Below are 72,089 nucleotides of genomic sequence, written 5' to 3' on the forward strand. Positions count from 1 at the left end.
TTGATGGAGACAAATATAGGTGAAGCCACTTCCTCTTCCTCATCTCTATCAATCTGCTTATCTTTTACTAGGCTCACCAGTGGATAGACCTCTTTTACATTTCTCTTTTTGCATATATTGATTCTCTTCCCTTTTTTGGGTACCAAGTTCTCTTTCCATCAAGGTAGGTGATGAGTTTTTAGTGTGTACAATAATATACCCACATTGTCACGTTCTCAATTACCCCTAGTCCGTTGGGCATTACTCCAAATCTACCATTGTACCATGAGATATCAATTATGCTTACATTATAGACATTGTATAGAGCACTTGGAGTTCTATACTATGAAACAAAACATGCCATAAAGGAAGATAATAGCATGGATGAGTACAAGAGAGAGAAAATGCTAGAATAGGAACTTTCCTTATATCATCAATCTATTTACACAACCAAATGACTAATGGGTCACCTCCCATGTCCTCCTACAAAGCTACAATGTGATCTAGATAGATACTCACGAAGGATAATGAGAGTAGGTGTGATTTCCCATTAGTTGCGGTGTGCTATAGGTGACATTTCATGTCCATGTAATTTTTGCACGTGGATGATTGCATTACACTATATGGCCCACATAGTCCAACCAACCCACTAACCATTAACATTTGTAATGACCTGTGTAATCCAAAAACATGCCCAAATAAGATGCCACTTGATGCAAGTGGCATTTGAATGTATGAGTGAGTCCCTTTACTAACTCTTTCCCACCTAACACAAGAGTCGAGGCCCCATAGCCCATCTCATAATCATCTTTTCTACCATGATAAACCCTATAGTATCTAAATCAAAAATCCATCAATGTCAAATATCCATTATTTCTTCTCCTCATTTGGGTGCATTAAAATCCTTTCTTCAAGTATATGTAGGTGTCTAAGATGTGGCTATTTGATTAACCTCCCCCACAAGTACACCGATGCATACTTTATGAGCTTTCTCATGCTCAAATTGCCATGCTTTGGTTTGTTTTGTTATTGTTGGAGCCCCTTTCAAGGTGGAGCAATGATTCTTACTCTCATGTGTTGCTATATGTATTCTACATGCTTTTTTCCACCAAGAAATTAATAATCATACAGTTCCAAGTTTAATAATGACTTTTATCAATAGTTACAAAACATGATTGAAAAGCACATAGATTGCAAAACTAGCAATTTTGCAATCTATTCACCACAATCGTTCATGTGATTTTATGCCTTGAAACATAGCATACCTTCAATGCCAAACAAGTTTTGAACTCTATTATGTGATTGCTTGCAATCTACTATTATTTGTATCATGTTTCTTCTTAGGTTGCTTCATTACTATATGATCATTTCTTGCACTATAAGCATATCCATCCTTATCATATAAATACCATTCTCCTCAACCTCTTTGGATTCAATAGCCCATATATTTCCTCTTTCTCATCCATTGAGATAAAAAATCAAAGCCTTTCAAATTTCACCAATCTCAACCAAATCAACATCTTGTGCTATACCCTCTCCATGATCTCCCCATCCCTCGCAAGAAGTTGAACTTAAGTAGCAAGCATGTGCTTGCTCTCCATCGTTCCATCGCTATTGAGAGCATCCATCAACTTTTGTATCTTAATGAGATGAGATCCTAAGAATTGAAAAGGGCCTCTCGACCAATGTATGTGTAAAGGCATTGATGCCTTGCCCTGATACCTATTCAATTCATTGCATGGGTACTCTTCAACTATGTTATTATCTCTATTTAGAAAAGTCATCTCTTGCTTTTTAAGGAAAATAGCACTCATATAGTATGCAAAGCATATGTATGCTATGATTGAGATGGAGAAATCGCACAGTCAGCTACAACAAAACTATACATAGTTGCAAATGAAAGATGCCTTCAAAAAATAGCTTAATAATGAAAAGGAGACAAACTAACAAAATGACACAAGGATGTGGATTCTAAGGAAAAAGTCAACTTGCCCTCTCAAACACCATGAAAAAGAGTGTGACATACAAACCAACACATGAGAACTACCAAGCAAAGATAGCCAATAAACATCCATGACATCAAGATCAAGTTATAGGCCAATTTAGAAAGGAGATACCCATGAAGACCTTGTGCAAGGTGAAACTATCCTTTTTCTACAAGGTGACTAGCACCTCAATCAACTACATGCAAAAGAGACCACCTTCAACCTCCTTGAAGTTTATAGAGAGTTTCAATGCCTTTCTATATGTCCACAATAATCAACCATGACCCATTTGGCAAACTTGCATCATGTATGTTCCCAACTATGCTATAACCATTAGAATACAATGGAAATAACTTTCTTTCAATGCTTTTTTTTTTAAGCCTTCCATGCTTTTAATTAAATGTATATGGAACTCCATGGAGAACCATAAATATTTTTTCCCCTTAGTCTATACTTACAAAAACCTTAGCCATTAGAGTATTGCAATCTTTATCTATTGATCCTAATACATGTTCTCCTCAACCTTCTCAAACAATCTAAGATAAGCTTTGTGATGTCTTTCCAATGGCACATACAACCAAAAGTGCTTATGCCAAAACAAGTTCAATATTTGCAAGAGGAATAAAATAACATTGGATAATACCTCAAAGCTACTAATTTCATCTATTTATCACCACCAACACTCTGAAAGGTGTTACGATTCATCACAATAAGCATGTCTATATAAAAAAGAATGAAGAAATGGAGCACACTCTTACCAAAGTGTGAATCTCTTCCTTCAGAACCACCCATGTATCACCATCTCCCAACAATTCTCATCCTCCATCTCCTTTAAGCTTCACCTCCTTTACCTCTCTCAACTCCAGCCTTACTCAATTCATCCAAAAACCATGCACCCCCACCAAAATCCACCTCTTCATGAAACCCAATACCCCCACCCCCAATCCTCCTCTTCACGAACCCCCATAACCCCCCCCCCCCCCCCCCCTCTGCCCCTTACAAAACAAGAACATAAGATGAAACAAAATGCATGTAGAGAACCCAAAATAAAGAAAAACAAGATTGTCTTATACTTAAAATAAATCAGACTACCCAATCCTACGAACGGGCATGTTAGCATTAAGGGTACCTTTTATAACCCTGCACAGCCTCATTATGCCCTACCACTCAAAATTTATGCATCCCGACTAACAAAGGAAAAATCAAACAAGTTTGTTATTTTTTAGGAGGCAATAAAATACAATTGTGTGAAGTCTTAGCACTACAAATCCATCACTTTTAAGATCTTTTTAAAGGGGAGGTTTGAGATCTTTTTAAAGGGAAGGTTTGAGATGCATTTAAAGCAACCATAACTAACTACAAGTCATTCCTAAATCAATTCCAAATGCATCTATAGTTTCTCAAGGCAAATAATAACACTATCCAAATAAGTTGCATCCACACATTGTCTATGTACACCAAATAAAATTACACTACTATAATCAATCTTATTTTTCGATACTTACATTAATAACAAGGTCATTGGTATCATATTGGATATTAAAGTTGGATCTTTCTAAACCTCATGGAAAAAACTAGCTAATAAATTAGGCTTGATCCAACTTCAATTAAAGATGCTGCTCATGCTTACTATGTTTACTTGATAACGTCAAACGCATTAAAGACGGTGACTTTAGGAGTTGAGATTCAATACACTCATTTATGGACAACCTTTTGTTTCTGCATGAAAGACCTTTCAAAAAATTGCTCGCCCCTACCTTGAACATTGTCCCTCATTTCATCCTTCAATTTTTGTCTTTTTCTTTCCAATGTGGCACTACCCTTTGATCGATTAAAAGAGTCTTTTAGACTAAATTCATTTGCATAAGGACCTTTGGGCATTGTTCTTGTTTTCGGATGGACCAAGTCATGAGTCTATAGGTCACATTTAACTTTCATGGAAATTTCTAGTCTCATGAAGTTCATGACTATATACCATTCACTTTTATGAAAAATGTTAACCTCGTCGAGTATAGAACAATAAATTCCTCATTGCTCAAAAGTCAACAAGACCTAGTTACACTTCAAAGTTTCAATCATGAAAAATGTTTACTCGCTTATTTTGAAAAGATACTACGCTCGTCCCACTCATGACCAAAACATGAGAAAAACAATACAAATCCAACTAAACACAAGTACACACACATCTACATGGCATATGGCAAGCAAGTCTAATTGTACTCTAAAGAAGCCTCACAAGTTCATCTTCAATTAAGTGGCCACAACACCACATTTGAAGGGCCTTCTAAAACTCCTAGAAAATAAAGCGGCCATGGCAAGACACAACCCAAAATGTTCGACGAAAAATGACTTGGGAGGAGCTTGCATGTCAATGTGTTTAGCCTTTTTATGGCAATAGGTGGATAACAAGAAATTCAATGGGGGTGTGTAGGGCTTTGTGGGTGTGCATTGGTGACTAGTAAAGAGTTCATCAAAGACGCTTCCTTTGGGTGGGTATGTGCAATAAACTGAAGGTCTGCATGTGTATTTGGGAGGGTTGATCAAATAGGAACCTTGCATAGCAAATTTTACTAGACTTTCTACATCCACAGCTTTGGATCCATATAGCCTCCTCTAGTGCGCTTCGTAACCCAAGCTTAAGTGAAGTGCATCCATTGCATTTGAAGATCTCCAATCAATTCAAGGCTAATAAATTGTTATTTTGATTTGTTGCTGAAAATATACCTTCATGGTGCTTCTAATATACAAACGTGACTGCAAAAAACTAGATAACCACAAAGTCAAGGACGCAATTCTCAGGTTGGAGTTATGAGCCTGTGTACTGTTTCTCTCAATGTTTAACCTGACTATTGTAGTTAGAATCACCAGGCTTGCATAGGAAGGCACCTCAGAACCACTTATAAACCTGCAACCTTCCCTCTCCACAGGGTGCACTCTACATGTCACTCATCGACCACTCCATTCGCAATAGTCTACACTCTGTGAAGGATCTTTCTTTCATTCAAATCCATGAGCAGCTGATTTTCAAACTCCCAAAGCAGCACTCAGCAGCTGAGTTTCTACTCCAAAAATAGCAGGCCACAAGGTGAGTATCCATGAAGAGTGCTCATTACAGTTAGTGTCTGCACTGCCACCCCCAATTGTGCTTTACATACACCCTACTCCATCTTTAGCAGGAGTGCATGCAAGCCTGGCCTTTGTATGTCATAAGACTTACAAGCCACCTTTCACAAGCATGCCCAAGAACATGGTTCACCCAACAACGCATTGGAGCTTCAAAGCCAATCACTGCAAATGCGTATGACACGACGGCTTGAACATAACCTACTCTGAGAGCAGGGAACATCTAGTTAAAAGCTTATCCCATTCCGGGCTGTCTCTCAACTTGATTGGGAATAATTTTTATTATTAGAATAAGCTTCCATTATCATACTCTACAGTGCTATGCCTTACACAGATTTGGTCTGCAGCATTGAGGGTTTCCACATTAATATCAAACGAACCCAAGGCATGGCCGGCTGCAAAATGATAATTGGATCTGCATATGAACTAAAAACAAACCAGCTGCAAAACAACAATTTCTCCATGACACTTTCTTGAGGCCTACAGGTTGTAATTTTCAGTGGGTAATTTCACTAGATTTACTGAGGTTCCATGGAGCATAAACTCGGGCAAGATCCTTCAAAAAACCATCAACTGTTAAAGGTTTCTGTTTGTTATTTACCCAGTAATTCTAGACAACATCAGGGCCAATGATGGATGCTTTGGCTGTTCACTGTAACCTTTCAAAGACCATTTAAAAGAGGCCCGCATCACCGTTTTAAGACCAATTAAGCCATACTGTAGATACTGTATCTGACACCAGTAGGACAATCATAGTGCCAGATTTTAAGGTAAAACTTTCCCTAATTCATAACAGAGGAAAACTTGATAGTTTCGAATCAAATATTAGCAGCGCCTGCATAATTTCAAAAACTAATTCCTTGGATTGATTTGAACCAAGTTGTAGAGAAGGTGAAGAAGATCTAGGGTAAACCATGGCCATGCCAATAAAACTAATGAAACAAAAAGAGGTTCCATCCAAACAGACTTCATTCAACCCGCAGATACCTCGTTGAACAAGGTAAGAGCAGGCTCAACACTGCACTATCGGCCAGAGTACAACCCCTCCTGCAGATTTCAAAATTCCCTACCACTGATGCAATGTAGTAGTGCCACTAGCGAAATTTTGCCAGAAATGTCAGGGAACAGCTAAGGATCGTACAATGAGCAGCCAGCACACAATTCAAGCTCAGTCTGCAAGTTTGCATGCTTTCCAGTGGAAGAATTATCAGGTGAGCTGTACATGCTTTGATCAACGCAAAACAAAATTGAAGTCGCCTTCTAGGTAGGGTAGGTTTCAAATGTTTTAAGGTGAAGACGCAACACTCGCCAGTTCTCAGCATGTGATGGTTTTACTCTCTTCTCTGAGAGTGACAAGATTGCATAAGCACCTTGGGGCCAAATCTCAAGCTGGTAGAATTCCACTTGTTTCTCAGTAATATTTCCAACAATTTTTTTGTAGTGAATAGCATGCCAAAACAGAATCCACCAATGTTAAACCGTAGGTATTACTATGATTATAAGGTTACGCCCCATAACCAAGAGAAGATGATTGACCACTCAAAATGAATGCTTGCAATAGAGACTGTGCTGCATGTGTTTGCTCTGGTGTACCAGAAATCTCTACAATTCTCTCAGATGCTCCAGGTATGACATCAAGAAGGTTCACCTTTGCACCAGACATCTAAAGAGTCAAAAAAACTGAATCAAATTCTACTGCATATCTATGTAAGCAGCTTCATAGCTGTACCCAAATGTGTCAAGCTGCGAGAGCAAAGAGCCAATCTCTCCTGATATTTACTGTCACTCTCCACATTCAAGAAATTGCATAATAGACAACCAATACCTGACGGATCTGGACAATTTTTGCACCACCATCGCCCATAATGGAAGGAACAGCCCTTGAAGGGATAACTACTTCAACTGTGGTTTTCGTGACTAGTGCACCCGTTGATCTGCACATCTCAGCTCCCAATGGAATGAAATACCAAAAGCAGAGACAAAAGAGAGAAACTTAGACCAACTAAAAAGATCAGCTCTGCGTACCTAAATAAGTCAGAACCCTGTGGAAGACTAGGATTGTCATACTCTGGAAACCTGCCTCCAAGAATATCCTGGCATTGCCATACACATTTACAACATGTTCTCTCAAAAAACTTAAAAGCAAGTAAACTGATGAGATATTAGGATGTAAAACAAACAGACCAAGTACAGCAATGCAAAATAATGATTAAACAGCAGCACAGCAGATTTAATTGTCCTCCATTGTTTACTTTAGAAGTAAAGACGTGGTCATTCATTCCTTCATTTTCACCAGAATATTACCAGACTGGAGCACACATTCACATTGGGCTTCTACACAGTAAGAACGGACTTCAAAAGGCAACCAACTGGATCGCTTTTGCCACATGTATTTGTACAGGGGTTTGCCAGTAATGTAGGTATGCTATCAGTATAAACCAGTTTGGCTCCTACTCCTCACAAGAACAAGTGTGCAGGTTGTTCCATTTCACAGGAATTTCCTAGCTCCTTGGAGTGGTCCATCAACAACTCTGAACTGCAGTCTGTTGGCAGTACCTTCCCAGAATATTTAGATTAGTAGGAAAGATAGCATTAGTAAGGACCCAACCACCAATGAAGCATCTACATGGGCTGGCATTGTACAGACAACAATGGTAGTTATGTGGAAACTAGGAAACAGAACCATAAACCAAAATGAAAATACAAACAGCCATTGAGAGAAGGAAAATGGGGGAACACCACATCATCACAAGGCCCTATAATTTATGTTTCTATATCTGATTACTAAAGGAAACTGTTGCAAAAGGTTAATGCTAGGAACTTGGACGTGGGTGTGGGTGTGCACGTGTGCATTGTGCACTGTGCTGTGCTGTGCTGTGTGTGTGGGGGGGTGTGTGTGTTCTAGGGTGGCTTGTGTGTGAGAATAGCTATTGATATGTGCACGCATGTGTGCATGCAAGACACACACACCCATGCACGCACAAATCCTTATTCAATTCCATTTGGACTCCATGATCATTGTGTGTGTGCACGCGCGCGCGCGCGCGTGTGTGTGTGTGTGTGTGTGTGCGTGCGTGTGAGAGAGAGAGAGAGAAGGCTAACAGGTGTTTCCCCTTCATACTTCTCCCATGTTGTTGGGGAAATATTTACCCCAGCCATTTCCCCAGGCCCCAGAAACATTTCCCATCCGTTTCCCCCAATCCAAGACATTTCCCCCTAAAACACATTTGAGTTTATTCCAAAACAGTTTCCCCAATTCTCATCTGTTTAGGGGCCATTTGCAGGGTGTTTCCCATAACTATAGAAACAATGGTCACAACTATAGGAAACCCTATAGCCAAGGCATTGTCCAATCACCCACACAATTGTCAACCACTAAACAAGTTCCCCATGCCCAAGAAGGCTCAAACACAATAAATGTCCACTTCTACTTTGGATCATTGAATACATATTAAACGGAGATGTATGAAGGGTGCCTCTCTATAAACAAACAGTAATCCACACTCAAGGGCAGCCACAGACGAGCCACCAAGGGAATGCCACTCAGTCAGTTCACGTGTGGAAATGGCTAATTACTTGGTTTCTAACACCCCCTAATGATGTTCGACCCCCTCTGAGATTCCCTCCCAAATACATTGCCCAAGTGGTAAAATGTCTACCTCAGCCAAAGTTGATGTCAAAAAACTTCAATGGAAAGCCTTATTAATTAGAAAAAAAAAATTGACTCTCAACTCCACTAGCCAAATACCGGGTGGCAGAAGCATTAGCCTTCGGTGAACTACAGCATACGCAATCTCAAGAGGATGGTACAGCCAAGCGCAATTGTCAATCATGTGCACTACTTATGTCCTTAACAGATGCCCATCTAGAGCTTTGAAGAGTATCACTACCAGAACATTCAAGAGTCGGCAATCTCACAACCTATGGCAAAGGGCAAGCCTTCCACAAAAGTTTTTGTCAAACATATGCTCTACTTAGATGCTTACTAGATGCCAATCTAGAGTTGTGAAGAGTACTACACCTTCTGAGCCATTGAGTTAGAAAAAAATCTGAGTTGTAAGGAAGGTCTTTCACAAGAATATCCACTTTCAATTCACCCAGACCGTAGGTGGAGATTGGCCTTGTTTTTTCTGGGCCTCGGGACCTTTGTTGGGGATATTTCTAGATGTAAGTCTACATACAAGACAGCATTTACACATACTTTGAAATGTATTTTGCTTGGACACCTATTAGCCAATATACATATCAAAAAACCATTGCCAACACCCATCTACACTACCAAAAAACAAGGAAATTTTAAGAAGACCCTCTATGATGTTCACTCACAGTACCAGAGGGCACATGGCAGGAAAGCTACACTCAGTCAGAGGTTGCGAACGGGTGTTTGTGCCCAAGCCAACTTCTTCAACTAGCCCTTCACAACAACTCTGTGCTCTCCCATATGGCCATCATCCAGCTTACTATCAGCTGCCCACCAACTCTTAGCTGGTCATGTCTCCTGTGGCATACAAAATGTGTCTTGGTTTAAGGGCAGCAAGCAATGCCACATGGTAGGTCTGGCAGGCAATCCTGACAATGCTCATCAGATCTGTCCAATCTGCAGATTTTAGCTTATAAAATACTGTTTCTCCCCCCTCCCAGATGTTATCTGGGCAAAACCAAAAACCTTTCCCAAGCCACCCTATAGCAGAAAAACAAAGCAACTTCCGGGTTTTGTGCAGCAGATTGAAAGTATTGAGATCCAACAGTTGGAAGCTGTGTACTCCAAAGCAGAAGAGCAGAGATTCAGGTGCACTCCTTCCTAGGGCAGGTTGTCCCTTTGCAGTCAGCTCCAGTACCTTGTAGACATATTTACTGCTGTTTTTACTAATTGTCCTCTCCTAATTTCCCTCTGACTTGAGCTGAGTGCTAGGCATCTTGCAATTCTCAACATTAATAAAACCCTTAAATTCAAACCTCAAGCTCCCTCCACAAACATCAATCTAGCTTAGCACTACAAGGGCAATAAACTATTAACATCAGAAGTGTGGAGAACACCAGAAGACAGACTAATCAAAAACTTCATAGTGTAATTATTTGTATATGCACCACATATGATTTCAAGTTCACTTTAGATACTATTCCTTATCTCTGTAATGGGCTCACTAAAGCTACTTTTGTCCCCATCTGCACCACGCTGCATGCATGCCTACTAGGGTCTCTTGGATGTTTGCTGGTGCAAGTAATTCCATTCATTATTGTTTCTTTTTGCAAAGAACTAGACACAGCTTCATTATACACACTTACACTCAGATGATACCAAGGTTCTAAAGAAGATAAGTCTTTGCAAAAATCTACTCTTGTTTTTTGAACAGCCAATGCACTACTTAAGATTCCTGTGAATGGTGCACAAACATGTGCACTTGCATGCAACCTTGCATACAGTAATTCATTTGCCGCTTAAAAGCGTACTAGAACCTGAAATTTAAAGGTACAAAGCATACCAGAAGTTAACAGACAAACCTTTCCAGGCCATTGTCCAGGGGTAGAAAAAGATGTTTGAAGGCTCGAAGAGAATGCCCTCATATTACCAGCATTGGAATCTGAAAAGTCTGCTCTTGCAGGGGATCCACGTTCATGATACCTCTGACTCCTTGGGCTGCTTCCAGAATTTGAAAGTGACCTCTCATTATACAAATTTGTTCGCAGCCGCTTTGTCACTTGTATTAAAGCCTCTCGGGCCACTCTTATATCACCTACAATCTGAGGTGAAGACACATCAAGAAACATCATTTTACAACAATTTGATGAAGTCTCAGCTTAACAAATGGAAAATTATCACTGGAAGTTTAGGTCTGGTGGCTGAAAATGCATACCGAAGGATGTCTAATGCACCATTCATTTAAAAAAAAGTAAGCTGCTTGATATAATGAACAAATTAAGACATACTCAAAGACAAGAGTGTTGTTTAAACCTGAACAAGCTCATCAGCAGGTAATGCACATTTGGGTAGATCACCCTTGCCCAAAATGCGTATATTGGCGCGTGTCAATCTTCTCATTTCTGATATGATACTTCCACCTTTCCCAAGCAAACACCCAACCTGATTTGAAGGCACCAAAAGCCTTGATGTTATGACTGCATCCTCATCAGTGCCAAGATCTGCAATCCTACTTTGGACATGTAATAGAGCCTCTTGAGCAGGAGATATGTTGTCATCATGCTGCAAGAGAGAATTCAACTTTAATACAAAGAACTGACAGCAATTTATGATAGATAAGCAAGCTCTGATCATCACTTTAATAAACCCTTTCGGCATCACATAAGTTATGTTTACACATCTTCATGTGAAGAAAAAGGATGCATCCTGCAATTCAAAGGCTGATTTTTAAATTCAGGAACAGTCCCTCATGATCATGGATAATTAAGTAGCTCAATGTATTCATTCGACAAATAAAGGGGCATTTGGCTGATGAGTGAACTACGATTAAAGGCAACACCCAAGGTGGGCATGGCACTCCTTTGCAGGAACCTATCTGGATAAGGCATTTTACCAAGTGACGTCCCAAGTCTCTAGCTACCGGAGCCCCTCAATGGGGTGCTTGGTGCCCACCCCCACCGGCATAAGACTGGTCTTCCCGGAGCTATCAACCGGTAGTGGAAATAAGTGGACTTGTCTGCCAATGAAACCAGGGGTATAAGAGTTTGGCCTTGTGATAGCACTTACACAACTTATTGTGCATACCCAAGCCACAAAACAAACAAAACAAGAGTGAATTAGGATAGGATACAGCCCTAGTTGATTATGGATGAGCACAATCGAAAACAGCTCCATGTAGTCATCCAACAACAAGCTTGGTCACCTAAGGAATCACAAAATTATCACATGAGGCCTGATGGCAGCAACTATCTAGAAAATCAATTATCATGTTGCGAGAGCCAAGGCCAGATAAGATTGTAAAACTTCCATGAAATGTAGGCATTTGCACAGGACATCTCTTTAGACTAAACCCTTCTATGTCAATCATGTCTAGTCACAAAGCATGGATACTCTCACAACTCTCTCAATGCAACCTGAAGAGCTAACTTGGAGAGTGGTAAGAAGTCCATTTTATGAATTTGTAGAACAATTTGGAATTATGTCTACAACTACATGCATCAATGCATGTGAGACCTACATTGTTGAACAAGTAAATTAAAGGCCTAAATGTAAAATAAATTATCATGCATTTGGGCCTGATTTAACTCCACAAAGACATCCCCAAAAAGGATTACTTACTCCTCATAAATAGCCTGAAACAGATCCTTTGTGAATAAGACATTATTTTGGGACAATCGAACACATACCCAAAATCCCCCTATAGAACATGCTGTGGGCATCCATACTTATCCATCATCATCATTATCCTTACTTTGCTCCAGCCATCAGCCATCACTCTCTCCCCTTGATGTCCACCAAGAGCTGCCACCCACACATCTAGAGGTGCCACCTTGCCATTTGGAGGTGCTTCCTTAGCGCTCAGCTGCCGCCCTAACCTGCTGAGGCTGCTGCATACCTGTTGGAACTGCCACCCTGCCTTCAGGATCCATCGCTGGCCTGATCAGTCCGTTGTCCTGCTGTCCAGCCACATCATCACTGCCTGGAGCTGCTGTTGCCTGTGTTTTGCTGCTGCCAGAGGACTGCTGAGATCATCATATTCACCATCATTTGTTGAACAATGGGCTGCATTTCAACCAGCAGAGACTGCAATTTGCTGCCCAGAGTCAATACCAGCATCCTACTGCCCAGAAGACGGTTTTGCTCCCTTCATTGCTGCCCACACCATCGTCATCATTCTGGATGGACTGCTCTACCCCAGTCCTTGAGATGCGGAGGTTTCATTGAACATTCATCAAATTGTGTTTGTCATGTGTCATACATTTGTGTTCCTCTGGTTTGCCCTAGCATTTTCTTACATGGTATCAGAGTGTGGTGCCCTTGATTAACACCTCAGCCCTGATTCAAAAAGCTTGGCACCAAAGGTAGCGGGAGAACACTCTCGAAGGTTTCTCAACCAACCTCATCAAAGCAATTCCCCTCACAACCTATTGCCACGGCACCAAATTCCCACTCATTACAAACTTCTAAGGGAGTGGTAACCTAAGTCATCCTCCATGGCTGAAACGAAGGCTTTTGTCAAAACTACTATGCCATCACTCATTATGAACACGTGGAAGTCCCAAGACAGTTTTTGGAACCACCATATGAAGCAATTGTCAAAATAACAGGTATGCTCTGGTGCCATGCAAAATAAGCAACAATACAGAGAGATGGGATTTATGAGTAACACAAAGCGTGTATGGCAAACACTAAGAGAGGAGAAACTCAGAAACACAAGAACATGATGATGATGCACTGAATCATGCTATGAGAAAAAAAGCTAATATAGTGGAGCCGAAGCTCACAAGATAACTCTAATGTCATGTCTGAAAGCAGCAACACCTGTGGGAATTTGCATGGTGAAGGGAGTGAATCACAGTCCTCGGAGTAGTGGGCTATCGAAGTAATCACTGGAAGGTTAAGGACAATTGTTGAGGTAGCAAACTAAAGTCCTTTGATGCCACCGGAGGTGTAGAAGATGATCATCAATTGTCAAGGGAACGAACCCAATCCTCTAATGCAAGGGAGTTACCTTGGCATTAAAACGCAAATCCCAAAGTGTTAGAGCTGTCAAAGGCAAGGAGAGCAGCCCAGATGCCAACACCAAGTGGATAATTATGATGGCAAATGATGGAGGATGAACCAACTACAAAAATGCAAGTCCCAGCAATCTCTGTGATGACAGACAAATGATGAAATCACTAATGCTAGGTCGTGTAGACTGCCGCTAAAGGCAAGGATGCTAATGCCAAGCTAGAGATGATGACACTAGGAAGGGAGAAGACCTCAATATTGAAAAACGTAGATGAAGGTGGAACCTAAAGGAAAAGGGTGTTGACGCCAAGCAAAATATGATGCCAGGTGAAAGATGCTCCAAACACAAGACCCAATGACAGAATAAGGCGCCTGAAGCAGAAGCGGAATGGTGAAGGCAACCACGAGCCACAAACTGCAATGTCCTCCTAAGGAGGTGTGAGGGCAGTGGAAGGGGCTGGTCAGAGAAGGGAAGTGGTGGTGGTGACTAAAAAGGGTGGTAAAGAATGACTAAAGAGATTGGTGAGAATGAATGAAGTGACTACCTATTTATAGGCAAAAGCCGTCTAGGGTGGCGCGCCACTGAAGCACGCACTAAAAAGTGGCCAAACTGTGAACACCAACCCTTTTTGGGACTATCAATGCGAAACCCTAAATGAAGTGTATGAACTAAAAAAGTGTTTCTCAACAACAATTCCTAGTAATCTGCAATCTTGAATTCCATCTCGTAATACTCTATTACATTCGGCATAACATCCTAGTGACCAAATCTAAAACCTCAAGGAGGTGCACAACAATGGGAGCTATACAACGGTGAGAATCTGGAGCTCGTAGCTCAAAGAGAACGCACGGACATGGACTTTATAAGTCTTCTTATTTACTAAGTGCGTGATCTTGTGATGTAAACACGCTTTGTAACCAGCCTTCCTTCCGTGGATGGGTGGTAAATCCCTTATTACAACTTAATTGCAGTAGCAAACAATTAATGCAAAACTGAAAATACAAATTTATCTACTGATCTTGGACAATAAGCACCCAATTGGCCCCAAAATTCACGTCTCTTTCGGTATTTGTTTAGCTTTATTAAAGAAGAAGTTGATTTACAATGAGATTCTCCCAATCCCTTTCGGTATTCCAACTCCCCCTGCTGTTCAAAATCACCAACAAGTCTTTAATTTGATTTGCCCCTTGATTCAAGCAATCAATTGGCCTTAACTTGCTTTGATAGAGATGGAAAATGCCCCAAATTCAATTATTTGCTGGTCCCTCCACTTGAATAGGCCTTGATGGAGATGAAATTGCCCCAAAATAATTCCAAGTCTTGGAGCTTCCAATTTTTGGCACGCTTCTCGAGGCTGCTGCTAAACCCTAATTAGTAATTTCTGCTACAGATTAGGATTTACAATAGAGAAATCTGAAATTTATCAACCTCCAAGGATCCAAATGTTGTGATCTTCGAAGCAAGGCTGTAAGATGGCTAGGAGATGAGAGGAAAAGCTGTAGAGAGAGAAAATTCAGAGTTTTGTAGCGCTAAGAATGACTGAAAATCAGTCAAATGCAGCTGCTACCCTGCCACAACACCTTGTAGATGCCAAGAACTGAAGAAAATTAGTCATTTACTGCTGCTGCCCTGTCTCAACAACCTGTAGATGATGTCTCCTTTTATTGATTGGTCTTCTCCTGCCCTTGGCAACCTCAGAAGTTCCTCCAATGGCTGCAAATCAGACCAACAACCTCTCCTCCCTCTCTCTTGCAAGCTAAATTTTGTAAAAATGTCTCTCTCCAACCTCTAAAGACGTTTTTCAATCTTGCATGGGCATTTTTGACAAGTGGCAACCTTTCCAAATGGTTTTTTCAACATTTTTCATATTTAAATATTAATTTTCAGCCTTTAGATACTGAAAATTAATCTAATGATTATTTCGGTGTCCTGAAAAATAATCTGACTAGCCAATAATTAAATTGGCTGGGCAACTTCCATTCCCGAGTGTCTCTACATCATCTTTGACCACCTAATTGGCGTTAGGTATCATTAAACACCACTTCTCTAGTGTCACCAACTGACACTTATGGCCAAATAAATGACCTAGGCCAACAACTGGCACCAAATACCACCAAGTACCTGTGCAGCATAACTTATAGCAACTTTTGCCTTTGACATCCCATGATTTCTTTGAGTCCCAAGCTCGTAAATTTACTTTAACCGCAATTGCACTTCACATATGCAACATTTACTTAATCATGTGATTAAAAATTAATCCACATGTTAAGTGAGATTTCAAAAATACATGTCCTCATGACACACACTCTCTCACTTCCAACCTATACTGAGCCCACCACATATCCAACATAGTTTCAAAGCTTCAAGCTCTTAATTCCTGACACGAGGGAAATAGATTGAGGTATTGTGTTTTCCTTAATCATTGTTTCATGTGTTCTTGCGCTTTGTTTGGATATGAATATTCATGGCTTTCTATACGCCAGCTATCACAAGGACGTGTACTTTCTATGCTTACTTTTTGCATTATTATATTGTGCACAAGTCGGTTAATACCCAAGGTGATTAGTGGTGGGAATAATTGGTAAAAGTTGTATAAAGTTACGTTGCATAGGCATTTGTGAGTGCCTGGTGTGAGTTTGGGTATAGGGCCTAGGCCGTTGATTAGGTCATTGAGATATCAAATAGTGGCATTGAGAGACTAAGCATTTATTAATTAATTAATTAATCCTAGTCCAAAGCCAATTAGCATGGGGACAATTAAATATCCAATGGGGATTAGCCCATTAGATGTGAATGGGCACTATCTAGTTCTTGGGGAATGTCAAATGGATAATTCATTAATTTTCACAATTAAATTTTTGAAAATTAACTAACTAATACTGAAAATTAAATTAGAAGACTACCAAGTGACAAAATAAACTATCACTTGTCAAAACCACCCATGCAAACTGAATGAGAAATATTTGGGGGCTAGCTAAGGGTCATTCCAACCATTCAATGCATTGGAGAGGGAAAGAGAGAGAGAGAGAGAGAGAGAGTGTGTGTGTGTGTGTGTGTGCTGCTACAACAGAGCCAACAGTTTGGGAGCATTTCGAGCCAGCCAGATGGGTTTCTACAATAGGTGACTGCTCCCACAAAGTGATCTACTAGCAGCTGGCAAATGCCTATAAGGACTCGGATCTACAAGTGACAACATTAAATGCTGTCCTAAATAAGGGTAGCAACAAATCTAGACACTTTTTGGGGATAGAATTATGAAATTTCTCTCTCTACAGCTTTCTCTCTCATCTTCTGACAATCCCTCAACAGTTTCACACACTTCTAGCTAAGGGTTAAGAGCAACTAAAGAAACTATTGTTGAAACTCTAATTTACAGCAAAAATTAGGCTTTCCGTAGTCACCTCGGGATCCATGCCCAATTACTAAAGACCCAAAACTCGATGTAGCAACTAGAGGTAAGAAATTTGCAAGTGAACCAAGGGGTAGCCCATTCTCAATTTATTATGGCCTACATGCAAGAGATTGTGACCCAAATTGTGCCAAGATTGTGGTATCAAGGGGCAAACTGCACACAAGAAATGTTGCTCATTAAGCACAGCCATTGCATTGAAGATTGAAGGAGATCAACCCATATCTCAATGTACTTCAACCTTATAGCAATACAAGATAAAGAAATACCACAAGGGGCACTAGTTCTTGGGACCAATCAAGTGTCAATTGCCCAAGATTAAGTGTAAAGTTTGCATTTTCAGATTTGTGTATTAATTGCTTGCTGTAATTTGAGATAAATAAGGTGATTTACCACGCTTGCCAAGAAGGAAGGCTAGTTTCAACAGCATTCCCGTTTTCGTCCCGTAAACTTTTTTTTTGGGATTGAAATTGAAATTGGCCCTTGGACACCCAAAGGGCAATAACCACAATAATGCAAACCCTTTGATTCAGCAAAACCATAAATTCAGCACTCAATCACATCCACTGGTTAGACTTCACCAACTTCAAACTATCCATAAGTCCATTTGTAGACCTCAACTTGCCAAATCCTAGAAAACAGAGCCAATAATTAAGCTTAAATTCGTGGACCATTCTCCATGTGAGCCTGTCTTGCAAGGTTTCCCATGCATGCCCACACTATTCCTCTCACAATGGTGAGCCAAGTGACAATATAGTTCTAAGAAACAACACTTTGTCCACAACAAAAATGTCAAAAAAGAGCAAAATGCTCAAGATCTCAAAGAAGAAAAGAGAATCTCTACCTGAGACATTGAACCACGAAAATAAAAACATGCATTCATCTCAAATTGCCTACATTTATGTATAATTTAGGCTCATTAAAATAGCCCTTAAACACAATTAAAACCATTTCCAAAAACAAAAGCCTCTTATTTTCAAAGAATAGGACAAACGCGCAAAAATCCTCTATAAAACAAAGATGTTGAGGGCATCCCATTCCATCCCACACTTTGCTTTTTCTCTCCAACATGCCCATATCCTACATAAGTCTTCCACCAGCCTACAAAGGCCATTGCCCTTACTGCCTAGCCCCTATTCACATCATTGTCAGCTTCAAAAGGTCATCCCCCAGTCTTGAGGATCCTCACCCAGCTCACTGCCATCTTCATTTGCAAACATATAGCTATCACCTAGCTGATCTACATCAGCACTCACCATCTAGAGGACTTTCGCCTGCTGCTGCCCCTGCATTTTACCACCTGAAATGTGTGTTTTCAGTCTAGCAGGACAGCCAGCAATCATCATCATCATTCTCACAATCCGCTTTCCCTCAAACTGCCATCTCAGCTAGCATACTCATGTTTCTTGCTGCCCGAAGTCTCCTACAACCATAGTCACAAGTGACAATCATCTTTGGATTTAGATAGTGGGGGACGATAGCTTCTTTGCGTCTTGCATCCCATTCCATGTGACTATAAAGTCATAAGTGATGGCAATTCCTCCTCATTCCTCATTGCTCATCCCCATCCTGTTTTGCATCCCATGTGACTATGCCTACTACCACAAGGACTGTGCTTTGCTCCCTCCATTGCTGTCCATGACATCATCAAGAGTGGACAACTAATGGAGTGTTTTGCAATCTATTGTATCTAAGAAACACTCCAACATCATTCTTCATTTGCATCTAGCCCAGTCCGTGAGACACAAAGGTTTTGTTAGTAGTCATGTTTGTCATGCACTATCATCTCCTAATTGTGAGCCTCACTCTGAGCCAAACAGGGACATTAGGAGCTCTGGTATTCAATCTCTCATGTGTTTTGAGAGAGGAGGCAGCTCTTTCTAGAGCACACATTTTCTTTTTCAATCAGTTTAGGTGTGTTCACATCGGCTGGTTATTTTCCAGAGCACAGTGCATTTCTTTTCCAATGGTTTTTGACTGCATTCACACCACACAATATGAGGCGATCAGCATTTTCTATTGGCGATTGCACTTCCTGCATTAATGGTCAGCCAGCATTTTTTGCCCCAGTTTTATGCAATTTGCCAGTTTCAGGCATTTCTTGCTATTTATAGCTGGCTGCACCTAATTGGCTAGTCGTTCTTATTTTCAAATTCCAGCAAACTCCGACATCCAGTCTTATTTTCAGATTCCAACACACTAGAACATCCAAGTCATTCTTGTGCTGCCATCCGCTGATCTGATGCCCTCACTAACACCTTGGGCTGTGTGCAAGGACTGATCAGTCCTCATTGTATTATGGTATTAGAGCGGTAAAGACGGACTGACTGAGTGCTAAACCTATCTGAAGAGGAGATTTCAGCATGACACAAGGCTGCATTTCCAAGATTTGAGGGCGAGCGGGAGGGCTGCGCATCGGATCAAGGCCGAAGCGAGCGTGGGCGTGCGGGAAAGGAGTCCAATTGGTGAATTTGCTGCAGGTTATTGCTGTTTGAAGGGGAGGAAGGCTGTGTTTTAGGCCTTCCATTGCAGATTTTACTTTTTCATCGCCTCCGGCGGGTGAAGAAGGTTTGGGCAATAGAGGAACCAGCATTAACAGGCTGCATTTACATAGTCAAAGGGGGCTGATTTTGCATTTGTGCAGGCGTTGCAAGTGAACATGTCTACAGAGGCTGAATTGGAGTTCCAAGCGATCATGGATAGAAAGGTACCTGTCCTACCGGCTCTTCCATCAAATCAGAAGCTTGATGGTGACAATTACCGCATCTGGCGGGTGATGATGTTGGCCATTCTTGAGTCTTATGATCTAGCAGAGCTTGTGTTGGAGGAGATGAACCGGCCCTCGGTGCTAGATGAATCCAAACTCTCTTCTAGTGCTCGTGCAGAGTTGACCAAGGCCCAGTCTCATTGGGACAAAAACTAAATGCCAAGATTTGATCTTTTCTTTTTCCATCTTGTACTACAACTGTGATAGCTCACATCGAGCACTTGACAGTGGCTCAAGAGATATGGCTGGAGCTCAATCAGATGTGCAACCGGATGACCCTGATAAAGAGAGTTTCTTTGGAGGCGCAGATGTGGACATTGTCCATGAATAAGTCTTCTTCGCTTCGGGAACATATCAACAAGCTTCCGCAACTTCACATGCAAGTTCGAAATGCAGGGAAGCCTATTTCCTCTGAAGACATGGCGATCGCTTTACTATCCTAATTACCGCCATGATTCGGTACCTTTTATTCTGCTCTTATTGCATTAGGGCGGGAGTCGACTCTTCGGTGGGAAGAGTTAGTTCCTATGGTCTTGGACCAAGAGGAATAGTTGAAGGGATAGAATACTTCCAAATCGGAGACTTTGGTTGATCAACCCTCTCAAAAGAAGGGGAAGGACCAAAAGAAAAAGGAGGACAACAAAACCAAGAAGGACAATGAGAACGAATCGACCTGCCATATTTGTGGTAAGACCGGTCATTGGAAGAAGGATTGCCCCGACAAAGACAAGACGGACACCAAGAAGAAGGACACGAAGGATTCTAGAGCAATGGCTGCACCCTCATCATCTGCTTTTCTACATTTAGCGATCATTAAGGACCCTACATCGATGACTTCTAATGCTGTGACGACAGCTCCCCAGGCTCGAGAGCGGATTCCGAACAGTGGTGCTTCACGGCAAATGACTCCTTCCGTTGGTATTGCCCATTTGTGACCTTCACATGTGTAGATTCTCATAGGAGATATCTCTTCTGTGTCTATTGCTGCGCGGGGTGAGATGCAACTTATTCCAAATAGACGTGGTGGTACCCACACTTCCGAGGTGTTGCATGTACCAGGCTTGGAGTATCACTTACTCTCTATCCATAAGATTTGTTCCCTTGGTCTCTTGGTGGAGTTTGACAGAGATTCTGTTTAAGTCATTGAACATGGATCGAGGAAGGTTCTCTAAACAGGGTATGAGGAGAATGGCATCTACAAATTGAAGTCTTCTACAGCTCTTACCTCACTTCTTCTTACCTCTCACACACAGTTCAAGCTATGCCATGCTCGGTTTGGCAACCTGAACTATGAGTACCTTCAGAAGGCATCGCAAGGGTCTTTTGTCCACGGGTTGCCGGACAATGTGGTGAGCCATCAGCCATGTGTCTCCTACATTCGTGGGAAACTACATCGGATGCGATTCCCGACAAAGCTTCGCAGAGGTCTACTTCACCTTTGGAGCTTGTATCTACCGATCTTTGTGGCCCGATAAGGACTGAGTCCATGAAGGGGAGCTTGTACTTCATGTTGATCATAGATGACTACAGCAGGATGACATGGGCCTAATTCTTGACTTTGAAGTCAGAGGCTTTCTCTCACTTTAAGGATTGGCTTCTCTTTGAGGAGAACCAATTTGACCAGCGACTATAGACCTTGCATTCAGACAAGGGCAGTGAATTTGTGTATAATGAGTTTGCTAGTTTTTGTGCAGATAGAAGCATTCACCAGGGGTTTGCATCCTCAAGAGAATGGCATTTTGGAGCGGAAGAACCAAAGTGTTATCGAGATGGCGCGCACCATGATGAAGCACCGACAAACACCTCAGTTTCTGTCGGCCGAGGCAAAGACTACCACAGTTCACATCCTCAATCGATCTCCCAATTCGGCTGTTGATAGGATGAAACCTTTTGAGGCTTACTTTGGGACGCAACCTGATGTCTCTTATTTCAGAATCTTTCAGTGTGACGCTTATGTCCACATTCCGAAGACGCAACGTGACAATTTTGAGGCAACTTCCCAACGACAAGTTTTTGTTGGCTACAGCTCCCAGTCCCAAGGTTATCATCTGTTTGATCCCGTCAAGCGGGATGTCTACACGAACCAAGATGTGCGGTTCGTGGAAGTTCCTGCCACAGAGCGGGATAAGAAATACCTCGTCCTTGGAGATCCAAGGGAAAGTTGGGCTCCCGACACAATTCCTTTGGCGCCCGAGCCTCTTGATGAAGATTATTCTTCTGATTCAAAGTCTTCTCTTCCACCAACTTCCTCAGTGGAGCCTCCACCGATAGAGGCTCCCAAATCTTCAGCAGATGGAGAGCGTCAGGGAGAGATCCGACCTCCTCCTCATTGGGCCCGTGACATCCTCCGAGATTCAAGGATCGAGGGGATCTCTGAGGAGTGGAAACCGCAGGATGGACCACGGAGGTCACAGAGAAACCAGGCACTTTCTACAAAGCTTGTTTACTCTAGCTATTGTTTGATGACCCGTGTTATGCAAGATCGAGAGCCCACTTCAATGAAGGAGGCTTTGCAGTCTGCTCATTGGCAGAAGGCTATGGAAGCCGAGTTGGAGGCTATTGAGAGGAATGGCACTTGGTCTCTTGTGCCTTGTCCCTCTCACAAGAAGGTGATTGGCGTCAAGTGGGTCTTCAGGACCAAGTACCTTAGCGATGATTCTTTGGACCAGCACAAGGCTCGCCTTGTTGCTAAAGGCTTTGCTCAACGCCCAGGCATTGACTTTCATGATACTTTTGCCCCCACTGCTCGTATGGCGACTATTCGAATTGTTCTTGCCTTGGCTGGCCCTAGGAGATGGCTTGTCTATCAGTTGGATGTGAAGTCTACCTTTCTTAATGGTGATTTGCAAGAGGAGATCTACGTTGAGCAACCTCTTGGCTTTGGATCCTCGGATGGGAAAGTTTACAGGCTGAAAAAGGCCTTGTATGGCCTCAAGCAAGCTCTGCGTGCATGGAACGAGAAGATTTGGCTTCTCAACACTTATGTTGATCTTTGATTTGCTGTGGGTTTTTTGGCAAGGTTCAAAAGTGACCCCAAACAGGTGTATTGGCAGGCTGCCCTAAGGATTCTTCGATATTTAAGAGGGATCTCTCACTTAGGGATTTCTTATCCAGCAAGTACAGATGCTTCAGATCTTGTTCATGCAGGTTGGAGCGACTCGGATTGGGCTGGTGATGTGAACCACCGACGGTCTACTACCGGCTATTGTTTTACCTTGGGTACACGTGTTATCTCTTGGAGTAGCAAGAAGCAGCCCACAATAGCTCTTTCTTCTACTAAGGCGGAGTATCACGCTGCGTCTTCCACCACATTAAGATTATGTGGCTTCGGAGATTGTTGGAGGAGCTTGGCTGCCCCCGAGACTCATCCTACTCTTCTGCAGTACGTCAATGAGAGTTGCATTGCCTTGGTGCGGAATCCTGTATTCTGTGCCCGAACGAAGCACATTGAGATCCATTATCACTTCATTTGAGAGAAGCTTCTTGATGGGACCATTGATGTGGAGTGCTGCAAGATGAAGGATAATCTTACAGATTTGTTCATGAAGGCCCTTCCCCAAGCTTTACTTCGTCAGCATTCCAGATCCCTCAGCCTGATACCTCATCCAAGATCTGAGAGAGAGTGTTAGAGATAGAGTCATCCCATGGACAAGCTGTGCTAGGGTTTCTGCATAATTAGGGTTTGGTACAACAATATACAGCATACGGCAAAGGACATGCCAGCAGCAGGTAGTACAGTGCCACATCAGCAAGACACGTCAACAGTCTGTGCACGTGCCACATGGCAGGACAATGTAGTCGGACAGTTATTTGGCATTATTTTATTGCAATCATGCAGTCGACCTGATCATTTTTATGCATTTTCTTTCTGCTTTATATAGCAGTCTTCCAGCACATTGCTGACACATTATTCAAATTCTAATCTTGAGATCTGTTGGCTGAGACAGACTGTGCTCAGGTTGACGGAGATCGAGGTTATCAAGTCGGAGACACACGCAGATATTTCCTCTGTCTCCGTGTATATTTCTGCACTCTTATACAGCATACTACACTGTAAATTTTATGTGCTTACACTATCTTCTTTTCTCTCTCTTCTCTCAGTGTTTATACTCTCTCGATCTTTGTCCTACACTTCCACATCGTTGCACTCTGACACCAAGTGTCATTTTTCTCAAGAGATTCCATCTCTGCAACATGGCTTTCTACCATTTCTTGCTATCATGTTTGTCCATTGCTTCCTTGAAGCAAGACAGTTTATCACAATCTATCAACATGACATAACCAGCCACATTGTTTGCACCAAGAATGAATCTATCAGGTTGTCTAGTAGCCCTAGATGATCTCCTAACCCAATAATCATTGTTTACTAGCTGTTGAGCCTACAAATTTCCATTTGCAGCTTGCTGTCCTAGCATTTCAGCCTGCAAATCAGCATTAACAGCTTGTTGTTATGGCTGTTCCTACACATCCAATGGCTCATCATTGTGGGTAATGGCTAGCTGCTCATTTCCAATATTATTTTCTACATTTGCAAGTTCATTTACAGCAAGTATTTGCTGTTGTACAGCGGGCACATTTTGTTATCCAAAAGGTATTTCTTTCCGGAATACAACTATCACCAGGTGGTGATACTTTTTACAGTTGCTTTTCTTATTTACTTATATAAATATTTTATTTTTCTTTTCTTTTGTTGTTGTTGCTTCTTACCCCCTGAGTTCTCTTGGAATAAGCTGGGATCTTTGCATGGCCAAAAGAGATAGCAATTGGGACAAATTGGACTAATGGTTTGTCTGAGCCTTAAGACCGGTTCCATATTAAATGGGCATTGAAGAATAGAATGGCAGTGGTTTGGAACTGTGTGCTTGGCCACTGGAGATGGTGCAAGACAATGAGTCTGGCCAAGACAAAAGATGCACATGTGAGAATACTCACGAAATAAAAGTCACCGTAACTGAGCCACATTACACTTTTTGATATGGTCACAATGATAAAAATTGCTCAGAACAACTTGAGGAATGCAAAGGTCACCATCCCTAAAATTTAGGGAGTTACTATTTTTGGACCCCAAAATCTGTTTGCATCATTATCTTTGTTTTTGCACAAGGATTAATTCTCTAATCTGTGCCGAAGTCAAATTTTTCACCGATCATGAAGAATTTTAGACCAGAAGGTTTAAACGGGAAAATTGTTACATGTATGCCATGTGGCACAAATTTCCAAAAGAGAGAGAGAGAGAGCATTAAAAAAAACGTAATAGACATAAGGGGTAGATGGAAGAATAAAGTTTTGAGGAGTTGAGGGCAAATTGCTGCAAGAAAATCAGCCATGGAGAGTACTTCTATGTCTCCAACTCAAGTACGGAGGTAGAGCTTGCTTCCTCTGATCAACTCTCTCTATTCTCAAAGGAAATGCTTCATATGATGGGTTGATTCCATCGAAGGTACAATTCTATGTTTTAATTGAAATTCTGCACATGAATCATTGAGTATTGGTCACAGAAAATGCAAGACATACTGGACAGTAAGAACAGTGAATTCAGTGATCTACACTCTGTAATTCTGCACACGAATCATTGAGTTTTGGTCACATGCTAAACAGTAAGAACAATGAATTCTGCACATGCTGGACAGTAAGAACAGTGAACTCTAGACATGCTGGACAGTAAAAACAATGAATTCAGAGATCTGCAGACTGCAATTCTGCACAGGTATCATTGAGTTTTGATCGCAAAAAATGCTTCCTAAAAGGGATGTTGATCAAGACATGCTGACATGTTCTTATGCAGCTGGGATTTACTCAGAAGAGATGAAAACCAACTATTCACAGGTTATGTATTTTGAAACATTATCATTTTTATAATTTTTCATCTTTTAATTGATAAAGAAATACCGAGAGGAAAATTGGTCTTCGAGGCCAATCTGGTATTAAGGGGAGTAAGGTCTCTGCTTATGTGTGTGTGTATAAAGACCAGGTGCTAATTGAAGGAACTACCGCTTTATGTGAGTCATAGACCGGTTTCAACAACCCTACGGACTTCCTCTATTCTTTCTGCCCGTTTGCGCATGCGAACTTCCCGAAAGATAATATCATTGCTGCGTACCACTTTTCTTTTCTCGGGATCCCATAATCTATACCTCATTTCACCTTCATCACCATATCCTAGGAAAATACATTTACAAGACTTTGGCTCAAGTTTGTTGCGTTCTTCTTTACGTATGTGCACAAATGCTTCACAACCAAACACTTTCAAGTGTGTGCATACGAAGGTGACTTGCCCAACCACGCTTCTTGGGGAACCTGTTTGGTGACTTGTTTGGTGACCGATTAATCAAGTGTACAGCTGTCATAACAACCTCTGCCCAAAATCATGGGGTAATGCAGCATGAGACAGCATCATACGGACCTTATCCTATATGGTTCGATTCATACGCTTTGCAACTCCATTTTGGGGTGGATTATCAGGGGCAATGAGCCCCCTCTTTATCTCTTTGTTGTCACAAAATGCTTGAAAGGCCTTGGACACATATTCCTCACCATTGTCAGAGCGAAGACACTTAAGTGTCTTACTAGTCTAATTTTCAACCAATGCCAAGAATTTTTGAAACTTGTCAAGCACTTTGTTTTTTCTACGAATAGGGTAAACCCATACCTTCCATGTAGCATCATCGACAAAGGTGACAAAGTATTTATTTCCCCCTAAAGATAACCCTAGCATTTGATATACATCAGAATGTACTGACTCTAGAGGAGAAGATTTCAACAAAAAAGACTTCTTATGAGACGTTTGTGCATATTTACCATAAACGCAATCATCACAATGCTCAAAATCACCATAACGAAGACAAGGCAAGTAACCCAAACGAGAAAGCACTTTCGTTCCAATTTGACTCATATGTCCCAACCGGCCATGCCATAAAGAAACACTTGGTTGCTCGGTCACGACAACAACATGGTCACACACACTAGATACATGGAGAGGATACAAGGTATCACTTTTACAACCTCTGGCAATCACTCTAGATCCCCTATAAATCTTCCATTTTTCATCACCAAAGGTGGTATGAAATCCATCATCATCTAGCTGCCCTGTGCTAATCAAGCTTTTCTTGAGCTGAGAAACATGCTGTACATGCTGAAGTGTGAAGACAAAACCATGCTAAAACTGCAATTGCACGCTGTCAATACCTGCAACGTCACATGCATAGTTGTCCTCAAGATGAACAATACCATGTCAACCCCTTGTATAGTCAAAAAACCACTCACGATGAGGAGTGACATGAAAGGAAGTACCTAAATCTAGAATCCAATATGCATGTCATCATCCATATTTACAAGTAAAACATGTGTACTAAAGTGTGAAGAGACAAAGAGTACGTCATTCCCACTATCACTGTCATGAGTGACTACATCCACCTCTTCAATTTTGACACTGCTCTTCTTAGGCTAACTCTCTTCTTTTCCTTGCTATCATCTGTCTTCTTGCCCTTTCCTTTTTTGTTCTTCCATTTGTAGCAATCACGTTTAAAGTGACCCTTCTTGCCATAATGATGGCATTCAACATCCTTACCATGTGATTTATTGCATCCCTTGCTATCAGATTTTCCTTTTTTCTGTGATCTGCCCCTAGTATGCAAAGCACTAGAGGACTTACTGGATGTATTGTTTTGCCGATTCATTTCTTCCATGAGTAGAGCACTCTCTACATCAGCATACAAAAGGATCGCATTAGAATTGCTCATAGCAGTCCAAAATGTATCCCAACTCTAGGACAGAGTGCAAAGAAAGAACTAGCTTAAATTCTTCATCAATCATGAAGTTCAAGGCAACCAGCTGGCTAAAAATGGAGTTAAACTCACTCAACTGAGTAGACATTGCTGTAATCTCTTTCATACGCAAATCCATAAGCCTTTTCAGCCAATAAACTTTGCTTGCGGCACTCTTTCGTGCATACAGTTCTTCCAATCGAGTCCAAATAGCATAGGCAGAATCCAAACCTTCAATGTTAAACAACAAGGCATTAGAAATCAATAGCTCGATGGTTAAGCGTGCAAGCTCATTTGACTCATCCTAGTCTTCCTGTTCCATGTCTGCAGGCTTTGCCTCTTTGGTCTTGATCGGCTTTGCCTACTTCTTCTGCAACAAAACTACAAAGTTATGTGCTCCTTCAAGCTTCTTAATGTGCATGAGATGACTGTTGTCACTACTGCCAGCCATGATTTTCAGCACAAATGTGACCAAAAAATTCAGCAAATGTAGGCCCAAACTATCACACAAGTGACCAAGCTACAAGCAATACCAACCGGCAATAAATGACCACGTAAAAGCAAAAATTTCAGACCTGAAAATAAATTTTCAGAAGCACTAAACCTTGCGCTACAGCACTCCACAACTGATTACAGCTGTTCCAAGGACAAATACATCACATTACATGAGAAGTCCCAAATTTTAGCTGCAATTTCTGTTGTGTATGCACCCACAGGCACAAAATTTGACACTCGCGGTCAAAAGCCCCAAAATTGTTGTGCTCAAAGCATCAACTATACATCTGCACTCTCTCTAACATGTATAGAATAGGCCAATTTTGCCAAATTAGAGCAATTTCAGCAAAACCCCCAAATTTTTCAAGTGCTAGATGTCCAGATAGCATGGAATTAAACCCAAATGTACATAAAATGACCAAATGTACATAAAATGACCCACATGTACATAAAATGACCAAATGGCGCACAAGTTTCACCCAAACAGTAAAAGCCCCAAATTGCATGGGGTCCAATGTGCATCAATGTCAAGAAATTGAATAAATTTCAGCCCAATTCTTGCATGTACATGAAAAGCCCCAAATGTCGAAGGAAAAATGTCATGAATTCCTGCAATTTCTGAGACAAATATCACTATTGTGTCTTGCTCGCATCAAATTTGGACAAATCCCCAAATTTCTAGCACAAATCTGCCCAAAATCCTAAATTGTGCTTACATGAATGAACGCCGGCAAAGGGGCAGAAGGGATTTTAAGAAAAAACTGTTTTTTTTTTTAATGAGGGGGAGGGGGTCCGTTGACCCTAACTCATTGTGTGACGGCTGTCATGCCTGTCGGCGCCTAAAGTCCCGTCGTCAAGCGCGTACCTGATCCACCTCTGCCTGCCCACTTCGTCGCTCCCACACTAGACACTGGTCATCGGTCTAGTCAACTGCAATGAGGTCGCACCCGCAACATGTAGCCTGCAGCCCGCGACCTGCCGACTGCTGCCTGCCTGTGACTTGTCTGTCTCCGATTGTTGCCCGCCTCCAACTTGTCTGTCGCCTACTCTCCAACAGCAAGTATTGTGCAATCTGACGTGGCCAATTGGCCTGCGACTGACTAAAACGACGTTTTTGACCTGTGTGTGACTGCACGAGATATCGTCCGTCTGTCCAGTGAAAGAACAATAACGAGCTGACCTACACAAACTCCGCGAGAAGCACAAACACCTTAGCCGCAGCTTTGATACCAGTTTGTTATGACAAAGCGCAAGGATCGAGACATGCAATGCTTGAGCCTGACTCGGAGCTGAGAGTGAACATGAGAATAACACACACACACACAGTAGAGAGAGAGAGTGCAAAGTAGAGTAAGCATGACGTTCTTGGGTACAAAAGATTAATGTACCTCTTTTAGGTTTTAGATATATATATATATATATATATATATATATATATATATATATATATATATATGGAAGGCCAAATGTGCTAAGGGTGTGTTCAAACCCGTGCACATATAAAAGACACGATGGCTCTTTATTCCCAACATTGAATACACTAAAAATGCCTCTCTCCAACCTCTAAAGGCGTTTTTCAGTCTTGCATTGGTATTTTTGACAAGTGGCAACCTTTACAAATGGTTTTTCTAGCATTATTCATAATTAAGTATTAATTTTCAATCTTTAAATACTAAAATTTAATCTAATAATTATTTTGATGCCTTGAAAAATAATTTGACTGGAAAATAATTAAATTGCTAGGCAACTTCCATTTCAGAGTGTCTCTCCGTCATCTTTGACCATCAAATTGGTATTAGGTACCATTAAACTCCACTTCTCTAGAGTCACCAACTAACACTTATGGCCAAATCAATGACCTAGGCCAACAACTGGCACCAAATACCACCGAGTACCTGTGCAACATAACTTATAGCAACTTTTGCCTTTGCCATCCTATGATTTCTTTGGGTCCCATGCTCATAAATTTACTTTAACCCCAGTTGCACCTCACATGTGCAACATTTACTTAATCATGTGATTAAAAATTAATCCACATGTTAAGTGAGGTTTCAAAAATACTTGTCCTCATACACATACTTTGTCATCTCTTGCCTATGAGGCTCGGTTTGAGTTAAATGGGGACATTAGGAGTCTGTCATGTTTTTTTATAGAAAAGCAATTCTTTCTAGAGCATGCATTTCTTTTTCGGTCTATTTAGATGTATAAGCACTGATTGGTTATTTTCCAACACAATGTATTTCTTTTCCAATGGTTTTGACTACGTTCACAAGGCACAAGATACGATGATCAACATTTTCATTGGCGACTACGTTTCTTGCATTATTTAATGTGGATCGGCCAACATTTTAGGCCTTAGTTATATGCAACATGTCAATTTTGGGAATTACTTGCTATTTATAGCTGCCCCACCTAGTTGGCTGGTCATTCTTGATTTCAAATTCCGACACACTCTGGCATCTAAGTCATTCCTCCGTCTTCCGATGCTATTATCTGTCATCAGCCTGATCCAATGCCCTCACAATTACCTTGGACCAAGTGTAGAGACTCATCAATCCTCATTGTATTCAGCTTTCCTTTATTTTTCAATGTGGATTTTCTTCTTCCATTCTCTTCTTTCATTGCAATCGTTCTCTTTCCTTCTCTTTCCATATTCATGTTTCCTCTTCCATTGCACACTCTCATGGGTTTACTCATTCAAATTAAGAATTCTACAATCATACTCATCGTGTTGTCCCACATCTTATATTTCTTGGTGTTCGTCATACCATTTTGTATATGTTATCAAAGTCAATGCTCTTGTAAAAAGTATCATGTTGTATCTTGAAAGCTTGGAATTGTAAAGCCTACAATAACACCTTTTAAGATGTCTCACACAACCAAAGCAATCTCCCTCATAGCTGATTCCATTGGCTCTTAAGGAATTTATACTCTCAATCTCCGCACAAGACAAAGGAGGTAGATCTCTATCCAAGGGAAGGTTTTCCACCAAGGTAAATGTGTTTTCTTACGGAAGATGAATATGCAATAACCTTGAGGCAAAGATTTGAGAGAATTAGACAAGGGTTAAGTCCTAATGCTCATGGTCCACCTCACAATCCTCCCCCATCACCTTTGACATATGATCCTCATGACCGAGTCTCCAACACAGAGGGAGATACACGTTGGCTGAAATTACATGATGATGTAGATCCCAAACCCCCAATTGAAAGAGCAACACAATGATTCAAGAACTCTAGGTTGCCCAATGTTATCATATCTGTCAAATCCAATGAAAGGTATGTACAATTCAAATTTTGTTAGCCCTTTCGTTTCTCCTTCTAAAGTGCAAGTAGTGAATGTAAGTAACCATGGAGACCCAATCCCATATTAGAATATATATGTGAGAAGAGGTGATTATAGAAGCAAAAGGTTTCTAGTAAGCTAATACCCCTACATCACATACTCATTCCAATGATTTTGCTGTCAGTGCACTAACAAAAAAATCACTACACTTTGAGATTGCCATCAAGCTATTGCCCACTCAAACCAAGCCAACTGCCACCTCCACATGCCATGCTGCTGCTCGTGAAGTAGGACGTCCACCAACTTGCAGAATATATACTGCTACTAGTTTTATATTGTAGATGCTTTTTGAGTTGAACAAGCTGCCTTGCTCTCATCATCAACATCTGTCTATTGTTGCCTACGCATGTCATCATCACATCCCAAGTTAGGGTAACTCAAAGACAATGAACACAGTGGAATCTGAATGAATGATTGAATATTGAATATGCAATGCTCATGCAACAAACCAACCGTGCAAGAATGAAAATTGTGCCTTGAACCCTTGTGTCTCAAAGACCCTCTGCCCTCCATTCAGCCCAATCTCATTTTTGCAGTTTGCAAGTGTTGTAGCTTTGTTGTCCACAACCCATTCAAGGAGGACATCTCAAACGAAGCTGTCCATCATCATCCTTTATCATTAGGCACCTACCGCCCAACCTTCCATTGCTGTTTTCAACTATTTCTAGCCATCATTTCATTGATCTCCAACCTAATGCACATTGTCTTCATAAATTGCAGATGTCACTTATTGACTACGAGCCTAGAAATCTTGCGTTTACAATTTGTATGGCACTATACAGCCTGCATTTTCAGCACTACAGCTGTCGCCTTTATTTGATCTCCCGACTACTGCCAATCATCACTACATCATCTAGAGCTGCATTCAACTGCCAGGAGTCATCACCAACCTGCCATGTTGGTTTTCTTCTCCATCACTACCGATCTGACACCAATTCAGCTTCACCCCACTACATTTGCTGCTGTCAAACACCTTTGGAGGCTGCCTTGCTATGTTTTGGGATCTGTCAAAGTACGACACACTCTCCAACTCATTATCTTGGCCTTAGCCCTTGACAAACAAGAGTTTGAGGTTCAACATTCATTACTGCTGCATAGTGTGTTTGGTCCATATTCAAACATTCATTCATTCATCTAAGTTTTATTGCTTTACTATGTTTGTCATGCGCTTGGAGTTCTATATCTTTGTTCAAGTATTCCTTTACAAGAGACAACCATGAATTGCATTTTTTAGACCATATGGTCACATGGAATATGGATGGTGAATGGGAATTGAAACGAAGCACCCAAAAATAACCATTCCCTATGACTTGTAAAAATTACATGGCATAACAAATTAAAAATAAACAAGGAGTAGAGAATACACCACAAATATAAGAAGAATGGTAACTTCTTTAATTCCAAACAAACTAATACAAAGATGGCTCTATTCACCTGTGTGCTTCCACTGTGAAGCTTAGATTAGATGGCAATCGAAACAGATGATAGACAAAGAGCTTAAGCCTAGCTAGAAAACTCAAATTGAGTGAAAGATAGATTGATGATGGCTTGGGAGGGGTCTTCCTTTATAGCCCAAGAAGATAGTTTGGTCAACTTGTCTGACCACATTATAAATCTTCCCTAACCGGCTAGGGAATATTCACTTTATCGTCTGCAACTCTCGGACCCCCATCACATTGGTCCCCCTTGAGACCCCCTGAAACCAACCTTCCTTCTTCAATAGGGTGGTAAATAACATGATTTAACACTAATTACAGCAAGCATAAAATTCACATAAATTAAAAATGCAAGACAACAAGAAAAGGAAGAAAAAAAAATTAAACTGACTAAAGATGACTGCTGAATACAACAATGTGGACTTATCAATCCCTACACGCAGCCCAAGATGTCAACAATGACACCAAATCAGGCTGAGAATGATGATGGCAGCAACAACAAAGACAATGAAAAATGCCAAAGACAATGAGTGCTCCAAAAACCTGCAAAAGAGAATGATTTGTCAAGTGTTGGGAGGCAGCTTAAAAAAGCTCAAAAGCCTCAAATCAGGCCAATTGCTGTCCATCTGGCCCCAAAAGCTGTCCAATCTGCAATAAATGCAATCGATGGTAATAAATAAAGCAAAAATTGTTGACATGGCTGTTTGGGAAAAATCACAACATCCTAGAGCAAGGGGGGACCATTGGAAGGCAGCAATGACTAACATTCGATTGGCAAACAAAAGAATTGCACAAACTAAGATGTGCACAAACTGAGAAACACACACTGAACTATCACAGCTCCAATGTCTCCATCAAACTCTGACAAGAGCTCACAACCAAGAGAGAACAAACTGACAAACCCTAAAATAGACAAGCTAACACCCCCTCCCAAATCTTGAGAGTGTTTGAAGACCCAACAATCTCATGTGATGAAGCATGGGAGCCTTGCACAAAGGCTTCATGAAGAGATCCCCTGCGTTGTCCTGCATGGGATTGTAGGCCTTCTACTAACTTGAAACCATGATCAACTCTTGAACATAAAAATATCGAACCTCAATGTGCTTCGTGCAAGCATGAAACAAAGGGTTCTTAGCCAGAGCTAGGGCACTCCGGTTGTCTATGCGTAGATGAGTGGGTCGGGTCTAGGGAAAGCCAATCTCTACCAACTTACAATAGAGCCGCACTACCTCGATAGCCGTCGAACATGTTAGCAATCGTGATTGTCATTCCTTGTCATCTCCTACCTATGAGCCTCAATCAAAGTCAAACGAGGCCTTTAGGAGCTCTCACATGTCTCTCACTTCTTTTGATGGAGAAAGTATCTTACTCTAGAGTGACCATCTAAGTGCATTACTATGCATTTCCTCCTTTCGTCGGCCTTTTGTATGCATTCTCGAGAAGTTTCTACATTCACCAATCTGCCTTCACCTATCGGACATTGTCCACATTTGCCGAGATTTTCCCATGCACATCTGACATTTTTCCAGCATTAACAAGTTGGCAGGAGAGCGGGCTTTACAGGCTCCATTCCCCTTCTCTTATGTAGGGTCATCCGAGGCAATTGTCTCTTGCTACACCCATTTTCGCTTGTGGGCCATCTATCCCATAAGTTCCTTCCAATGCCCCACCCCCTCCTCCGATGGTTCCCTCATATCCCCCCATCCCTTTTTAGAGGGGGACAATCTTAATCAGTTTGCCTTCACCTACCGAACATTGTCCACATTTGTTGGGATTATTTCATGCACATCTGACACTTTTCCAACGTTAAATGCTGGTCGAACCATTTTTAGGACCCAAATTGCAAGTCAGGTAGATTTGGGGATATTTAGCTCTTTATAGTCTCTCCTATTCACTTGGAAAATCATCTCCCTTCTTCCTTAGCAAGTGCACACTCCAACTCTATCATCTTTCTCCATCTCAGATGTTGCGATCATCATCAGCCTGATATAGTCTCTCACTAACATTGTAGGCTGTGTGCAAGGACTGATTAGTCCTATATTCAGCATTTCCTCCTTAATTGGTGTAGATTTCTTTCTTCTTTTCTTGTAGTCTCTCTCTCTTCCTTTGTCTCTATGTTCATGTTTCCTTTCCGTTGCACACTCTCACAAAACAAAGAACACAATACTCTGTCTCTATAAAAGAATATGCCACAATAGGCTATTTCTTATTGCTCTACACGATAGTTCCCAATCCAAGGAAGAAAGCCAAACATGTAGTGAACCGTCTCAAATCCACATCATCTACCCAATCAAAGTCACTCCATCCAAAAAGAGTGCCCCCTCTCCATACATGATCCCGTAGGATGGAGTCCCTCGTAAATAGAACATGCAAAGCAAATAGCGAGTGATCCTAAGTAGGAATCTTCATGAAAGAATATAGCAAGCCACCACAAAGGAAATATCCAACCAAGTGTGAATAAGCTAGATCAATGAGCCAACAAAGAACCTATACCAAAGAGCATCTAGAAGGGAATCACTTAATGCCAATAACTTGTACTGAAGGTCCAAGGGGAAAGAAATAGACCAGCACATGGCCATGCCAAACTCCAAAAGTAACTTAGAGATGTACCTGTGTTGGGGAATAAAAAATGCCATATGCCATCTGATAAATCTCCAAACAAAGAAAGAAATGGACAATCCCAAGATCCATTATGTCAAACTCCAATCGCAAGATTTTCAGAGTTTAATCAACCTCCTATGAGTCACTTCCTGTGAGAATAAGGTCATCAACATACAAAATGACCAACACACGTCACTCTCAACCTTATAATAAAGGTTGAGATCATGATCCAAACGATGGAAGCCACTTTGTAAGAAGAGGCAATCAATCCACTGGTACCAAGCACGAGGAGCTTGCTTTAGGCCATAAAGGGCCTTCCGCAACCTATAAACATGATCCTTCTTCCCTTGCACAAGAAAACCAAGAGGTTGTGAGACATAAATCTCCTCCTTCAAGACACCATTCAAAAAGGCCAACTTTGAGTCCATCTGATAAATCGGCGGATGATGGTGAGCGGCTATAGCCAAGATAAATCAAATAGTGGACATTTGAGCTGTAGGCACAAAGGTCTCAAAGTAATCCAAGCCGACCCGCTAAGAAAATCCCTTAGCAATGAGCCCTGCCTTACGCTTGTCCAAGGATCCATCAACAAGATACTTCTTATAGATCATTTGACACCAATCACCTTTTGCTACTTCAGACAAGAAACCAACTCCCAAGTCTAGTTTCGCTCAATAGAATTGAGCTCAACCTACATAGTAGTGCACCAAACGTCCTATGCAATATATGGTCCTAAAGAATTTGACATATAGGCATAGTTCACATAGAGTGAACTATCCTACTAGGCCTAAATCCTAGCTAATCTACGTGGGGCCAAAGGTGTCTTAGGAAGCTCAATAATCCTTGAATCTTGCATGAGATGTTGATACCACGTAGGGATGGCGATACACTCAACCTGCTATGAAGGAGACCGAGAGACCTTCGATACCTGTAATGCACATGTTTGTGGAAGAAACTCCACCTCACAAAGGAAAGGTAAATCTTCCTCATCCAATGAAGAAGGCTCCTCCTCTAACGACTAAAAACCCCCTCCCCATAAGAAACCTAAGGAGATGGGAAATGGGTAGAAACACTGAATGACGAGGTAGTAGATGAAGGAGCCATCAAGGGTCAAAGGGGAGAAGAGAAAGGAGGGGGAGGAGTCACAAACAAAGGAGGGTTGGTGCTAATAGATAACCTAGAAGAAAGGGGAGGGCCTAGTTTTTTTTTTTTTTTTTTTTTTTTTTTTTTTGTGGGAATTGGGAGATCAATCAATGACCAAGAACCACCTGCAACAAAAGACCCATCAACTCAAATCTTCAAAGGCCACAGCCACACCGAAGATCACATCCTTGCTCACCTTGATCTTTTGAGACTTTGGGTCATAGAGCCAATATCCCTTCATGGCCTTATTGCAGCCCACAAAGATAAGCTTCAACTTTGGGTCAAGTTTGCTCTCTTTTCTTCTTGTCCACATGCACACATGCCTCGCACCCAAAGATGCAAAAGTGGGATACAAAAGGCTTCTTTCCAAAGAAAGCCTCAAAGGGAGTCGTATCCTTCAATGTCAAAGTAGGAAACCTATTTTGGACATGTCCCGCACTAGTGACGCGCCTCACCCCAAAGGGAATGGGGAAGACTTCTATGGTCTAACATCGATCAAGCGGTTTCAAGCATGGTTCGATTGGCGCCCCCACCACACCATTCTCAAGTGGTGTGTTCAAATAAAAATACTCCACCCAAATACCATGGTCCTTGCAAGCCTGAGAAAATATGTTCAAACAAAACTTACCGCCATGCTCTGCTCGTACACCACGAACTTTGAAAAAGGTTTGTGTTTCCACAAACATCTTCCACTCACAAAAGTGAGAGCACACCTTGCTCTTGTACTCCAAGAAGTAGGGCCACACATAATAGCCAAAGTCATCAACAATCAACATGATATACTTGGCCTTCCCCAAGGGAGGTCATACCCATAGGTCCACAAAGGTCGATGAGAACCAACTCGAGCGATGTCAAAGCCCTTCGAATAGCAACCTATGGATGAAACTGCATATGCCGCTTGCCCCTCAAGCGAGTAGGGCATAGTGTGAACAAGGGGGAAATTTGGAAGCCACTTTGTCATCTTAGTCCAAGAAGCCCATCGAATAGCATCAAGGTTCAAATGCCTATAGTAAGCATACCAAAGTAACCCAAGCTTGTGTGAAGATCGCACAACAATGGTTGAGAGTGTCCACCCTATTGTGCTAAGAAATGCACTTAGCCACTTAAACAACCCCAAAACATGCTTATTTTAGGCTTATTTTAGCCAAAACCCTAAAACGGGGAGCAGATTGAGAAAATTAAGTGGGAGAGGATCTAAAACTCTGATTTTCTATAAATTGGCAGCCAGCCCTCCACTCTTTTACAATCTCGTTTTTGTAGGTTTCAAGTGTTACCAGCTTGCTGCCCACACCCCGGTCACGGAGGACATCTCAGCCCTTGCTATCCATCACTGTTCCCTACAGTTTGGCACCTGCTTCCAGCCCTCCACACGCTGATTGCTGCTGTTTTTGCCTGGCGACTGATTGCTATTCATCTGCATTCTGTCGTACAGCCTGCCATGCCAACAAACTGCTGCATTTGGAGGCTCTAGCCTGACAGTTTTCTCTCTCCTGTTTGCAGTCGTTGCAGTCTTTTTCTCTCTTGCAGGCTGTCCTACCTGCATTTTTAGTCTTTCTCTCTCCTGCAAGCTGTCCTACCTGCGTTTTCAGTCTTTCTCTCTCCTGCAGGCTTCGTTTTTAGTCTTTCTCTCTGCTCATTGCTAGACATCAGATCCAACTTCTCACTGCTGCGTTTGCTGGTGTTTGCATCCGGAGGCTGCCTTGCTGCGATTCGGGATCCGTTCAGAGTACGACACACTCTCCAGCTCATTACCCTTGCCCTGATCCTAGAGATACAAGAGTTCGAGGTTCAATATTCATTCACTGCATAGTGTGTTTGTTGCATGAGCATCGTATTATTAGTAGTCATATCATTTCATTTATTCACTGTGTTCATTGTCTCTGAGTTACTCTAACCCTAACCTAACTATGTTCTTTTTATCAGTCTGTGCTTTGTCGTATAGTTTCTATTTATGTTTCTGTGTTAGGTTATTTTTCTTTACATGGTATCAAAGCCTGGTACTCTCTGAGAAACCTAAGGCTTCGATCTGAAAGCTCTTCGCAAGAAGCAAGAACAACAGTAGGTTCAAATGACTTCAAACACATCAACACTGATTCAATCTCCAAATCAACCTATGCCGAGAACCGAGCGGGAGTGGGCCGATCATCTTGCTCTAGAAAGTTCCAACATGGTGGGAGAAACATACGAGTACATGGAAGAAAAGATAGGTAAGCTGACCTCAGAGGAATATAAATTGATCATAGCCTATCAACAAAAGAAGATTAAGGAGCTCGACCGAAGGATTGCCCTGCAAGAAAAGCTTCTGAATGAAGGTATGCATGGATTTCGCTCTTCAGATGTTGCGCGTAAGTCTGATGATGTTGCAAGGCCGTCAAGACCTCCATCAGGGAGGGGACCCCTCTTGGAGAGTAAGATCTGGGGTATGTTCCATTTTTTCAAACTCTTCCGTCCTCTCCGGTGCAAGGTACTTTTGATTCGTCTTTTGTGCTTTCTTTTACCTCTTCTATTTTGCAATACACTGGTAGAGATCATGTGGAAGAAAGAGTCCAGTCTGTTGACTACGGAAAAGGTCCTCTAGAGCACCAATTCTTGTATGACACACGTCACAGGGATTATAAGAAAAAGCCAGGTAACTCTTCTTCTGTCCTTCGTTCTTTTCTGTCTACTTCACATAATCAGAATGAATTTGGTGTTTCTTTCACTTCATTACATGGTTTATCATTATCTTTACGATTTCATTTTTAGTCTTTAAATGATAAAAATAAACAAAAAGAATCTCCACCTCATACACCTCACTTTCAAAACCCACCCATCCCACCACATTCTTCCGATGCTTCACCACTTCCATTTACACCATTTACATTTCCATTTCAGACACCTCATGTCGCACCGCACATCACTCTGGGGGGTATGAAAACATAGACACATCCTTTAAGACCTCATCCTTCCCTCAGCCGAGTGGTGTTCCACCTACCTCATACACACTTTCAGGATCATTGCAACCTGGGTATCCCACTCAGTCTCTCCCGAGTGTGGATCAGTTGCCTCCATAGTTTGCCTCCATGGCATTGCCTAGTGGACCTTCTGGTCATAATGTTGTGTCCCAGCCTTACTTTGGACAAGGCTACTGTGTCCCAATGCCTCCACCTACATCGGCACCTTATGAAAATATTTATGTTTCAGTACCTCCGCATCAATCGGCGCTCATTGAACACTCACTGCCTACTTCTACCTACCCACCTCTTCCCCCTCCTTACTCTTATCAGACACTCTCACCTCCATCTTTCCCACCATCATCTTACTCCACCCACCTGACACCTCATGGTTCTAGCTCATCTTCTGCCAAGAATGCATTTAATGACAATACTCGTTTTAACAGGTCAAACTTTACTACTTGGTCGAATTTGCTGAGACATGTCATTGATTCGCTGAGACATGGAAGGCTAGGAATGCCTCCGCTATTGTCAAGCTGATGCAAGGCTTATTGCCAGAGTTTCATTCTCAGCTTCAACATTTTGAATTAGCGTCACAGCGATGGGCACACTTGACTGACCACTATGCGGCTCGAGATAGGACTCGTCGTATTAATCTTGACCATGAGCTTCAACTTTTCAAAATCACTGACCGGGATGACTTGAAAGTCAAGTTGGCTACGTATTGGCGTCTCCTCGCTCAATTCTCCACTACGAGGACTCCCAAGTCGTCTGACGATCAAGTCACATTGTTCCTAAATAAACTCCCCAAGAAATACTTCAATTTTGTGAAAGGAATAGTTTCAAAGCCTTCCATGCCTACATTCTACGCACGGTTATTCGATCAATTTCATATGAATTCCTCTTCATAGGGGGCTCTTCTTGCTCATTCTTAAAAAGAGCAACAAAGGAGGGGCAAACCAAACCAAACCTCCACTCAAAATCAAAATTAAACTCAAAAGCTAAATCAATTTAGGGATTCTCAAGGAAGCTCCCAATCACAACTCAAACCTAGGTGGCAGAATGTACCTAAAAAGAATAAGTATTGTCAACATTGTCAAAAGGCTGGCCATTTTGACAACAAGTGTCGATCAAAGGCACAAGGCACAACACCAAAACCTAAGTCTCAGCCTCCCGCCTCTCAATCGGGCAACCCCCAGCAAGGGAGACAGGGTGATGGCAAGGAGCAGTTTAAAGGTCAAACTCACACTGCCACCGCACAATCATCTCAGTCGACAACGTTCTCAACTCCAGAGGGCTTGTCTAACTGGTCTGCAGAGACCCATATCGTCTCCATAGAGACATCAGATGCGAGTCTCGTCCACATCTATGAGTTGCCTCCCAACGTGGTTACTGCAGAGGCCCACTCATCACAGCCGAGCACTTCAGCTTCAATTTGGATTGTGGACAATGGAGCGACACATCACATGACTCCTATAGAGGACATTTTCTGTATCCGAGCCCCTGCAGCCGGGCGGGTCCGTGTAGAAACAACTCCTCGGTCAAGATTCAAGCTCAAGGTTGCGTCAGTTTTTCCACTAACAAGGGTCCGGATCTAGCTTCACTGGACAATGTATATCATGTCCCTCAGCTTGGGGTAAACTTGTTATCTATTCAGCAGCTTTGCCGGTTGGGGCGAGCAATTTTCTTTACAGCGATCACAATCGAGGTCCTTGACTCTCTGACTCGTTTAGTGATTGCTCGCAGTGAGACACAACCTAATGGCCTATACCACATGACACTTTCTGACGGAGCCGACCGCCGAAGGCTCCGTGTTTCATAGCTTCCAAGCCTTAGCCACATCTCAGGAGCCTACGCACAATGAGCATCTTTGGCATTTTCGCTTAGGGCATCTTGGTTATGACTCACTTTATGAGTTATCACGTTGTGAGCTGGTTGAGGGCCTTCCACGCCTGAAGCTAGCTCGAGATGTCTGTAAAGCCTCTCAACTCGAGAAGCAATGCCGTACCCCATTTCCTCAGCAGTCTACATATAGAGCTAAGGATCCTCTTAGACTGATTCACGTTGATCTTTGTGGGCTGACATCCACTGTTGCTTTGAACAGCGCGCTATACTTCTTTTTGATAGTGGATGATCATTCTCGATACATGTGGGTGTACTTCCTCAAGCATAAGTCAGATGCTTTCACATATTTTTCTACTTGGGTGTTTCCGGTTCATAACCAAACTAGTCGTCGTGTTGGGTACATGAGGAGTGATAGCGGAGGTTAGTTTATCTCCCACGAGTTTTTCGAGTTTCTACAGAAGCATGGCATTTCTCGCTAGCTCACCTCTACCAACTCCCCCTCTCAAAATGGAGTCATAGAGCGTAGGAGCCGCACAGTCATGGAAATGGCACGCTCTATGCTGTTCGCATCAGAGCTTCCTGAGCGCCTTTGGGTTGAGGCTATTAACACTTCAATGTACATCCTTAACCGGTGCCCAACTACCGCTCTTCCTCAAAAGACCCCGTATGAGACATTTTTTGGCTCTCGGCCTGTTATTTCCCATTTTAGAGTCTTCAAGTGTCGTGCGTACACACACACGCCTGATGACAAGATAGGAAAGCTTACTCCCCAAGCTAATCTCCTTATTTTTGTGGGATATTTCTCTGAAGCGAAAGCCTATCGTTTGTTTGATCCTCGGGCAAACAAGGTGATCGTTATGCGAGATGTCGTCTTTGACAAGAGGAATATTGTGCAGTCTTCTGCACGAGATTCAGATCCGCATCCTTCTTCCACATCATCAGAGATCGTGCCTACTGGCCTACTTCTCGCTCCTGACATTCCTGCAATTTCTTCACCTCCCAAGCCCCCTTCGCGAGACCCGTTACCTCTCTGGTACCAACAGACCATGCAGGATTCGAGAATCCTACCACCGGATTCCACTCTAGAGAGACCTAAAAGATCTGCCCGGCTTACTCCTCAGGCATCATTTGCATTGTTGTTTACAGCTGATTACATAGCGCATTCTGAGCCGAATACCTAGCAGGAGGCTCTTCAACACCCTCAAAGGTGAGAGGCCATGGAAAGAGAGCTAAAGAGTATTGACCGAAATGAGACTTGGACATTGGTGGATCGTCAGAGCCACAAGAAAGTCATCGCAACAAAGTGGATTTTTCGGACAAAGCTAAAAGCTAATGGGACTTTAGACAAGTACAAGGCTCGCCTTGTAGTTCAAGGGTTTCGACAAAAGCACGGCATTGATTATGAAGAGACCTTTGCCCCTACTGCACGGTTGACTTCCTTTCAGTTGCTACTCGTGCTCGCCCCTCACCACGACTAGCCGATACATCAGATGGATGTCAACAGTGCCTTCCTGAACGAATACTTAGAGGAGGAAGTCTATGTGGAGCAACCACCAGGCTTTCCCTCAAAGAACCCTAGGGATACGGTATTCCCCTTGCAGAAAGCTCTTTATGGGCTGACGCAAGCGCCGTGGTCTTGGTTCCATAGAGTGAATGAGTTCTTACAGACTCATGGATACCATTCTACCCCTTATGACCCGAACTTATATGTTCAATCTACTCTAGAGGGGATTAGCTATATCCTGCTATATGTTGATGACTTACTCATCACAGGTTCAAATTCTGCTGCCATAGCGGAAATTAAGGCTAAGCTTAAAGCTACATTTGAAATGACAAACCTTGGTTTGTTGTCTTATTTTTTGGGGATGGAGGTAGGTCATTCTGGAGGATGTAATTTTGTGTCACAGCAGAAGTATGCACTTCAACTTGTGGAACAATACACTTCGGATCAGACACGACCAATGGCCACGCCTATTGATCCTACTATCCACTTGTCGAAGGATACCCTAGGACAGCCCTTCGATACACACACCTATCATTCTGTTGTAGAAAAACTTCTTTGGTTAGTTCACACTAGGCCAGATTTAGCTTACTCAGTTAGCATACTCCGTCAGTATTTCACAACACCTAAGATATCACATCAGATTGCACGTCTTTGTGTGTTGCGTTATTTGCGGTGTACTTTTTCCTATGGCTTGACATATGGTTATGGTTTATGTTTACAAGGGTACGCTAATTCTGATTGGGAAGGAGATCCTGACACTCCGCATTTCCATAGCGTCTACCTCTTTACCTTGGGTACAGCTCCCATTTCTTGGTCCAACCGTAAGCAAGAGACAGTGGCAGCTTTCACTGCCGAGGCTGAGTACTGGGCTCTCTTCGATGGCACCACCAAGGCCATCTATATGAGGAGTTTACTAGCGGCGCTTCATTTGCCATGTGACTCTCCCACAGTTGTCTACTGCGACAACCAGAGTATCGTTGCCCTTGCGGGCAATCCAATCATCACACCACGGACACGCCATGTGGGAGTCCACTTCCACTTTTCCAGAGAGCAAGTTGAGCTAGGCACTATTCGCCTAGAGTTTGTGCCTTCATCAAATAATTTTGCAAATATCTTGACCAAAGCGGTCAACTGGCCGGGTTTTTAGTACATGCTACCCAGGATCGGCTTGGGTACACCCTCCCCTACTTCTTCAGCTTGACAAGGAGAGGATGCTTCCCTCTTGCTTTTCCTTCCAGTTTGAGAGGGAGTGGCTCCTACTCTTGATCATAATAGTGATGATGCTTACAGTTTTTTAGACATTACATTCACTTATTCTTTTGTATTGTATTATGGGCATTTGTAACTTCATCCGCACTGTCAGGATGACCGTTCCATAGCATATTGCATGAGCATGACATCTTGCATCTCCCTTTGCCTTACCCTATGCATTGGCATTTTGTTCATATCAACATGCATCTGTGCGCATTTATCCCTTTTCGGTCTTTTGGAGTAGTCAACTCTAGGATCCACCATATTTGTAGCATAACACATGGCAGTTCTCCTAAAGGAAATTTCCCTACCCTTGCTTGCTTGCTTGCTTTGCTTTGCTTGTCTTGCTAAGCCCACCGTTTTTTTTTTGCCTCTCATATATTCAACACATGATTGGCACATACACTCACTTTTATCATCCTTAGGCACTTATCCTCGTCAATGCGAGGGATTGGCTTGCTAGTTTTGTGAATAGCTTGGGTTTAAAACTCTCTTTATCTTTTCCTATCTGTCACTTAATCGGCTGCTGCCCCTATATTACTTATGTATTTTCAAAACACTTTTCAAAAAAAAAAAAACAAAACAAACAAGTCCATTGTTGATTCCATCCACCTTTGTAGGCCTTGGTAGGCCCTTGGGCAACCGACGAGCACCCTTGGTCCAATGCCCTGACCTCTCTGGGGTGATCACTTGGGCTCCCTTGGTAAGATATCCATCGCCTCTGTAGTCTTGGTAGGTCACTAGGCATCCGACGTGCATCTTTTGTTCAATGCCCTTGCTACTTTAGGGTGGGACACCTTGGGTAAATCAAAATTTAGGCTGGCCTACTTTTTCTCGCCCTATTTTGGGCCTGAGAGGGGATGTTGTGCTAAGAAATGCAGTTAGCCACTTAAGCAGCCCCAAAACATGTTTATTTTAGGCTTATTTTAGCCAAAACCCTAAACAGGAAGTGGATCGAGAAAGTTAAGTGGGAGAGGATCTAAAACCCTAATTTTCTATAAATTGGCAACCAGCCCTCTACTCTCTTACAATCTCGTTTTTGCATGTTTCAGGTGTTACCAGCTTGCTGCCCACACCCCGGTCATGGAGGACATCTCAACCCTTACTGTCCATCACTGTTCCCTACAGTCTAGCGCATGTTTCCAGCCCTCCAAACGCTGATTGTTGCTATTTTTGCCTGGCGGCTGACTATTGTTCATCTGCTCTGCTGTCGTACAGCCTACCACGCCAACAAACTGTTGCATTTGCAAGCTCCAACTGCTGCCCTGATAGTTTTCTCTCTGCAGTCTTTCTCTCTCCTGCAGGTTGTCCTGCCTGCGTTTTGTCTTTCTCCTACATGCTCCATTTTTAGTCTTTCTCTCTCCTACAAGCTATCCTGCTTATGTTTTCAATCTCTCTCTCCTACAGGCTCCATTTTCAGTCTCTCTCCTGTAGGCTCTATTTTTAGTCTTTCTCTCTCCTACAAGCTGTCCTGCCTACGTTTTTAGTCTCTCTCTCCTACTCACTACTATCTGCATCAAATCCAACTTCTCATTGCTACACTTGCTGGTGTTCGACATCCGGAGGCTGCCTTGCTGCAATTCGAGGTCCGTTTAGAGTACGACACACTCTCCAGCTCATTATCCCTCCCCTAATCCTAGAGATATAGGAGTTCGAGATTCGGTATTTATTCACTGCATAGTGTGTTTGCTGCATGAGCATCGTATTATTAGTAGTCATATCATTTCATTTATTCACTGTGTTCATTGTCTCTGAGTTACTCTAACCCTAACCCTAACTATGTTCTTTTTATCAGTCTGTGCTTTGTCATATAGTTTCTGTTTATGTTTCTATATTAGGGTATTTTTCTTTACACACCCTCTTGTGTACCTATCCAAAGGGCAACTCCAATAGATACATCCTCCACATTGACTACATCCTGGGCAAAAATGACTCAAATGCCTAGCTTGGTAGGACCATAAACAAATAAGAGGTTAAAGCCCAAATCTAGTACATAAGGAGTACGCTAGGATGAAAGACTTGTCACCAATGTTGACGGATCCCCCTCTAGATCTCATGTCTTGATGCCAATCTTGGCAATAAGTCATGTGAAAAGAGACCTTGCTATCCATGAGCCAAGGCTTCTCCTCGAAAAAAGAAGAGTAATATCCTCCACCTTGAACAAGTATACAAAGATGGACTCTATGGTAGCAGATGTAGCCTTCAAATCCTTGGACCCCTCATTGGGCTTCAAATGGAGATACTTCTGCCAGCACATCTCCTTTGGATAAGTGCCCTTGCCGCAATGGGGAAACTTAGACTTCTTCTTGGAGTCCTTTGAATCACTTTTTGTCCTCCTGCTCCTTGGCCTTGGGGTTGCTTCTCCTCCTCCTCTCCCCGGGACCTATTGTAAAAGCCTTCATGGCGCCGGATCCACTGGCACCTATATCTCTCAGCCACTCGTCATGCTCCAAGACTAGCAAAGCAAGATTCTCCCAAAGAAGACTATCTCGAGTCTCAAAGTCAAAAAACTAGCATAGAATACAACTAAGTCAAAAGAATCATGGCCATGTCCACAAAAGATATAGATGAAAGCTCATCTCTCGTGTCCTCCAATTAGTTGATTTGGTCCTTCATGGAAGGAAAATCATCAACACTAAGCATCCGAAGGTTCTTAAGGGATATGTAGTGGGCAAACATCTTCTAATGGTACAAAAATGCTAGTTTCTTCCACACCTCCATGTCAATCTTAAATCTACAAACATGCACTAGGACAAAATCCTCTAGGCTCATAAAAAGAAGGGATCTAGCTCGAGAGTTGAAGGCAATCCCAAAAGGGCCACACGGTCCATTGTTGATGCAACCCTCGGATTCTCCATGAGACAGAGTACAAGATGGGAAACAAACTCCCAAAGATCAAAGTGTCAAGAATACACTCCAACTTACACGATTACAATGAATAACTAGAATGCAATTCTCTTTAGGCAAAGAAGATGGGCACATATACTCAGGGTGCCAGAGGAGGCATCTTAAAGACCAAGGTGACGCATCTTCTAGGAAACATAGAGGGAAGGGAAAGGAGAGAATTGTCATACAAACAGACTTGGTGGCCTCTGTTCTTGTCAACCTTGGTGAAAATCATCGCGCTCACCATCTTTCAAAGGAATAATGAGAATGCTCATCCTCCGAATCACCAAAACCTGCAAACTGGTGATAAGACATTTTCTATAACCTGCAAAATACCATAAATTTGTGTTTACAATAGACAGCCCCTCAAACAATGAAAAACAATCATAATTTCACAAGGAAGTCAATGTAGATGGTTTGCCTAGAGAAGATCAAATGTCATCTACACCAAAAACTGTTGCATTTTCACAAAACATTGATCCAAAGTGTTGCCGAGATGAGCTACATTATCACCTACACCAAGAAACACTTGTGTTTGTTGATGGAGACTATCTTCTACAAGAAAACAACTGCATTTCAGCAAAACACTGATGTGTATGGCTGCGATTGCAATCTTGAGGAGTCACCTTAGCTCCAAACAGCTCTATGTCATCTCATTTGCCGATGATACCATGTGAGTGCGCAATGGAAGAGGAACACAAAACACAAAGAGAAAGGAAGAGAGAAACAGTAGAAAAAGAAACAAAAAATCTGCACTAACTCAAAATGAATGTTGAATACAACAGTGTGGATTGATCAGTCCCTACACATAGCTCGAGGCATCAATAAGGGCACCAAATCAGGTTGAGAAAGATTATGGCAACAGCACCAAAGATAGAGAAGAATGCAAGAGATCGTGTGTGCTCCGAAGACTTGCAGAAGAGAACGATCTATCAAGTATTTTTGTTGTTGTTGTTGTTGTCATCGTCGTCGTCGTCATCGTCGTCGTTGTTGTTGGTGGTGGTGGTGGTGGTGGGGTTTTCAGCTATAAATAGCTGAAAAGCCCCAAATCTGGCCGATTACTATCCATCTAGCCCCAAAAGCTGTCCAACCTGCAATAAATGCAATCGGCAGCAATAAACAAAGTGAGAATAGTTGTCATGGCTGTCTAGGCAAAATCGCAGCATCCTAGAGCAAGGGGGAACCATTGGCAGGCAGCAATGACTAACATTTGATTGGCAGGTAAAAGAAATGCACATTAAGATGTGCACAAACTTAGAAACACCCACTAAATTGTCAAAGCTCCAATGTCTCCATCGGACTCTGATTGACAAACCCTAAAATAGGCAAGCTAACAAAATCATTGGTGGCACTCTATGAGGGCGGGGCATTGGGCATATCTAACATGATTATGGTTTTTGCCCTACCTTTCTCTCACACTTTAGCATGGACCCTTAATCCACCAATAGATCTCTATTCTTGCCTACCCTTTTCTAGATAGGGTTGACTGCTACACAAGCATACGTGTGGCTTGCTACTATGTCAACTAGTTACTATTCACCATATGGAAAGGCCTACATAGCCAAGGGATCACAAACAACCCAAAGAAAACCATATCCTTCTTGTAAATAGCCAAGGGGATGTTCCAAACAATGGCTGCATGTGCCTACATACTTTGCACTAACAATCATAATAGAATCTACAAGGAGGTGAACCAAAGAAAACAAAAGAAATACACCAGCATGGTGATAAAACACTGCACTCCACAAGGTTTGAATGACCTCAATCATCGAGAATTGGCTCTTGTGCCAACTCCAAGACGCCTCTCTCCTAAATGCACAACTCACGAATCACAAAGATCTACTATCACCCTCAAATATTGCATTTGTACAAGAGGATAACTGGAGATACGAGAGTGAAAAACTAGCATCCTGGTACAATCCTTCACTCCATAAAGTATGAATGACCTGCACACTCCTTTTTTACCTACAACCCCAACAATCACTACCTCTGCCTACTCACATGGTTGCCTTCAACCATCTAGCCACCATTGTGCTGCATCTTTAGCTTGTATGCCAACCATTAGCCTACCCTCTTGCAAGATTGCCCATGGTCTTTCAAAAAGGATCTACCATTCTGCCATGTCTCTAGCTTGTGTGCCTGTCTCTAGCTTGTGTGCCACCTGTTCAGCAGCCCCCACAAAATTGGCCCTTGTCTTTAGGAAAGCATGTTACCCTTCAAATATTGTGTGCTCCTGAGCACACTTTGCATATCCAACTGGAGTTGTTTGAAAATCAGCAGCTAAATCTATGCTAACAATCAAACTCAAACTTGTTACGAATGCCATGCAACTCTCAAGAATGGTCAAAACCATCTACCCAAGTTGGGTGGTAAATTGAAAGCTCACCGATATCATGACAACTTGTTTATTCTACTCAATGACATGAGCCCTCAATTTCCATGTTAGCTTCTTGTTATTTTATAAATCTCTATCGGGAACCTCACTACCAACAGAAGATGAGACAAGGAATGTATACATATCTATTGCTTTCAAAACAAGAAGATGATGTGAGAAATAATAGCACAAAATCATGTATTCAAAGCAAACACCAAGAGTAGAGGCCTCAATATTGAGGATTTGGAAAAACTGATCTAGATACCAAGTGCCATTTCAATGAAGAAGCATGCTTGTATTCCTACTTATACAAATGGTGCAGCTCTATCCTATCTACCTAGTAAAAATTCAAACCAAGAATAACAAATCCCCAAAAAGTTTACTAGCTCCTTTGATAAACCCTCTTGAAACATGGAGGGATATATTCTCCCTTAAATTTCAGTTATTATTGAGTTGCAAATCTATCAAATGCCTCTTAAATTCTGTTTATTAACCTGCTGCAAACCTTACATTTCCTTGAGAATAAAAAGCTCACATGTCAAAATTTTCATTTAATCACTGTATGATCAACCAATTAAAAACACCACAAAAACATTTGGATGCCTATCTTGAACTAGTAAATTCAGTGGCATACCTCAACAGAAGAAATGACAACAACACGCTCATCGGATCCTACTACTGGATCCATTACTTTGATTTTAACCCCGGTATCTTCCTGCAAACTACGGATAATACTACCTCCTCTTCCAATGAGGCCTCCAATCTTATCATTAGGACATAAGATGCGGAAAACCAGCTCGTTGTTAGCATTTGGAGCTTGCCATGCCTCATCCGCTAGAGCACTCACAGAACCATGAGAAGTGCCTGACTTTCCACTTGCAGTGGTAATAAAGGGTGGACCTGGCCATCTCACATCCGTCACTCTGCTTTCAAAACCATGGGATCGTCCTGAGTCTCCACCAGCACCATTGAATGCAGGGGCTTGCCAACTGGTATCTGTTGCTGCACTTCTTAAAAACCGACCAGCTCCACCTGCTTCAAAATCTGACCTGGATGGCGAAACACCCCTAAAATGTCCTTCAATGCTTCCAAGAGAACCAAATGGTACCCTGTTGGGTGTAAACAACTCTTCTGGTGGGAAAGTATGATGGCCAGGAGAATGAACTGAGCTTGAGTTATGACCATGGCCATGTGTTCGTGGAGGGTTTTCATAAAGTCTGGTGGATACAATATGAAGGGCTTTCTTCACAGCATCTATGCTCCCAACAATCTGCTAGAATGGAACCCCCAGATCAGAAAGAAATCACTCTAGCAACAAAACTTTCTGTTTAGAAGTACACTTCAGGACATTTGGTATAAGTATCACATGATGCTCTTATTACCCACACCAACAAAGCTATCCTCTGTTAAAAACCAAACTGGCAAAAAACCAGAGAAAGAACACCAGCATAACATCTATTGCAATACTGCTCTTAGAACTGTTCCATAAATGGAAAATACCCTCCTGGAAACCACACCAGTAATCCTGAGATAAAATACAATTTAACATAACCAAGAAAAGCCATAAAAGCATTCTATACATATGCAAATATCTCTGAAAATCCTGTGACCTGGTAATGTTGAAACAAAAAGCTGAGACATCTCAATACTAACAGATTACACAAATGCAAAAATGGAAATGGTTCTTTGGTGCAATAAGTGCCAGCAGGGAGGGCTCAAAATACATTGCAAGACACGTAGACTTCCTTCTCCTACACAGACCTGTTTACCTGCACAATCTCGTCATCTGGCAAAGAGCAAAGGGGAAGCTGATCTCTGGGCACAATGCGAATGTGGGCCTTAGTTTCATCTCGCATCTGTTGTATGATTTTCCCACCTTTTCCAAGCAGACATCCAACTTGACTGTTTGGTACCAACAAACGGGTAGTAACAGTTTCTGATGGGTCTTCCTCCTTAATGTCTGGCCCATCAAGAGGGCCACCCTCAACAATACGTGAATGAATTTTCATGAGTGCTTCCTGAGAGGGAGATATAAACTCTCCTCGTCCATTAGTGTCCCACTCATTCTTGTCTCTTTTTTCTGGATCTCTGTGATTATCTCCTTCATCCCTGTGCCGATCCCTTCCCCTGTCTCGGTTTCCATCTCTATCTCTTGAAGAATCCCTGTCTGCTATCAAGATTACCCGATCATCTGAACCCAGTATTGCATCAGCAATCATAATCTTTGCACCAGTCTCATGTCTCAAATTCTTCACAATGCTGCCACCCTTCCCGATAACACTTCCTGCCTTGGCTTCTGGACATACAATGCGAAACACAGTGTCGATAGGTACCGAGACAGGTAAGGGAGATGGCAAAGGCCTATGGCGATCTGGCATATGACGTTTGTGTCTGTCATCGTAGTCAGTGTACTCCCGATCATGATGAGAGTAGCTGCGTTTGCCTCTCGTCCGTGAGTATGGACCATCCATGTTGCACTACCTACGGTAAATGGGCAGAACAAATAATCACGACATGCTGAGAGGAGAAGACCACAGCAAACATGCATTGGCAAGAAAAACATCAAAAGCAAGAAGCCTCCTAACATTCAAGGCATTTGATCGAATATTTAGCTTCTTTTTATTTCTACTTCTGAGAAGGTGTGCTTGCTATCAGAAACAGAACAGGCATATCATACTGCACAAATAAGTATGCATATGCTCATACATAATATAACAGAAGTGCTCAATCAGAAAAAGGCGGAGTTTGTATGCGAACTGGCTAGGAATGAATCGATACAAGTATTCAATCAATAAAGGCGCCCTGTGGTGCAAGAAAAGGTCTGCAGTTGATGAAAAAAAACCCTAGAAGCCTCAAAACTGACTGTTTTAACAGGCTGATACGGCATACACAGACACGGCTGCTCAAAATGTAGCACAGAGAGATAGAATTTGGGGTCAGATTATCTACATTGAGTCGGTAGCAAGTGTCCTGCTCTACCTATCTCTGTGTCCGGCTAAAGAACGGGGTTCAGTATCAGAGATAAAATTTCGTTATGAGAGATTACCGTGCAAGCTTCCGGGATGGTAGACCTAAAGCAAAAACAGAGTAGCAGCGAATCCAAAGCCACACGAGAAACGCAGAGGCAGAAAAGGGCGCAGAACAGGGGACCCAAAAAAAAAAGCCCCAAAAAAGGAAATCACAGAGAAGGCAGCTGGGGAGCAGGGGAGAAGGCTTACCGTGAAGAGAAGACTGCTACAGCTGGTCTTTCCTGCTCTGTTTTACTGCTACTATCCCGGTACTACTACTACTACCACCTACTCTCTCTCTCTCTCTCTCTCTCTCTCTCTCTCTCTCTCTCTCTCTCTCGCTGTGTCTGTTCTATTCTAATTATTAATGTTGTTTGTTATTCATGCTTTTAGCCAGAATTGTTGGCATCCCAGCCGTTGGATTTCCCATCCCACGGCCCAAGATATCATTCGAATCTCTCTTATGTCATGCATTAGCCCCCTTTCCCTCTTGTCAGCTATAAGAAGATTTTCTGTTTCTTCGTCTTTAGTCTCTCGGTTTAGCTTTGTTTGTGGGTTCCCTTCAAAGCCCACACGTGCCGATCATGCTTACACAGTCCATTGGGGGGGGGGAAGATGAGGGGAAAGTAAAACCTTTCACAAAAACCAGGTACCCTCGTGAGTCATTCAAATTTTCAAAAGCTCCCTACACTTTGAGAGCAACTTTAGGTTTCTTCCATAGCACAACTAAATATCAACTCATCTTGTCCATTTCAAATTCACTCACATGTGTGACTCAAAAATCCTCCTTCCTAAATTTATAGGCACTTTATCTCGATTCTTGCCCCTCCGCCTGCTCGGCAATGGCCCCGTTGTCAACATTGAGTGTGTGGGAGAATAGTGAAAAGAAGTCGAACAAACATTGTTCCCAAAAATTCCATACATGCTCTAAAAAAATTCCAAATTTTTACTCTCTAGTAATGTTTCATAAAGCCCAATCTAGCAATCGATAGTTTTTGTACCCATAAAGCTTCAATCCAAACTCCCACCTAGTCTAAAGGGGATTGCAAGTTTTGTACTTGATTTGTACAAATTATTTAGATATTACTTAGGAGTTAAAGTGATATGAGATTTTTGTTTATGTATCGCTTGATATTAATGATGTATAATTTTATATGGCATATTTTGTCTTCTCTTTTGTCACTTTCTTTAATCATCAAGGATACCAAAGAATAATCACATTTTAAGAAACTTAAGTTACAATTAGTATCTGTCTTACCCTTTCAAATACCATGTATCTTGGTGCTTTTCAAGTCTGTCCAATCCACTAATTTCTTGTACCGATTCTTATGCTTGTGAAACAAAATTATGCAATCATGGCTTTGTCTAACTAGGTTGTGGAACTAATGGAATCACTTGTGTCCACTTGAGGGATCTTGGGTTCAAGGGCTCTTCATGTTCCAAAAACAATGTGCCCCTTAAAGATATAATTTAAAGTCTACATAAAGAAAGATCTAATGTCTTCCTTTACTCATCTTGTATCACCAATGTTGAAGGTACCAAGCTAAATAGTTGATAAATGGTTGAAAGTCAGAAGTTCAATGGACAATCAAAGGAGTTATTGTAGTATCAAAGCAAGATAGCCATGAAGCATCAAATTGTAGGGGCATCATTGAAGTACTCATCTAGCTAGTTATCCCGGTTTGGTCATTCTAAGCCATGTAGTGAAACAATATGTGTGAACTCAGTCACTCAAACAAGGGAAATTTTTGCAACCTAAGAATCAAATAAAAGATAATGTTATGGCAAAGTTTGTTTTTCATATTTTCTATCAACATTAGAAGATTTTGCAAACGTAAACTGATACTTTCCTCAAAATTGCAATCATATCTTTACATTTGAATTAATAGTGTATTGATAAATAAAGGTTTTGTACCCTATCTACATGTAGTGATTGAGTTAGCTTGTGTCTTCCTTCAACTTACTTCTTGCTTCCATTTCATCGCATTTTGTATAGAGCAAGCCACCCCTCACTCCTATATCTCCCCCTTTGCCTTTGCTACCCTCAAGGACAGCTTTTTGCAAAACCTTGTTGTCCAATCCTTTTTCATTTGGTCAATACCTTTTGTCGTGAAGAACTTCATTTCATCACAAAAAAAATTTAGCATGCGTGAGTCCTTTGACATTGGCCTACACCTAAAGCACATTAGATTGTATGAACAAGCCACCTATAGTTGTTCAATATCCATATGAAAAACTTGTATCATTTGAGCATTCTCGTGAAAGAATCCATTTTGAATTTGATAAATATATGTATTGCAAGAAGAAATCAACATGGAGAGCATAAATCTAATAATAATGATGTTGGATTGTGTTTGATGGTAAGACAAAGGTGATAGATGTAAGGTGAATGCAAGGTAGATGTAGCGAAATACAAAAATGTGGTGTTTTTAAAGCAATTAAGGTGATGAGATCCAAGCAAGCAATCTAATATAATCTCACTCCATTCCTCTTTCTAATTTCCATTTATGTATTCAAAATTAAGATGGGAAGTATACTTGAAAGAAACATGAGATGTTACAAAGATTTGGATGAGAGATGTTGTAGTCAAAGTTTCTATGCAGCTTTGGGCTTGCAAGACTTTCCCTCTTCTTTTGTCCTACTAAAAATAACTTGTTCTCTCGTGCCTAGATGGTGATTTGGAGATTTTCCAAAAAAACATTTTCTTTGTTACCCAAGTCTTTTCTTTTTTGCGATTTTTAATCAAGGTCATCAATACCATACCAATTCCCTCTATGTGTCTTTGCATCCAATCGAATTTTCATGCATCATATAAGGACACACTACTATAGCCAACCTCGAAAACTCTTAAAATTGAGCGATATATTGTCTAGGTCGAGCACCCATTTTTGTGAGTAAATATTGGAGTAAGCCACATCCTTTCTAACTAGTTTGATGTTGTTCCTTACTATTTTTGAGCTCCTGCATCCATGATCCATTTTTATGGTGGAGCTTGCTTCTAACATTAGGAAACTCTAAAGAGCTAGGCAACCACATTTGTGGTGGTATTTGTGAACATAGCAAAAGAAAAATAGTTGGGTGCACCTTTTCTCTTGCAATTGCACATGTCTTAATATTTTTTGTTGCTTTGGAGTTTGTTGGGAGAGCTGAAATTTAATCCTTCTTTGGCCTCTGTGGTTTGAAGGGAGATGCACTCGATAAGATCATCATTTGTCTTTTCTTGCATTTAGAGCTTCATTTTGCTCTCTGTGCTCGCATCTTCAGGTCCTTCTACCGTAGATGTTATTTTTGAGTACTAATTGGATGATGCCTTATTTATGTTTGTTTATCCAAATATTGGCTTGTTAATGAAGCATTTATGGGGTATTGATCATTGAGAGGTTGACTTGTATCCCATGAAGGAATTTATTAAAGTGCATATAAAGTTTTTGGGCAATTTATACATTTTCATAAATGGCTTAAAGTTAATGCTATTCAAATGTGTTGAGAATTCTCACTCTGAGTGGATGAGCTAGATAGTGCCAAACTATTCATTATGGAGCTTAATGCTATGTAGTGCAATAGTTGATAAAAGTTTGTGGGATTATGTGATGAGTGATGAGGTTAAACATGTGAATGTTTCTCCGTGCACTCCCTTGAAAAGTGTAGTAAGATCTAGCCCTCGACTCGCTACTACATAGTAGAAGAAATGTGACTTTAAAGATGCATACGCCTAGTCAATCATTACACTTCTAGTCAAAGAGGTCAATCATACTACACATTCAATCATGCAAGGTGTCTAAGGTAGCATGGGAAATTTTGGAAGCTATCTTTAAACTTGCAATGAGGCAAGAGCCTTGTTTTTTAAGCATAAGCTTCAATGTGAGCATATGAATTAAGGAAATTCCATATGTGAACATATCACATGGGTTCTAAATGATATTGAATTCATTCCCAATGTAGGCTTGGTCACCATGACCTTACATTCTCTTTCAAAGTCATATTTGGGCTTCCACCACCTCCTTGATTTTTGTCCTTCATGGGAAATCTTGCTCCTCCTACTATCTAGGAGTTGATCGATCTTCTTGTTGCAAGAAGATAAGATAATTAAGAACTTGGTGTAGTGCAACAGTCATGGAGATTTTGTTACCAACTCTAAGTTTAAAGGGAGTGGTAAGGTTGGTGGTTTTCAACCAAGGATTGATCCTTGATAAGCCATCAATAGGTGGCAAAGAAGTTACAAAAACATTGAGGAATAAGGGCAAGTGTCTTTTTGCAACAAATAGCTATGGCATCACATTAATGAATGCAAAAAGTATTGCCAAGCAAACCAAAGGGAAAAGAGAGAGTGGTATGGCATTGGAAGACAATGATTTAGCCAACCCCATGCTTAGGGCCATTGGGATCTATTAGCAACACTTATGATCCATCTAAGAATACACATGCTCTTACTGTGGGAGATTCAATGGACACTTGGTTCGTGTAAGTCCATCTAAGAATACAAACCAGTAAGTGAGAGATGTTTGGAAATTTGACACTTGGATTAATTGACATGTAAGTCCATGTGGGAGAAATTGTACTTATAGTCATACATGGCTCAGATTCAATCTGAAGTCCTTTTGTGCTTAAATCAAAAGAATTTGGTATTTGTACTCTCTTTGGCCATTATATGTGAGGACACTAGATGCATGATACATGATAGAGAGTTTGGTTAAACATTTGTTGCTATCGGTACTCCCATATCAATGTGTATGATAAGTAGTCTCGTGGTACATTGGCATAATTACCATGTCTACCATATGTAGAATGTAGAGTTATACCATGTCAAGTTTGAGCACATGAATTTCAACAATCTCTTGTATTGGAAAATAATAGATGGTAGAAACATCACTTGATTTGGAGATCCCAAAATATTATTTGGATGCACACTTGGAAAGATGCACACATTTTCCATAAAAAAGAAGGGGGTTGTTAGTAGCTCATACACAATGACAATTGTGAACCTATGCAAATACCCATTAGAGGACATTGGTTATTTCTCACATTTGTTGATGATTATCCATGGTATTCTTGGGTGTATACATTTGATCTCTTTTCTAATTTTCAAGTTTTTGTTGATTCGGTGGAAAATGAACATGGTTCCATGTTGGAGACTCTCAAATCAAACCAAGAGAGGGAAGTATATATTGTCAATATGGTATTGTTTGCCAATGTACTGCAATTTATGGTCCTTTAAAAAAAAGGAGTGACTAAGGTCAAAAATTCACCCTACTTGGCAAAATGGAGTGGCTAAGTGCAAAAATAGAACGCCCACGAAGATGGCATGATGTGTTCTAAAAAAACGAGGGCAACCCCATGAGTTTTAGATGGAGAGTCAAAAATTCAATCAAAATGTATGTGGTAGGATGTTTGAAGATTAAATGAAAGAGATTGAACAATGCATTAAATGATCATATATAGTGCACTATTAAATAGCCATGAGTTACATGCATTCTACCTCCCAAAAGATAGCCACAAATTGATTCCATCTCTAGATGCACCCCTATGTTCACTTCATCTCCTTCTACATAAAGAGTCTTAGTGTAACTAAAACTCTTTCACATATTAATGTCTGCCTAAATTGTTGTTACCAACACAATGAGTCTAGGGTTCTAAATGAAGCTATAGTAGTGTGTTAACTTGATCTATCCTTGCATTCTCACAAAGGGTACGGTGTGTTGATTACATTACATTGAGATCTTAGTACATGTTACTTAATCCTAGCCTATTAGATCAAGAGAAGCTATAGTAGTGTGTTAACTTGATCTATCATTGCTTTATCAACAAAGGGTAGGTGTGCTGATTACATTACATTGAGATCTTAGTGGGACTTGCTTAATCCCACCCTATTAGATCTAGAGATCAACCCATGATGGCATGTATTGTACTTGCCCACAATTGTAGCGCTCCATTATCATACAATTACACCTAAGGCATACCTCAAGGAGTGAACTCCTAAGCACTCAATAATCCATGTACTAGCAACCCACAATTACATTTTGTGCATGCACAAGGAACGGATCGATTTCAAGCTTGATTGGCACTTGAAGTAGGTTGAAAACTTATTGAGCACAATAAGAACACTTTCGCCATCACTCTTAGTATTGCATTGAGCATAAGAAAACTTAAAGATTGATTGTGCATTTATATATGTGGCATTGAGACACCAAGCAAACCCAATTGAAATGACTTCTTAGATTAAGGACATTGGACTCAAGAAATAGAAAAGAGCAAGACTTATTCTAGAATTGAACTCTAGCGTAGAAGAGAATCAAGAGGCTAAACTAAAGTCAACAAGGGTCAAAAGGGAAACACCAAAAAGAAAAAAGCCATAACAAGCTCTCAAAGAAGTTGAGCCTATCTACAAGAACATACAAAAACCCCAAGCTAGAGGGACCTAACCTTGTAGTAAAGTGATAGTGTTGATCATGTTAATGAAGAGCTAAGAAAGGCCAATGCATGCAATTCGACAATGGAGTAGAAATTACAACCCCCAAGGGAAGTTGGAGATCAAAAGAACCCCCATTACCTTGTTGATAGAGAGGATCATTAAGCTCATGAACATAAAGATCGACCAATGAAAAACCAACAAAGGGAAACAATATATGGGATAAGTTCCTCTAAAATTTCACAATTCTCTAGATAGCTTTGAAGGTGAAACTAATTTTAACCCAAGTGAAATGACCCAAGAGGCCATAGAGCAAAGGCTATGGACCATCAAATGACAAGAGAAAAGCACCCTTGATAAATCGATGGAATTAATCATAAATACACAACAAGAGGGAAAAGATGCAAAGAGAAATAAATGATATCAAGAGATTGGTCCTTCAACTTGGATCAGTAGGGTCATCCAATAACTTATTGTTGGATCTAATACAAAGATGGTTGCTCGATAACTTCAGTATACTTCAAGTAGAATTGAAAATGGCTAATGCCTTGAAAAATGGGACAGAGGCATCACACGTAGGACCAACAAGCAATTTAACATTTCTCTGATTACTAGATACATGGACAACAATAGAGCAAGGGATGGCCCCTATAGCTTGATAGAACAAATTGAGTGGGTGTATGAGGCTAACAACCTCACATCACACTCAAAGAGAGCACAAGCTTTTGGGTTGTGTCTAGACAAGAAGGGATAGGTATGGTTTACAAGCCTAAACACCATGGAGAAAGCATCTTTCTCAACTCTAAACTTTATCATATACTTATTTTTAGCAAATGTTCATGCTACCTTAGCTAGATAATTAGCCTATTTTAAACTAGAGTATAAAAGGCAAGAGGGTGCCAATGTAAATCATATTTTTACTCATTTTCACATCTCTGCTTCTTGGAGCTTGTGTCAGAAGTGGAGCAGCGGTGGAAGCATAAACATGTGCTGAAATAAACTGCTGAAACACAAGACAAAAAGAGAAAAGAAAAGAACACGATACAGATGAGAACTCAGATGTATGCACGGGAAATGGAATCCATATATCTGAACACGAGACAGTCGCATACAACAGTGAGTCACTGGCTGCGTGGGCACTGGCACTGGCTCCTCTCTCCACAGAGTCTGCAGATGGTGAAGATGAAGTGACTGACTGAGGAGGAGCCACTGAGTATAAATAGGCTGAAAAAGTGGGGAGCAATAATGCTGGTCGGACAGCATTAATGCTGGCCGACTGGTGCATAAAATGTCCCACTTGCATAAAATGCCACACTAGAAAAATACCTAAAATACCTAATAAAAATGCCCAGCCCAGATCAAGCTCAGACTCACACATGAGCTGACAAATACTCTGCTAACAGCTTGAAGGTAATTCCTTCCCCACCATTGTAAGGGGTGAGTTCCTTATAGCAACTGTCATCAATTGATTCTCAAGCTACCATGGGTTCAACATCTCTTGTAATTCTTGGTTGTAAAACGTCTTGAATAAAGAAGTGGCAAGCTATGGTTCTCAGCATTTCTTGTTGTTTAGCATTTCTTGTTAGTCATTGTGTAATTTCCATTGAAAAGACAACCTTCATTTCATTATTGGAGGTTGGATATGGGAGAACCTCATAATAAGGCCAAAAAGCATAGAGTAGCAAGAGGGAGAGAACACGAGAGACTACATCTTCAAGGTAAGGTGTCTGCACAAAAGAATGGCCACTATAGAAAGACTTAGCGAGAAGGCATTGAACTAAAAGGATATACAACGCCATCGCAAGAATTTCAATATTGGACAAATCTAGCATCAATGGTGCATTAGATGAGGCCATCAAAATACGTGATCTCCGTAGGGAGAGGAGTAGAAACAAGATGAGGGGCATGATCAAGATTCCAAGCCTAGAAAAATCAATGCAAAGCTCAATACAACTCAGGTCATCCTAACTACCTTCAAATAGCAATGGCAAGAGCTCTCCAAACTCAAGGAAGCTATTAAGTAGCCAAGGTTATATTGACAAAACATCTACTACATACAATATGGTGGAGATCATCTACCCTTAGGGTGTTTTAGACCTAATTGGGTGTGCTTTAATTGTAGCTTATTTAGCCACAAGGCAAGTTATTTACAAAGCCCCATAAAGGCTTCCCAATCCCACTTTGTACAACGCTAGAGTTTAATAGTAACACAATTGATCTCTCTATTAGAGATCTCAACAATTTATCTTGCCTAGCCCACTTAACCAAAGACTAACAACGCTACAAGCATAAATTAATCCCTTGGCAGTACCAAGACCTTTAGGTCCACTAATCATAACTCGGTCTCTAAGCAATACTTATGTGCACTTCATAAAAGAACCACTAAATAATGAGAAATATAGAAACACCTATACAACATATGACGAAGAGGGCAATGTAGTCCTTAAGGACTACTGTCAAGTTCTAGTGACAAAGTTAGGATGTTGTCACGTGGCCATAGGTTTTGTGAAGAAAAACAATAGGAAAGACCATTTACATAAAGAATTCAACTACATTCCTAGGGGATAAAATTTGTCATGCCTTCATGAAGTGATAGGCAATATGGACACATCGCAGGGAGACTTTATATGCTTTTCTAGGAATAGATTTGGTTTTTAAAATAGTCAAAGTATCTAATATTAAGTTCTAATGACTTGACTAGAACTTTGGGTGGATCTAAATGTATGCAATGACTTAACTTGAGGGGTACAAGTCACCAAGCCTAAAAATATAAAAAAGTGACACATTTCTAGAAAAGCATTTATGATTATTGTAGGAGGAATTTCATAAATTTGCCCACACTTACTTGTCAATCAAGTTTATTCACTTCATTTTGAGTACTTGAGTCACCTTATTTTGAGTTCACATGACAAATTTATGGCCGAAACAAGTTGCAACTAGACTCATGGACTGTGCAAAAATGAACCTAGGGAAAGCATTGTAGTAAACAAGGAGAAAACCAATTGATGCTTTTGGGGTGCGTGATGAAGATTGATCAAAGTTCTTTGGGACTATAGTGGATTTATTTGTGTACAGAAAATATGTGGTCTACTTTTGTTTTTGTAGGGAATTTACTATTCTACTTCAAATTTGAAAGAGATTATGGCTATTTATTGTCCTAAATAAGGGTATTGTGCAACCTATTTTGGGGTATTTCGACTAAAAGAAGCTCTCTTGGAGGATTTAGAATAGAGATTTATTGGTTTATGTAGAATAATCTAGGACCAGATTGTTCACGAGCAACTTTGGGCCCTATATTTGAGCCTCAAATTTATTGTTTGATGTTTGTCTTACTAGCCTTTACCATACAATACCTAATAATTGATTGAAAATATGAAGTTAACAAATTGCAAGAGAAAAGATAAATATACAAAACTTGCACGACACACTAATGGGTGCAATCTCCGCCCATGCATGGGTGAGCACCTCTCCCATGCATGTATTTAGAATATTCAATTAAGCTTTTGTGCTTAAAATACATTGAAGGCATAATCAAGAGTTCTTTATTTTCCTTTTCTTGCACTACTTGCTTTTGTGAATATAAACTAAACATACCCTAGTTTAAATAGTTTTGTAATAAAAAATAATATTTTATGTCCTTTAATAAATACACCCAAAGTAAATCTATTGCGTATATGTATACACAGAGTTATTGTGCTTATGTATGCATACAAAATAAAATATTTTCCACACTATAAAGGATATAATTCCATGCATTAAAATGCACACTCCAAAATAATCATTCTGCATAACTAGTATTACATGCACGCATTTGTGTAATAAGTCATAGATCATATGGCAAAGTGAAAGACTATTAAATTTAAAGAGAACGATTTAGTCTAGTTGAGAATTGAAAAGAGGAGGTTAAAATCCATTGAATAGCATCCAAAAATTAAAATAACACCAAGACATTATGGCTTAATATTAGTTTGTTGAGACCATTTAAGGAAACACCTCCAATTATGGCTTCATATTAGTTTGTTGAGACCATTTAAGGAAACACCTCCTATTACTCCTGTTGTTTTTAACCCTCCTTTGGTAGAGGAAGATACCAAAATTCTAGTTCTTGAAGTAATTCAGATCACCATTAGAATAGGAATTTAGTATTATAGGTATATAGTCAAGTACAAAAATCATCCTATGGAAGAATCTCAATGGATTCAGAAGTCATCTCTAACTCTGATAAATGCGTACCAGTCACAATCACATTAAATATGCCACTGGCACAGATTCATCGCATGAGGTAGTGCATGTTAAAATCCATGGAACTTTATAGTGCAGTTTTGACACAAGAGACAACACTGGTACAAGGTGTAGATTAGTTAGTTGCAAGAGGCAATACTAGCATCAAGTTGGTCATCCTATCATATTTTTATTTGAGTTATCAATTGGGAACACATGTTTTTTAACCACTATGATATATTATGTAATTATATATATCATGGTATTTTATCAAATTTTATCAAATTTAGATAACTTTTAATATTATAGATTTTATAAGTTAGGATTTAAAGCATATGTAAGAATCACTACAAGATACAAGCCTCATATCGACGCTCAAAGTGACAAAAAAGTTCATTTAAAAAATGCCCCCGTCGTCCACTAAATGCGTCATTATTAGCGTCTCCATGGAATCGTTGCTATTGGCGTCACTATTGCAAAAGCGACGCAAATACCGACACCAATAGCGATGGTTTGTGACTCATATTGTGACGCCAATAGCGATGCGTGCAGTAAATTTGCGACACTAATAATGACGCTTACAAAGAAAAAAAATTGTGGTAGGGCAGCAATATGCCTTTCCACATGTAGCACTATGTGCTGTATTTACATTCTATAAATGGATTACATGTTAAGTGTACAGTGGTCGTCAAAATGAGCACAAAATGCACTTGAATCCACAAGACTGATACATAGAATAAATACAAGATTGCTGATGAAAACTCATGAAATCGTGGCAAGATATAAAGGATGATAATAACATAGTACATAGAAGATGCCTACATAAATCACAGGACCAAAAAGGAGGAGGATGTGTGCTCCACGAATCCAAGCGCAAGCTATAGATTCTTGCTATCTGAAAGCTCATCCCAACGCAAAGGAGCAGCGAACGGAGTCTACAAAAAAAACAACAACTACACATCAGTCCACCATACAAAATGCATTTTAATAAAACAAGTAACTACGGACAAGAAAGATGAGTGACTTACTAGGCCACTACGTGCATATAGTCTATCAATCAATGCAGTGAGACCGTGTTTCTCTGCATATCTAGTCTTTAGACCGGTGGGATCGCGGTTTATAATGGAGTGTTGCAAAGAAAACAAGATACAATTGTTAGAAACACGATTGTCAGTACAAGCGACATTGCAAAAAAGAAAGTGAGAATAACAAAAGAAAAAAATCCAAAGTTCTCTAGATAAGTCAAGTGGCCGCCACTCCCGAGATGATGGACCATCCTTGCCTCTAATCGTGCCTTGGCTGCCTCGTGCTGCTGTAGCCAATGTTCTGGAGAATCTATAGCCTCCTCCCTGAGTCTCCGCCAATCATCTGTATCTAATCACTTGGGCTTTGAGGTGCCACTCTTGAGTGCCTTTTGTATGCATTCGATCATTTGTGTGACATGTAAGCATGCATGCACTCCATCATTCAGCCAGTGGAAAACCTCTCTACTGCAATGGGTACCAGAAACTCCTCATGCAAGGACGCTACTATGTAGTCCTTACTCCCCTCGGGTATGTTCTTCCAATGGTCCAAGATGTTGTGTCAAAAAACTTGTTGGCATAACTCTCGCATACGAGCCATCACCCTTCTCCCCTCATTATTCATAATCACGGCCCCTGTCCTATCATCCACAAGGTATCCATACCCCTCTGGGATATTTCTGAGATGTGTTCTCTCCCACCTACTACGATTGTGCTCCTGGGTGTAACTAGGAGACCCCTATATATCTGGTGTACCCACGGGGGTGGTATCTCTCGGAGTAGCATCCATAGGGGTGTCACTTGCGGCGGACGGCTGGAGTCACTGGGTATAGAGGTGAGCACAAGCTCAACTGCCAAGACCCACAGACCGCTTATTGTTCAAGTGTTTCAAGTAAGCACTAATGGATACCTCTCACATAGCTCACACGCTATCTATCTCCGAGTGTAGTGAGCTTACCTCCATGCCTAATCAAGTTGCCTTCTCTCCCGAGCACTCCGATAGCTCCACGATCCAAGTGCAAGCTTTAAGCAAGCTCCATCCTCAAGTTCCACGCTCTAAGCTCCATTGCTGCAAGCAAGAGAAGAGAAGAAGAGAGGAGAAGATGGAGAGCTTCTCCACCACGGTCCCTCACCCTTACATGCTCACTCCCTTACACTCTCACACTCCCTCTCTTAAACACAAGCTCAAGTAAGCAAGAAGAAGAAGAAGAAGAATAAGAGAGCTACTTTTGGCCACACACAAGAATGAACTCTCATTCATCTTTTGAACTTTATATACAAAGCCCTAAATCCCATTTGGGCGATCATCCCCTTTTTACATGGCCGGCCATAGCCTAGGCCCTTTTTTCCATTGTTCTCCTACCTTCCTATCTTCCTTCCTACCGTCCATCTATATTTACAATTTGCATAGGTCAGAGCTTGACGCTCTTAAAATAAATCACAGTGCGCCTTGCACTCTTTTACAAAAATATTGACTTGCGCTTTTTCTTAAGTGCCTCTCCTTGATTAAGGACTTTTTTACACTTCTTGTGTCTTCTGATTTTTCTTGGCATGGCTTCATTCTCCATTCCGCTTTTGCCTTGGCTTTGTCTTCTACTTTAGATTTTCTGGATCTTCCACCTTGTTTGTTTGAGGGTTAACATTACCCCCCTCCTAGTCGAGTGCTAGTCCCAAGGCACTTGTTGGGGGATGAGTTGGACTCTATTGATGGAGTAGCCAAGTAGCTTTTTGAGTTTGTATACAAGTCGTGTTGGAAGGTATATTGGAGCGATTTATGGAACTGTAGGGCCCTTGAGTTTGGACTAAGCCCTAGTCTTGGAGGGATTTATGGAACTGTGAGGCCCTTGATTTGAAGATGATCCCTTGTCTTAGAGGGATTTATGGACCTATTGGAGGGATTTTTTGATCTGAAAGGCCCTTGCATTGGAGATGATCCCTTGTCTTGGAGGGATTTATGGACTTGAAAGGCCCTTGAGTTTGGATTGAGCCTTGGTTGTGGAGAGAGGCTAGTGGACAAATCTACGTTGAAATTGAATATTATGTTGGATGGATTTGTCGCCTGGCCCTCTGCGATGACCTTCTTATGCACTGTTCGAAATGAGTTTCTTCATTTACTTTTCAATTGGGGTTGTTGTGTCCGTCCCTTGGTTTGTTGGGTTGGCATGGTAGGATGTTTCATAAGATGGGGAGCACATTGCATGGATGATGGGGTCACTGAATCTGGTGGTGGGGCCTTTGGTTGTACCTGGAAAGAAAAGAAGGTGCATTATGTGTGGGTATATGCCATTGTCGTGTGGTGCATTGTGTGCATGCTAGTGGGATGGAGCTTAGGGTAACAGGTCTAACCACATGCAAGTGTTACCTCCCTGGGCATGTCCTGCACTTGATGTGCCCTAAGCAGGAAGTGTGGGATCAAAATGAGGCTAGGGGGTTAGGAATGGAGCCAGTCGACCGAGGCCACCAGACACACCTAGCTTGAGGACCCCTAGGTGCAGTGGTTGTGGTTAGGACGGGATTAGAGTATCATACAAGTTTTCTAACGTGAAGACGAGTGCATCTTCATATGTAGTACAATGAGGATTATAAATTACAGGAATGTCATAACGGTCGTGGACACTGGAGTCAAAATCCACTCCCACCCTTTGAGGGTAGGGCATAAAGGTTGGGCCTTTCCGCTTGGAGGGTTAAGTGTTGCAAAAGGCCATCCAAGTGTCCAGGTTGGTGTTGCAGACCCTTCTTCTCCATGTAGGTTGGCATTCATAGTTGGGCACAGACCGTGGTACTTCAAAAACTTTATTTTGCCAGAATTTGGCATCTTCTATGGCCCATAATGTGGGGTTCTGCTCTCTCTCCTCTAGCCATCTTTGTCCGAGCCTGCTTTCAATGTTAATCACCTCCTCCACCACCTTGATAGGTAACACTCTATGTAGGGTGGTGGGGAATTGGAAGTTGAGTTCGAAGGAGCTCCTGGCCATTTCTTGCCTCTCCTAGATTATGAGGTCAGCGTGGAAGCTTGCTGGGGTGTCATCCGCACATGGTGGGATAAGTGCCTTGGTGCCCTCACTCCCCTAGCATTCCATTTTCTCCTTGTCTCCTTCACCATTTGTTTCCTTCTTTCTCTTAGTGCCACCTTTCTTTCTGTGGAGGTGTCGGTGTGTTGTTGCTCTTCAGGCCTCGAGGAAGGAGGCGGTGGGACAAGCTCTTCTTCATGTGGTCCCATTTTAAAGTTCACGTTCACCTCCCTTTCCCAGCTTGGCTCTTGCTGCTCCTCCTCGAGGAACGCGTGTGTATCCACTTCCTGTGAGGTTAAGCCCTCCAATAGGAGATAATGGCATTATTCTTCCAAGCTTGGACCAACTCCACTAGGTTGTGGCGGCATTTGCAGTCCAGCCTTCAGTGCCCTAAGAGCCATTCCCAGTTTCTTTTTCATTGCCTCCATGGACTCTCCCTCCTCTCCCTGGGTGACGTCCAATAGGGTTTTTAGGAAGGCGAGTTGTTGGATGTGGAAGCTCATTTGGGTGGCCTTTGCTTTGCTTTCGGGAAGTATCTTTTCTTTTTTGGCTTGAGTGAGGCAATGTGCCAAGGCTTTGACTATTTTTTTGTTTTGATTGGCCCATTCTTCCACTCTTTTGTTCATGTCTTCGAGGCTTTCCCCCTACCTCTGGGCTAGCACTGTTAGCCTTCGTTCTTGGTCTTCCCTTTCTGCCCTTAGCTTTTACTGCTCTTCTTGTGCTGAGGTAGCCTCTTGGGTTAGTCTCTCCGCCTTTGTTTCATACATGCGAGCTCTTTCCTCCCTCAGCTCCTCCAGCTCTTTTGTGGCTTTAGTAAGTTTCTCCATTTGAGCTTCAGACCTTCATAGAGTGCCACAATCTCTTCATTGTGTTGTTGTAGGCGTCGCGTGGCCTCGGTTTCTCCATTCAAGTGCACCTGCCATTCAGCTTCTGTCTCTTCCTTAGCTTGTAGCTGCTCTTTCAACTCATTGACTTCCCTTTGGGCTATGGCCACTTGGCCTATTCTTTCTAGCTGGAATGCCACCGTGGCCTCCTTTTCAGATTCAAGCTCTGCTATTGTGGTTCTCTTCTCCTCCTTTTCTCTCTCTAGTTGAGAGAGGAGCTCTTTGACGTACTCATCATATTCTTCGAGTGGCCTCTCTATTAGGGGGATAGAGGTTGTAGAGCCTGCCACCTTTTGCTTCTTAGGGTCTCGCCTTGACTCGATGTCAGCTGCAACGGATCTTTTGGTGCCTACCAGGGGGTTCCTTCTCCTGCTCCTTGGCCCATTTCCTTATTTACAAAGTACTAGATCCAAGCCATTAGGTTGCTAGCGTCCACTTGGGTCATAGAACTGGGTGGAGATGGCGGTGGTGGTAGTGGGCGTCAGGAGGGCAGGGATAGGGGTGATTGGAGCCTTGCCTTTGCCCTTCGTTTGTGATGGGGCTTGCAGGTTCTAGCTCATCGTACCTGGACTGTTGCTCAATGGACCTGCGCGTGGCAAGGGCCATATCTTCCTTTTCTTTTTTCACCAGCTCCTCCTCCTCTTCCTACTTTTTCTCTCTCCTCCTCAACTCGTTTGGACTCCATGCATGCCCTTTGCAAATCTGCCCTTTCTTGTTTCCTCCTCTCCTCCTCCTGCTATTCTTGTGCGGTTTTCTTCTTTGTCTTCCTAACCTCTCCCCAGCTAGTTTGCTCTTCTTATTCCTTGCCCTCTTGTTCTTCTCTCAGTGTCCTTTCACTAGAGTGTGCCTCTCATTCCTGGTGGGGTGGTGATTTGCTTGGTGTCTCGTCCACCCCTTTTTCTCCTTCTTCCTGCTCCTGTCCTAGGGCTTCCTTGATGATCGCGGTGAGGACCCCACCAAATCCGATGGTTGTAGCCTTTGAAGACGAAGCTTTCCTTTTAGCCTTGGTGGCGAGAGATTCTCCTCCAGTGGGCTACCCTCTCGTCGCCAAGACTTTTGCTGAGGTCTTAATGGTCTTTCTCACAAACCCGTTGAGGTTAACCTCATCCAATGACCTTGCTGTGACACTCTCTAGTAGGGGGACGTTTATGCAACTCATTATGGAGTTGTATCTTTGGCTAGAAAATAGCGTGTGTACCATCTTGGCTTGGAGTTGGATTTCGGGATCAAAAATATCTGCCAAGCTAATGTCGTCATTGGTGTGGACTTTTACCTTGTCCATCCCTAGTAAGGCATATACGTCTCTTTTTGGCTTTCTTTCTACTTTATTCGCCAGGCCCAATGCCTTTTCCACCAGCTCTAGGGTCAATTCAATCTACACTTTGCGGGTTTCCTCTCCCTCACGAATAGTCATGGTGCCACAGTTTCTGTGGAAAGTCCTTAGGAACTTTGCACAATGGAAGTAGTCGACTCTGTGGCTCACTGCTTCCACGTATTTCTACAAATTGCATTGGTCGATGATCTGCCTTACCGCCTGTTCTTCAATGACCACATCATCTAGGTGAAAATATGCCAGAATTTGAATTGGTTGAAGGCTCGTGTTTCCACCGAAAGTCCATATTTTTCTTGTTCTTCCTCTGAAAAAGGCAATTTGCTAGCCTTTTCTTGGCGTGCCATGGTGGGTGCCTATCATGAAGCCATATTCACCATTAGTGGTTTTCAGAATAAGCAACAGGAAATGACTACATGCTTGTTGAACTGAAATGTTTGCATGCAGAATTAGACTTTTCCTCCCAGTAGTCTATTGATTTTAACTTTTATTGACATTTTTCTTACTCACAAGTTGCATTTTACCCTTGCAATGTGTGCTATTCCTTTATTGTTTTCTTTGTGTGTTTGGTTTGATTCACCTTACCCCTTCCCCCTTCGCAATGACAAGAATCCTTCTTAGGATGAGAGGGTTAGAGGATGAAGGGCCCTTAGCACACAATCTTAATGTTTTACTTCCGCATGAGCTAGGTGTAGAAACTCATATTATATTCTAACCGAGCATAGCTATCAATATCGAAAGGACGGATGTCCACTTGTGTAATGTAAGTGAGGACATTGAGTAAGAAGTCACCAGAGGCTACTCTGCTAGCAACGTGCAACTTTGCCTCGGTGAGGACACGATCTAGATAAGGGTGTTCTTTAATGTGATCTTCCATGGGTCGATTACAAAGAGTAATTAACACCCTATATAAAGTTGGAGTGACATAGGTTGGGTCATATTCAGATGCTTTGATTGTATGTCATTGTTCAGCATTGGCCATTATTTGGCATCCCTCTAACTCCCATTACAATCGTAGAGCGTACCATTTCTACAAGAAGGGGAAATTGTTGTCAGCAAGCCATTGCAACTACTTAATTTCCTGGTTTGTGGCCATGATCGTGCTCTTGCTATACGACGTGATGAGACATTGTTTGGTTGCTTTTTCCTTGGATACCTTGGTTGCAATTAACTTCGTAGCTACTTCGGAAGCTTTTTTGAGATGACAAGCTCAACATATGCGGACATTAATGATGGACCGCCTGGTTAGATGGGTCCACACGTCTACACTTAGCACATCGGTGGTCATTATGACTCTCACATGGTCACTGACACATTACTTATTATATTCAGGTTGTTACACCTATTTACAACTGGCATAGTTATAGCGCCAGTCGACTAGTGTAGTTGGTTATGCATTGTTGACTTAGTAGGCCACTTTCCTTTATGTTGTATCTTATCTATAATTTGTGTACATTGTAAAGTGTGTGAAAGAAGAAGAAGAAACCAGCAAGAAAATGTTTTGGCCTCCATCTCTCTCTTCTTGTCTCTCGAGTGAGCTTCTCCTCGTGCATTCTGTGTGTGTTCGACGCAGCATCTTGAGTAAGTCCCCCCACCATGCGATTCGTGACATGGTATCAGAGCTGCACCACTAATTGAGGCTGGTTTTGAAGGCTAAAGCAAAGGAGAGGAGCCAAGGATTCGAGCAAGCAAGCAATGGGTAAGAAGCTCTTCCCTTGGACAGTGCCTGTGGAGGCACCGGAAGCAGGGTAGAGCAAAAATCTTAGATTGTAGTGAGATTTGGTGTGCGTGAAGAGTGCTATATATTCTATAGATAAGCCCTTAAGGGCTTGCCCGCTGCTATTTTGGCCATCCCAGGTCATTTCAGGCTCCGTTTTAGACTCGCAAGGTTGCAAACAGTAGTTCGAGGTATCTTGCAATTTCAGTTGTGTCTATCATATATATAGGTGCACAGGTTACAGATTTCAGATCTATAAGTTCAAAGGTATTTACCAATAAATAAACACAAGGTTTATCTGCAAACTGGTTGCAGATTGCATATATTGTTGAGCAGACAGTGAAAAAGGCTGTATGGTGTATTGCTGTGCACTACAGGTCGAGGGTTGCAGAAGATTTGCTTGCTGTTTGGTATTAGTTTTATGATAATGGTAGAGAACAATGCAAACCCCATCATTGAGAAGCTCGACAAGAACAACTACCCTTCATGGAAGTTCCGTGTCACGAACTTCCTTATTGGAAAATGCCTCTACGAGTTTGTTTCAGGTGAAGAAAAGGAGCCGGAGATGAGTGATCCTCCAACTGCAGAAGAGACAAAGGCACGGAAGGAATGGAATGTAAAAGACAAAAAGGTCATGTATTGGCTGTCTGCAGTAATTGACAATAATATGCTGGGACATATTAAAAATGCAGAGAATTGATATGCAGCTTGGACCATACTTGAAAGTATGTTTTCCGTAAATACAAAGGCACGAAAGATTCAACTCAAGCAAGAGTTGAATACATTGAAGAAAGGAAAGATGTCTATCAATGAGTATGCACTGAAGGTAAGGAGCATTGTAGATGCCTTGGCACCGATTGATTCAATGCTTGATGATGATGATTTGGTGTCGTTTACCTTGGGTGGACTTAAAAATGAAAAGGCTTGGAAGTCTTTTGTAACTTTCGTATATGTCAGAAAGCCATTTTCAGATTTCGATGAGTTGGTCTCCCTTATG

The 72,089-nt window shown here is 41.6% G+C and overlaps 1 protein-coding gene across 2 annotated transcripts; it reads right to left on the minus strand.

The window, feature by feature from the left end:
- Positions 1-5,930: 5,930 nt before the first annotated feature.
- RCF3 (RNA-binding KH domain-containing protein) lies at positions 5,931-52,966 on the minus strand. Of its 2 annotated transcripts, none has more exons than XM_087666026.1 (8): positions 52,712-52,966; positions 51,263-51,974; positions 50,128-50,763; positions 11,041-11,289; positions 10,590-10,829; positions 7,113-7,180; positions 6,913-7,021; positions 5,931-6,750 (listed from the first exon to the last, which is right to left on the minus strand). In XM_087666026.1, exons 2-8 carry the CDS (start codon positions 51,962-51,964, stop codon positions 6,592-6,594), a joined length of 2,163 nt encoding a protein of 720 aa, XP_087522152.1. In that variant the 5' UTR covers positions 51,965-51,974; positions 52,712-52,966; the 3' UTR covers positions 5,931-6,591. The 2 variants fall into 2 exon arrangements, with proteins under 2 accessions (XP_087522152.1, XP_087522153.1); XM_087666027.1 differs by lacking the exon at positions 52,712-52,966 and adding an exon at positions 52,540-52,632.
- Between the last annotated feature and the right edge of the window lie 19,123 nt (positions 52,967-72,089).

This window comes from Lygodium microphyllum, chromosome 24 (genome assembly GCF_053477565.2).
Source record: "Lygodium microphyllum isolate KBCC chromosome 24, Lygodium_microphyllum_v1.1.10, whole genome shotgun sequence".
Lineage (NCBI taxonomy): Eukaryota > Viridiplantae > Streptophyta > Polypodiopsida > Schizaeales > Lygodiaceae > Lygodium > Lygodium microphyllum.

What these genes read in the sequence shown, in the direction of transcription:
- RCF3 (XM_087666026.1), bottom strand. Translation starts at nt 51,964, where the DNA reads ATGGATGGTCCATACTCACGGACGAGAGGCAAACGCAGCTACTCTCAT. An exon ending in CTGCTGATGAGCTTGTTCAG is followed by an intron (nt 10,830 to 11,040) that starts GTTTAAACAACA and finishes TCTTCACCTCAG; the next exon opens with ATTGTAGGTGATATAAGAGT. An exon ending in CAGGGTTCTGACTTATTTAG is followed by an intron (nt 7,022 to 7,112) that starts GTACGCAGAGCT and finishes TGAGATGTGCAG; the next exon opens with ATCAACGGGTGCACTAGTCA.